Raw genomic sequence first — 72089 nt, forward strand, 5'->3', positions numbered from 1 at the left:
TTTTCGACGTTCTTTATATCCCCGGAAAGTTCTCAACGAGATCTACAACTATCGTTTAGACTCCGTCAGCTAATTTTGATTTTATTTTTAAAGTTATATTCTTCACAGGCTTAGACTGTTAAAGTCTGTTAAAAATTCATAACTTCCTCATATGATATCACTTCTCGACTGTCTTTATATCGACGGAACCATATGGACAAGATCTTCAACTCTCGTTTAGATTGCTTTTCCTAACAATCAACCAATTTCTACTTCGGTTTCTGAGTCGTATACTGCTACACTGAAACTTCTAAAAATCCTAACTTCCTCTTAAGAAGTAAAATTGAGGCGTTCTCTATATATACGCTCTCGGTTTAATGACTACTACAACTTTCGTTTAGATTTCTAAGGCTAATAATCGTCCTAACTCTGATTTGCTATTTACGATATCGTAGTCGTGCCGGTTTGAACGTGAAACTTCAACGGGTATAACTCATCCGTTATAAGTCCGTTTTGAGCACTCCTTATACCTCCGTAATCCTTATTACGACTACTTCATCTCACTCATAGGCTATTCATCCTAATCTTTAATCTATTTAGACGCGAATTCCATCCCTAATTTATTGTGTAGCTATAAACACACAATGTATTGTAACGCTTGTTTTAGGTATCATTTATTTCTCTAACATTTAGGGTTTTGGACTGGAACTCGACGAGTTGGATAGCTCTAACTCGTCACGTAGGGATCATTAAGGAAGCGGGATGAAGGGTCTTCTCGATGAGTTGGAAGGCCTCAACTCGACGAGTAGACGCTGGAAAGGAAAACCCTAATTTTCCGGGTTTTGCACCCTATATAAAGAACTTATGGCTCATTTGTGGCCTCCCTCACCGTCCTTACAGTCCAGAGAAACCCTAGTTCGAGCCTTATACCTCCTTGAGTGTGTGTGAGAGCCTTGGAGAGTGATTTTGAAGTGATTGTGAAGGAACTTGGATGTAATAACGTAAATTTTCAAACCAATATTTTTTCAAATTTAAAACACATTTTTCTCAATTCAAAACATCTCAAAGTGTCATAATATCAAACCATCAAAACACATATCCCAAAAACTGTATATGTAGCAAATCCAGGATCCTCTCAAAACATGAGTCAAATCCCTGATGTGTGTACAATCAAGACGGCGCCTTCCCGTGATCCTGAGAAGTACCTGAAACACATAACACATAACACGGTAAGCATAAAGCTTAGTGAGTTCCCCAAAATACTACTCATATCTCAGCAGCCTCTCATGGCTATACTCAGATAAGACCCTCTGGTCAAATGTGTCTCAGTGGGACCCTCTGGTCCCACATCTCAGCTGGACCCTCCGGTCCCTCAACTCAGCAACTCAATATAATACACAACATACATATCACAAAAACAAATAGCAGGATATCTCAATACACAGTATATGCACATAAGACCCTCTAGTCACACATAGGTTACCACTCAAGGTAAGTATAGTGAGAAGATTCACCTCGTAAGAACTCAAATAATCTCGAACTCGAATCACCGGTCTAGCCTCCGCCTAACACAACGATAGTTATCCCTAATTAATAAAGTCTCTCACTGAAGCTAAACTAACCCTTCTACAAACTCATAGAAGGGCAAAAGACCATTTTACCCCTCTATGGGCTTAATAGTCCACAAATTGACCAAAACCTAAAAGTCAACCACAAGTCAACGGCAGGGAGTACGCTGCGCGTACCAACTCTCTACGTTGGGCGTACTCGGCTGCCATGCAGGCATCGGGGATGCTCGACCCCTACGTTGCGCGTACTGGGATTACGCCCAACGTACATCCCAGTTTCACCCCTCTCACTCATTTGGTCTTAATCAGTTAAGACCTTGGCTCATATCACAGATCTGGACCCCCTAATAGCTCTTACTCCATAAAGTTAGTGACTTTAAGCCTTTTCATGGCTGGAATGGTCACAAAAACAGAAAACACTCACTCTCTTTTCTCAACAAGCTCATAGCTCTTGCATGGCTTGATACTAACGACCAAGATTGGATTTTTATGGCATTACACCACAAAATACACTCAAAGGGGGTGGATCATAGTCTCTGGAGCATAGTATCACATAAAGTCTCCACCTTTTGGGATAAAACCCTAAAATACCCTAACATGATGCAAAAACCAAAATAGTGAAAAAGCTTTGAGCTTCATACCTCAAAATGAAGCTCCATACTCAGATAAGCTCAGATCCAAGGCCTAAAATCCTACTCCTTCTTCAAGACTCCTTCTTCACTCCAAAGGAACTCAAGAATGCTCTCAAGGCCCTCAAATGTACTCACAAGCTCTAAGAACGAAAACTAGGGTTTAGGAGGGTTGGTGTCTGAGAATGGTGGCCAGGAATGAGGCCATCATATCCTTTAAATAGGGGACTCACCCTAAATTAGGGTATTCACTTTGGGCCTGGTACGCCCAGCGTACTAGGTGGCTTCCGCGTCAAATGCACACATATGAGTACGCTGAGCGTACACTCGCGTACGCCCCGCGTACTCATTTACCACTTTTTCTCATAAAGGGACTAAAATGGACAATTACTCAAATGATCAAGGGTTGCGAGGTATACCTGGACTCGGGATGTTACATTGGAGCTTGAAGAGGTTGGAGTAAAGGGAGAAGTAGTAGATCCGACATCTTCTCTGTTTTGGCAACCATATTGAGGTATAAAGTTGATACCTTGACCTTTTATTGCTTAGATCTCCTCTTATGAAAGTATATGGTCACTTTTGGTGCATAATGGAGTCATTCTCGGATTTGAACTTGTCATGAGGATATGGTTGCAGATCTAGACACCTCTAGGCCTCCATGGACATAAAGTTGCCCACTTTATCTAGTCTTGGCCTTCCTCCATGCCCTAAATCTTTTATTAAACTTAGTTTTAGTGTTTTAACCTCTTGAGGCCTTGCATGCACGTAATGTTAGCAACTTTACGTGGTATTTCAGTCCTAAGGGAGTGGATCTGTAGTTTAGGGCTGTAGATTCGACTGGAAGGGACTGAATATGTTAAGACAGGGAAAACTCGACGAGTTTCCCTGACAACTCGACGAGTTGGATATGGTTTTCCCGTCTTCTGGATACTGAGCGAACTCGATGAGTTGATAAGGTAAATCGACGAGTTGGCTAGGGTTTTTTCCCGGTTTGTTGAACACTGAAGGGACTCGACGAGTTGATATATGCACTCGATGAGTTGGGTCAACGTGGACAGTTGACCTTGACTGTTAACCTTGAATTTGACCATGGTTGACCAAGTTTGACTTTGAGGGTATTTTTGATATTTCGGGATTTTAACAAAGTTAGTCACATGGTGTCTGTAGGAAGTTGAGTTGGAGCTGTGGATTAAGTTTGACTTTTACCAGTTCAGCACTTCTTGAGAGGTGAGTCTCCTCACCATACCAATGGGTCTAAGGCACCAAGGCTGGCCCATTATATGATATATGGATTGTTAGTGGATTATGTGATATGTTGGTATGACACTTGTATGGAAGACCCCGGGGGTTCCCGTGGCAGTAGATTAAGACCATGTGGGGGTTCCCATGGCATTTGTTATAAGTCCTTAGAGGGTTTCCATTGCATCCTAGTATGTTTGCATGTTTAGATTGTATGCTATTTCTTTCGTTAGCTAAGACCATGTGGGGGTTCCCATGGCAGGTAGTTAAGACCACGTGGGGATTCCAGTGGCAGTTAGTAAAGACCATGTGGGGGTTCCCATGGCAATTAGTGAAGACCATGTGGGGGTTCCCATGGCAGGTAGTTAAGACCACGTGGGGGTTCCAGTGGCACTCGGTATTAAGACCTTGGAGGGTTTCCATGGCATCCTTATGTATTTGTATGCATGGCTTATGTGTTTTATGTAGCTTCTATAGCTAATATGGATTATGTGATTATGTGGATTGTGTGGGGTATGCTCTGGGGAACTCACTAAGCATTAACTTACAGTTTGTTGATTGTTTCAGGTACTTCAGAGCCTAAGGGCAAGAGCAAGGTTTGATGGCGCATCATGCTCTCTCCGGCATTTTATTTGGGGACACTCTGATATTTTGAATAAAATGTTTGATGTTATGGATTTTAAAAACAATTGTTATTGAGATTTCATATTTTATGGGAATGTTCTCGTGATTTAAAAATAAAAAAATTTATTGAAAATTTAGGTTGTTACATGTATACATATATATACATACAAATACCACGTAATAATTAAATAACCCTCTTTTATTAACCTCAAAATATTACAATTGTTGACCCTAACCACTCGTCATCTTTATTAATGTCTAGTGGGAAATGTGGGTGTTACATTTTATTATGTCATGTATATCTTTTTGGACCAAAAGGGGTTTTCATCTTATATGAATTTATATGTTTTATAAGTTATAAAAATTAGAAGAATTTTTATAGAAAAACTAGCTTCTTCTTTTTATAAAATATTCTAGAAGACCATAAATGGAAAAAAAGGCATCCTTGTAGTTATTTAATTATAAAGTCATGTTCTTACACTTGTAGTATTTTGTTGCTAGATGCATGGTGTATTAAAGCATCAAGACTCAATAGGTAAGGACTCGAATTAAGATGATTAAAAGGCTTACATGTATCTCTTCTTTTACTAGCCAAAAACCATAAATTTGTGGGCTTCCTAACTCCAGATTCTCTCTAGTTTTTATCTCTTAAAGTGTTAAGATCAAAGTAGGAAGAATTTGATACTTTACTTGAACTCTCCTTTAGAACAAAAGCTTTGTTTTGTTCTTAAAGGCTTAAGAGATTATTTTATTACAAGGTGAAGACTAGCATCTTATCAAGTTGGCTAAATATTTGTGGATACTTGTAGAGACCTTCTTCAATGGAACCAAAGTCTTCAAAGGTTGTTTCACTTTCTTATTCTTTGGTTATGTTTAATATTTCTAAGTTCTTGCAAAATGATCTTTTGGTTGGAATAAGACTAGTTTTATTTTGTTCAAAATTAAAGTCTTATGTTGCTATCTTTGTGTTTATGAAACAATTACTGAATAGAAACCCAACAATTGGTATCAGAGCTATTTTTGCAAGATTAGTTATATTATTTGTTAAGTTGATGAAATCTTTGTTTTTAGAAAACATAGATGGTTTTCTCTTTGCAAGAAAAATGCATACATATTTTTTTCAGTTGTGGAGATGTGTATGATGATATTCGTTGATTCTATGCTTTTGGGTTTGATCAGGGAGGCTCAGGCAGAGGGAATTCGGAAGGAGAACTGGAAGCAGGAGAGGATTAGGGGCGAGATCGACAGGTTTTTCACCGATAGTCGAGGGTTGTTGACCCGGTGTGGTCGGGTTTGGGTTCCAATTTTCGATGGGATCAGGCAGATAGTGCTGGAGGAGGCTCATAAGTCTCGGTTTTCTATACACCCAGGAGACTCCAAGATGTATCGAGATTTGAGATTGAGCTACTGGTGGTCGTGTATGAAGATGGAGTGTAACATCCGGATTTCCAGGTATGTTATTTTTAATTATTTATTTTTGAGGATCATTGATCTACTCGACGAGTTGGTGCTATGACTCGTCGAGTAGAAGCGGGGTGGCCACACGAGTTTAATGAGCTACTCGACGAGTTGGTGCTATGAATCCCCGAGTTTGGGACCTATTTAAAGGAACTTATAGCCTCATTTGCGGCCACACCTCTCTGAGAAGAAACCCTAAACTCCCCTTGAGCTTGTGAGAGAGTCTTGAGCCTTACTTGAGATTGTGAGTGCATTTTGGTGTGATTTTGCAAAGGAAAAGAAGGGTTCCAGCAAGAAGGGACCAAAGGAGGTTGTCATTCTGAGGTCTTGGAGCAAGGAGCTTCACTTTGAGGTAACAAATCGACCCTCTCTTTCTGTATGGTGTAGATTTCATGAATCTAGGGTTTCTTGACCCTTGTCTTCAAAGGATTTTGGAGTATATGAAGTCCCTTTGTGGAATAAGCTTTAGATCTGGACCTTAAGAGGTCCAGAGAGTCCCAAACTTCCAGCTTTATGCAGTCCCTTTGGAGTTGTGGACCTTGGTTGCCATTTTAGGAGCTATTTCACCAAAAGAAGCCCTAGGAGTGTTGCATGAGCGTAAAGGTTGAACCTTTACGTAATTATTGGGTACTAGAAGGTCAGATCTATAGGTTAGAGAAGCAGATCTGACCTCAGAATGTCATTTGAGTAATCTCATGGACGAAACTCGCCGAGTCCATGAGCGGACTCGACGAGTCGGGTCGTGTTGCACCATGATTCGTGATCAGTGGTAACCGTTGAGAAAAAGGTTAACTCGACGAGTCAAGTGAGGCCTTAGGAGGATTCAGAGGACACGTATGGACTCGCCGAGTCATCCGAGTGCACTCGACGAGTCTGGTCAAAGTTGGACCGTTGACTGGGGTTGACTTTTAGGGTTTGGTCAACATTTGGACTTTGGACCATTGGAGGGGTAAAATGGTCTTTTCCCCTTCTGAGAGAATATAGGGAGGGATTAGTTTAGCCTTTGAGAGTCGTATTAATTAGAGATAATTACTTTATGTGATTAGGCGGAGGCTAGATCCGATATTCGAGTTCGAGACTTTCCAAGATTTCCCGAGGTGAGTCTTCTCACTATACATTACCTAGAGTGGTATCTATGTGCAGACCGGAGGGTCTTATGTGTTATGTTTATATTTGAGTTTATGCGCATTGTGTTATATGTATGCTATATAGACCGGACCGTAGGGTCCAACGATTTAGACCGGACCGGAGGGTCCAACGAGCTAGACCAGACTGGAGGGTCCAACGAGCTACGGGACTGGAGGGTCCTGCTGAGACACATTGACCGGAGGTTCATATCGAGTTATAGCCTCGAGTGGATTATGTGTTGTATGTGGTATTTTGGGAGAACTCACTAAGCGTTTATGCTTACCGTGTTATGTGATATGTGTTTCATGTACCAGCAAGGATCGCGGGAAGGCGCCGACATGATTTGTACACACTGACAGAGGATTATGTTTTGAGATTCTGGGATATGTTTTATTATGATAACGTTTGACACATGAGCTTTTGAGAATATTATATGAGTTTTATCATGTATGAAAAATGAAAAAATTGTTTTAAAATTTACGTTGTTACAGGGAGATAGCCTGGTATGTCGAGAGGTGGTTGACCTGTAGAATGGTCAAGGTCGAGCATAAGAGGCCGCATGGCAAGCTGCAGCCTTTAGAGGTTCCCATGTGGAAGTGGGAACAGATCACCATGGATTTTATCACTAAGTTGCCAAATACGGCCAAGGGTTTTGATGTTATATGGGTCATCGTGGATCGATTGACCAAGAGTGCCCACTTTTTGGCTATCTGGGAGAGCTCTTCGGCCGAAAAGTTGGCCGATGTGTATGTCCGGGAGATTGTTGCTCGTCATGGGGATCCGATCTCTATTATTTCCGACCGAGATGTTCCGTCCACTTCCCGATTATGGCAGAAGTTTCACGAGGAATTGGGTACGAGACTACATTTCTGCACGGCTTATCACCCGCAGGCCGACGGTCAGAGTGAGCAGACCATCCAGACCCTTGAGTATATGTTGCAGGCTTGTGTCATTGATTTTGATGGTAGTTGGGGTTCTTACCTACCTCTCGCGGAGTTCTCCTACAAGAACAGTTATCACTCAAGCATTGGTGCCCCACCTTTTGAGCTCTTGTATAGTCGGAGATGTCGTACCCCGATATGTATGGGAGAGGTTGGTCATAGGGTCATGGGAAGGACCGAGGTAGTCCTTTAGACCACAAAGCTTATTCAGAAGATCAGTCAGAGACTGCAGACCACTCAGAGTCGACATAAGAGCTATGCCGACTGGCGCTGATTAGAGTTGGAGTTGCAGGTCGGCGATATGGTGCTCCTGAAGGTCTTGCCCTAGAAGGGTGTACGCTTCAGGAAGATGGGGAAATTGGATCCCCGGTATATTGGACCCTTCCGTGTGATCACCAGGATAGGCAAGGTGGCTTACCGGTTGAATTTTCCTAGCGAGCTCAGTCAGATCCACAACATTTTCCATGTCTCTCAGTTGCGGAAGTGTGTATTGGATAGCGAGACAATGGTTCCTTTGCATGATATTTCGGTCGATGAGCGCCTGAATTATATCGAGAGACCGGTGGTTATTTTGGAAATAAAGATGAAGATCCTACGCAACAAGGGGATACCTTTGGTAAAGGTTCAGTGGCAGCATCGGAGAGGCTCCGAGTGGACCTGGGAGCCGGAGGTTGAGATGAGGGAGCAATACCCGAGTTATTCACTGCAGCAGACTTCGAGGACGAAGTCTAAGTCAAGTGGCGGAGAATTGTAACATCTTGTTCTGAGGTACATTCATTTGTGACCCTTATATTGATATTTATTACATATTGGTCCCTAAGTAAAAGAAAGAGTGCAAAAAGGGCCCATAGTGCCATTTTAGTAATTTCAGGATTTCCGGAGTACGATAAGCGTACGTGTGTACGCTAAGAGTAATAGGGTGTGCCTTAGTACGTTGTGCATACACCTCATATGCGGGGCATATGTGAAGATCATGCAAACCCTAATTTTTAGGGTTTTGGCCCTATATAAACATCATTATAACCTCATGTCCCCTTCCTTCTTCAACCACCCTCTGTGAGAACGACCCCCAAGCTAACCCTAAGTGAAAGAGTGTCTTTTGGAGCCCATTGGAGTGTTAGAGGAGTTCGTGGAGGTGAAGAGTGAAGTGTGAAGAGCTTGGAGTTAGGAAGAACCTTGGATATGTGATTTTTACATTGATTGCAACCTCCAGAAGGTATAAAGCTTGCAAGTTTACCACTCCATCTTGTAGATCTAGGTTTTTGCTCTTTTAAGTCACTTTTTGGTCCCAAAATGGTGATTCTTGAGCATGGCCTATTCTTGACCCATTAAGCCGTCCTTTCAGACCTTAGGAAGGGTCTTGAGTCATAAAAATGGAGTCTTAATGGTTGGTTTGGATCCATGCATTCTTTAGAATGTCTAAATGTATTAAGATATTGAGTTAAGCACTTAATGGACATGCAAAGTCAGAACGTTGGAAAATTTATGACTCTTGAGGATGATTTAGCATTGGATCTGAAAGTTGGACGTAGGAGCTGAAGGCATTAAGCTCTTAATGAAGTTTTGAGAAGATTGGGCGTATGCCCCACATAACTTGAGTACACAGCGCGTACAAGGTCAACTCTCCCGTTTGCGGTCAAGGTTTGGTACGCCCTGCGTACCTTTGGAGTACGCCCCGTGTATGCGTTCTGTGTCGACTCGGCTGGGTTGACTAAGTTGACTTGTTGATTCTGACCACTTTGACTTTGAATTTAACCAAGGGATATTTTGGGTATGTTGAATGGTGTTTGACAATTGGTCATTTGGATGAATAGGTGATGGTTAGAGCTGAGATTCAGAGTCGGGACCTCATCAGCTATTGTTCAAACTGTGAGGTGAGTCTTCCGCACTGTACTTACAGGTCGAAGGCACCAAGGTCGGCCTAGTGGATTGTATATCCTGTTACATGATAGTATGTTGTTATGTTGTAGAGATCTGTTAGATCGGTATCCTGGTATATAGGATGTTAGCATGCGGTAGTGATCTGTGAATCTGCCTGTTTGTTTGATGCCTGGTTATATGTTTATTTGTTATATGTATTTCGAAATGTTATGGTTGGTTGGGTTGAGGCGGTCTTTCTTTGTGTTGAAGGCCAAGATACCCAGGGTGATTCGGATAGACTGTAGGCCCTGCGAGGCAGTACAGTCAGGCCAATGGCCCGATGAGCGGTCCATATAGGCTGTAGGACCTGCGAGGCGGTCCAGTCATGCCGAAGGTTCAGGAGCAGTCCAGATAGGTTGTAGGACCTGCGAGGCGGTCCTGTCAGGCTGAAGGCTCGGTTATGCAAGTTGTTGTTGATGGGTTTTGAGCATTCTAACACTCCTAAGTGTACATGCAACCCTAAATACCTTGGATCTATGTTTTCTCTATTATACATGCAATTATGAACTTTCCAAGGTATTACCCTATCTAGCATACAATACTTGATACTTGGGTAATCAAATGGATAGAATGCATACCTTTGTTTGATGTAGCTTGTCTCCATGAAGCTTCAGTGCCTAGTGCCCCAAGTGTGACACCTCAAATGGTTCACACAACACCAAATGCACATGGAATGACTTGAGAGAAATGTAACACTCCTTGAAATCGTCTAGCCCTCATATTCACACATTAGTGCACCATTTCTTGAGCCATGGGATTCTTTTATATGGTGGCTATTAGGGTTACACCATGTAACTCATAACTTTACCCATTCCTTATGCTCCATGGATTTTAACCTCCATGGAGTATCCATGGGTCACCCCATGGACTTAGTCCAACATAAGGAATCTTGGATCACAAGCCCACATATATAAGAATGAATGATTTACACAATCAACCCATATATTTAATTAGTCTCCTTCTGATCACTTAATTAATTCCAAATTAATTCTTGATCAATACTAATTAAATAACCTTATTAATATATTAGAACTTATAATATATTAACCAACCTTAAGTGTTATTTCTCTCATTATAGTCTATCCAAATGCATGATGCCATGCAACCCAAATGGACCATGCCGGGTCGGGTCAAGTCTTACCAATTATAGTTATGGACTTAGACATTAATCCAACAGTCTCCCACTTGGATAAGTCTAAAACTATTCTTGCGTATGACTTCAAGAACCGACTGGCAATCGTAGCTCTCAAAGGCTTCCGTCGAACTCTGACCCTGCCGATGATCTCTGACCTTTGTCAATATTTTGTCCATTAGATAAGGGATCATATATTCCTCCATTCTAGATATCATATGGACTGAGACATGGATTATCAATCATTCTCTCTGTCCATTTGTTGTTTCCCGATTTCCGATTCATGATGACTGACTGATTGAACAAATCAAATCAGTCCTGGCTTGGCCAAGCACTCACATGTATCATCTTTAAATCATCGAGGGGCCCACAGATATCGCTTTTATCCCGAAGGTAAAAGGAATGGATAAACTTCGACTCATATGGCTTGTTCTACTACTTGTTGAATCATACACAAAGGCACGTTTTATAACATCGAGTTACCAATGCGTTTTCGTGCAATCAATGTATAACCAACTCATAGTAACACCTCATATCTCTAGGTTTGAAGAATATAAGATATTATCGTCTCATGATCACTCGTGATAAAATCCATGAAGTGATTCAAATGAGCGTGGGTTGAATCCAATACTCAGAACTTATGAGCACTCATGAGTGTTGTAGCACCACTTTGTCCACCAACTTGGACCTCTACAAACCAACCCATGACAGTCTTGATTCATATCTGCTTCCAACATATGACCGACTGTGGATGGTTTGAATAACTTAATCATTCAGGAAGAGCGACTTAGTTATTCTGGAAGTCAAAACATGCAAAGTGAAACACAAGAATAAATGAATCAAATATGGTATCAAACCCTATGAATATAAATAAACACTTTTATTTATCACCATACTGATTACTCATTATTCATTGTTTCGGTTTTATCAACTTTATACTTGAATTAAAAACACTAGTTGTCCCATGCTCCAAGCATGTACACTATGTTTTTCTTAAACAATAGTTTTGCCATACACCAAGTATGCACTCTATGTTTGTCTATGATCCTTACTTTGTGAAATAAACCAATTGAACATAATTTCAATGATTCTAATTTCACACTCCCAAATCCTTATCGAAAAATGTGAGAATTTCAAATTCCTATCATTTATCGAAATCTGTTTAGATTTTAAACTTACATGCACTGACCTTCCTGTAATGAATATGTACAAAGTCACAAAGACTTGGCAACAGTCATTATAAGGTATTCCAATGGAGATCAACTCCATGGAAACTAAGTCTCATATTCAAAGTACATTGCTTTGGACATGCTTCTTGCATTAAGTTTTCTAATCTTACACAGATAACTTCTACCTATGGAGACAACTCCATATTCTCATTTTGACTATCACTTCTGAATAAGAGTTGCCTCTTTTCAGAATATGTTAATATGGTCCTTCCAAAATTAGCACTATACTTCCAACTGTCCCTGAGCAACCAATCTTTGGTAAACCTCAGATTGTCCTCGACAATTGCTTAATCATTTTAGTCATATCCAATTCTAGACCTTTTCCCTTCTTAATGCCTCTGGACATTTGGAAAAATTTAGAAATGACAAATATTATAGCACATGCAATCGATCCTGTACCCAAAGCAAATGGTACACGATTCATGATGTCTCACATAAAGACATGATTCTAGACCAGTCTTTTGCTACAATATTTTTATTTGCCATGTTTTCAAAATTTGACTATGAAGAGGGATGCCGTAATCATAATCGAATTTTGAGAACGCAATATATAGAATTTCCTTAAGTTGAACCAATCCAACATGAAATTCATATATATATTCTTGACTAAAGATGATTAAGGTCTCAATCTAAGCCTTTAGAACTGAAATGAAGTATATCCTCTCCCTTAATTATAGCAAAACAACTTTTTCAATCCCTGCAGCCTCACGAATTGAAACTTTTGTTTTCTATAACTAACATTGCTAACTTGCAACACTAATAATAATTATCATGCTCCCACTAACATGATGATTATTAGCATAACACTTATGCTCCCACTAGCTTTGACATGTACTTAGAAATCAGCTGGACTTCTAGAAATCAATACTTTATTGACTTCCTTACCAAAGTTCAGATTTCTGATACGAGATGCTTTGATAAAACTTTATCAAAATCATACACCTTTCCTTTAATAGCATGCATGTGTGTCTAAACAATTTCAGAACTATGAAAAGGGATGCCGTAATCATAGTCTCAATTGTTTAGACCTTTTGCCATCTGCTTCAAATCTACTTGGTGGAAGTGTTTCCTCACCATCATTTTCATGAATCGGAGAGAAACCTTATGACCCTTAGATTTTATGGTGTATGTGTTCTTATCCATGTGAATCGTCAAAACCATAGTCACAAGACAAGGATAATGACAAATCCAAACTCATATGGACTGAACTTATGCAATCTTCACTTCTTGCCACCTGGCAGTACATGGCCTGCCATTGCTTCCAAGTTGTTATGCAACCAATTGAGAACTTTCAAAACTCCTATGCAAAGCCAACTTTAACTGGAATGGGCACAGAATATGTCAACACGATAGGTTATAAACCTCAAGTCGTGTGCTAGTGAAGAACCTCAGGTTTTATTCTTGATTAGTTCTTGAAATTCTTTTTAGGATCTTTAAGACTCCCACTATCCTCTTGACATATAAGACTATCTTGCCAAATATTCAAGAGATAGTGCGGATTCTTTATCAAGACAAACACTTCACACAATTGGCCTTAGTTGGTCTTTGTTTTATCCAAAACATCACAACTTACCAATTTCAAATGTACAAGAGTAGGACACTTTTACTCTTACATTTGACAAGTGTTTTAAACCTTTCTTTAAGATATGTCACTCAAGTTACAATCTTGGAGTATGACTCTAAGAATTGTTTTGGAACGAAGTATGACTCATCTTCCTGATCTAACCATTTCAACAATTCATGACTCCTCTTCTTAGTCATAAGAATGCACTAAGATGACCTTTAGAGGACTAATTGTGATATGATTTCTAAATCATTAAGACGATCACAAACATGGTACTAAAGTACTCTCCCATCTTTTCAGATTTGAGAAACTTTTATCTTTCTGCCTAATTTGATTCTTCCCATTCGTTCTGCCATACATTGAGACTTTTCCAATGTTTCAGAATTATACTTAAACTTGTAAGTATAACCATATTTAGTAAACTTTAGTAAATCAAATAGTCTTAACGAGCTTTGTGGTGGACATGACCAGTGCACAAGAATGTGTACTCGATCCCTTTAGTCCTTCACTTGACTCACACATCCATGTGAACAAGTAATTAGTCTTGATTTTCCAATGCTTGAAAGTTCTCATTCATCATACTATTCAACTTGCATGATTCCAAGTTTCGGTCCAATTGAAACTTGGGTGATGAGGAACTTTCCTGATTTGGTAAATTTAGACACTACCACAAATGAAAGAATCAAATCCATTTTCCAATATTGCTGTCAGTGGAATCATATAAGCAACAATTTTCCACAAATGCCATTGTAAGGATACTTCAAATAAATAAAATTAAACAATTTTCTTTTATTTTAAAACTTTGTGGAAAAACTTATCCTTACAATCCACATGGAAAATTGTTGTTATCTATTCCTTAGCAATATATCATAACTTCTTAAGCAACTGCTCAAAATTCTGATGCGATCGAAATCCACCTTCGCGATCAGAATCAACATATACTTCCATTAAGATTTCTCTCTATTCTTTGATTCTTAACACATCAACATGTGACCCAGTCACATCATGTAATGAGGATCTCAGAATAGAACTTAACAGAGTTAGATAATGGGCTCTACCTGATGTAGAGTCAAACTTATTGACTTTAACATCCTTAGGTAAATTTGGCAGCTTTGCAATCAACGCCCCTTCCTTTGGCAAAATAAACATATGGACCCTTTGGTAATGGGACTATCTCAGACTTAGCCTTTCTCTTTACCATTTGGTCAACCGGGTTGACTATGGCCAATCCCTTTCCATTGGGAAGATAATGCTTTTTCTGGATTTCCAGTGTCACCATTGTCACTGTCCATAAAGTTTTTGGGAAGTTGATCTTCTAATCAAATTTGCTTTACTATCGTTCCAAATCATTGCTGATTTACCAGCACCAAGCAAATAGATATGATCATTAAGGTTCATGTCATAGTCTGTTTCATAGTAGTTCCAAAGGAAGTCACTATGTGACTTAAAAAGTGATTGAACATCCAACTTTCTCAAGACTTTGACACCCAACTCTCCCAGCTTGTCAATATGTGACTTCATCTCTAAGATGTGATCACACATAGACCTTGCTTGCCATTAGGGCTTGAGTGACCTTGAACTTGTGGGTTAGGGAGAATAATTGGAGGAGGTGGAGGAAGTAAAGTTCCAAGAGATTTGGGAAGATCATAGATGTCTGAACTAGACATCTTTTGGGAGATATTCAAGATAGTTGATCTAAAGTCCTTAATATAACACCCAATATGAAATATTAAGGCTAGGATCCAACAACCTATTTATAACTGGAAGAGGGATGCCGTAATCCGAGTTATAAAATAGTTGAAGGTAGGTAAATGACGATTTACCAATTTCCACCATGAAAAACGAAATAATGTAATTAGGTTTTTAATTGGATTTGAAACTCCTAGATCTTTTGAGATTCATTGAACTTTTCAATGGCATGTTTCAATCTCGAGTGTGCCCTTCAGGTTTTGTGACTGGGATGCCGAGGATCACAAAACAAGGTGTGAAGTAACCATGCAAATATACTTGGTACCCTTAATATTTACCCCTCAATCGATGTGCCGGTTAACCACACGAGCTCCACCGATACTATGATAAATATTAAGTTACCCTTTGCCTACTTTGTTAAATCCAGGTTAGTGTGCCGGTTAACCACACACGCTCCACTAACGGTTTAAACAAAGTGCAAAGTGTAATTTCATGGATTAGCACCTTATTCACATTTTCCTAAGTAACTAAGATTGGGAATTTATAAGTGTTTAGTTACTTAGTATTTATCATTAATACTTTTAATGAAGGGAGAATTATAGTCCTTGTCCTACCCGTTCGGCTAACGACCCTCCACCAGTCAAGGAAGCGGTGGGTGAGAGTGGACACCCATTAAACTGCCATTTTATAGGCAGTAACCTTATACCCCCTTATAGACCGACTTCGTGAATGAGGCCTACTAACGGTAAGATTGACTTGCTCTTATACATATATTTATTATTAACTTATAATACTATAAAGTATAAGGGTTGAATTTTAACTTTTAAAATTCTAAGGGCTAACTTGGAATTAAAGTATTAATGGGGAAAACTTTACAAATTCCAAAAAATTGAGGGCAAGTTTTGAAAATATTCAAAACTAATTAATTCCATAACTTATGTGTTTAAAGTAGTTTTAATTAAAAAACTCTTCAAGTTCCATAACTTGAGGACAAGTTATGGAAGACTTTAAACTAATAAAAGAATGTAACTTTTCTTTATTTTTGTAACTTATGGAACTAATTAAGGTTACACATTTTATCATTTAATGAAGTGACTCTTGAACCTCCATAACTTGAGGACAAGTTATGGAGTCATAAAACCATTTAATGAGGACAAGACTCTTCATTTTTGTAACCATTGCCAACTTTTTATGAGTTTTATGAGACTTAAATGTGACTTTTCATATAACTTGAGGACAAGTTACAAAAACACATTTTAGAATCAACTCTTAGATTAAAATGGATTTAAAACACATAATCAATTAACTTTTCTATTAATCTAATAAACTCATATGAACAAAGATAATTCACATCAAATTTTTTTCAAGTAATTAGCATAACTTTTAAACTAATACAATTTGATTTTTCAGCTAATTTTGCAAGTATAACAAGAAAACAAAACCTGGCTCTGATACCACTGATGGGTTTTGAGCATTCTAACACTCCTAAGTGTACATGCAACCCTAAATACCTTGGATCTATGTTTTCTCTATTATACATGCAATTATGAACTTTCCAAGGTATTACCCTATCTAGCATACAATACTTGATACTTGGGTAATCAAATGGATAGAATACATACCTTTGTTTGATGTAGCTTGTCTCCATGAAGCTTCAGTGCCTAGTGCCCCAAGTGTGACACCTCAAATGGTTCACACAACACCAAATGCACATGGAATGACTTGAGAGAAATGTAACACTCCTTGAAATCGTCTAGCCCTCATATTCACACATTAGTGCACCATTTCTTGAGCCATGGGATTCTTTTATATGGTGGCTATTAGGGTTACACCATGTAACTCATAACTTTACCCATTCCTTATGCTCCATGGATTTTAACCTCCATGGAGTATCCATGGGTCACCCCATGGACTTAGTCCAACATAAGGAATCTTGGATCACAAGCCCATATATATAAGAATGAATGATTTACACAATCAACCCATATATTTAATTAGTCTCCTTTTGATCACTTAATTAATTCCAAATTAATTATTGATCAATACTAATTAAATAACCTTATTAATATATTAGAACTTATAATATATTAACCAACCTTAAGTGTTATTTCTCTCATTATAGTCTATCCAAATGCATGATGCCATGCAACCCAAATGGACCATGCCGGGTCGGGTCAAGTCTTACCAATTATAGTTATAGACTTAGACATTAATCCAACAGTTGTTTGATACGTTGTATGTGGTGGTACTTTGGGGGAACTCACTAAGCTTTGGCTTACGGTTCTTAGTTGTTGTTTCAGGTACTTTGATGATCGTGGGAAGGCAAAGGCGTGACCGTACACATCCTCTGTTTATGGCTTTATGATTTTGGGATACTATGATATGGATAAACAATTTGGAAAAAATGATTTTGTAAACATTTTATGACTATGGTTTGTTTTTAAAAGTTTAAATTTGTTGTGATTTTTGGGATGTTACATGTAATAAGGGGCTTCCGGTGTTCCTTTTCTCACCGTTTTCCCTTGGATTCCAAGCCTTATCGAGGTTGTTTTGGTTTTGATGGCAGAAGCAACGAAAACAAAAAGAAGAGGGATGGTTTGGAGTTGCTTTGGTCGAAGAAAATAAGGGAGGATGAGGCTGGAATGGGCGGTGACAGCCTTGTTTCGTCGGTTGGTCAAAATCGAAAGAAAAAGAGATTTTGAGAGATAAAGTGAAACTGACGGTAAGGAAAAGAATGAGAGAGCGGTATTTCCTAATGTTTATGGATAATCTTTCAAGATATAAATCATATCTTGATAGATATTGGAAGTACATGAGGATTTGCTTAGATACATTCACATGGTACATTAAAGATTTTGGATGTTAGAGATATGGAATGATCGAGAATAAGGGAGGTTGTAAATGATTATTGTTATATTTGGTATTTCATGGGGATTTTACAATTACTACAATTGATTTGGGAGATACTGCATGCATGTGCAAATGTTTTGAGAAAGATAGAATATGAGAGATAGATATATGTGTAGAGAGAGAGGCATCAAGATATAGAAAGGAAAGAGGGAGGAAAGAGCCATGAACATTTTTAAGATATTACATGATTAAATTAGATTTCCTCAATATTCTACTAGTTGGTGGTTTAATGATTTAGTTAAGAATGGGTTTTATGAACTCATTTAGTTAGGAGAGGGATAGTATTTATGAGAGATTGAGAGAATGAGAGATAATATTTGATTATATGTAATCAATAGGTACATGGATTGATTTTGTTAGAAGATTTTTCATGTACTAAAATAGATTTAATTTAGATATGGTAGGATATTCATTATATACCAACATGTAAGTATTTGATCATTTAATGCACAATATACATGTATTTAGATATAACATACATAACTTACACACATATGTATAAATATTTGGATATTATATATATAAAAAATACATATTATATCCTCACATCATATTTTATGATTTACACATGAGATTGGAAGTTTAATGTATAATTATTTACATGTAAATGTGTAATGATGTTACTATTCCCTACTGTCTAAATTTATTAATAACAAAATTTGATTCTTAAAATTTATTTTTTCGTGTTCATTGATCGTTTAAAACATGATGATTCCAAAAAATATACATAGAATTGAATTTCGATGCCCGTAACCATGTTAAAACAAAAATTAAGGTTTCATGTTCAAATGGCTACAAGTTGATAGTTTTCACGAAATAGGTTTCACTTTAAAATAAAGATATTATTAAAACGAAATCAAACGTTAGACGTAAGTCTGCGTTCAAATACGTTCTCAGGTTTTCTCTATTAAGACGTGCAACTTAGCTCCACAAGTAATTAAAGATATCATAATTTCAATTTCTTATCAACGTATAATAGGTCCAATTACATACATGCTTGTGGTGGTTGACCGACAAATTTCTGATCTATTTTTGCCAATTGTTACATCACATGACATCATTTTTGAGTTTGTCTCAAAATGACCTAGCACATAGGTTTGAGCTAGATGAAATGATTTATATTCTATTTTCTTTACAAATGAATCCATTATTTATGTCATATTATTCACAAGATTAGGTATATGATTATGCTATGAACATATCATGAGATACCAATTGAAGAGATGGGTAAATCACTGGATGATTTTGAGAACAGTCTAAGAGTACTTAAGAAGAACTAAGATAATGGTTATGAGATAATAAGTTTAGAAGAAGTTCTTTATGTAAAGAGCTACATAAGATACTAACTTCAAAACATATATATATATATATATATATATATATATATATATATATAGAGAGAGAGAGAGAGAGAGAGAGATAGGTTCAAATGTTTCTAGCAACTATTGTGTACATGAATGCACCAATAGGAATTTAGGAATAATTAAATAATTAAAAATTGTAATAAGGGTAATTATGTAACTTTAGCATGATAATTAAAATAAAATCCCTTAATTCATGGAAATTACCATAAAAATCTGTTTGACCAATTATTTAACCCTAGCCTCTCATATATACGTATTCTATTTCTGCCTCCTCCCATTTTCTTATTGACATTGTCGACGATGTGAATTGGGGAAAAAGGACTTCGATCCTTGTCTGATCGAGAAGGAGAAGATGAACGAAGGCAACAAGGCTGCTCAGGTAGCTCTACGCTTCTTCTTCCTCAGAAGGGATATGCGAGGGTGAGGGACCGGAAGGGGAGCAGCCTATCTCCTGCGAACCATCTTGAGTTTCTTTCTCGTTGTTGGCGGTGGGAAAACGAAGGGACAAAAATAGCAGCGTCCGGCGACGGTGGAGGAGGTGTTCAAGGTGGCCAATAGGTAAGTGGAATGGGGGCTGCTCCGGCAGCCTCCCTGTTGCTTCTGTTTACTTTTTTTTTACTGAAATCAATGGAGTTTTGGTGGGTTTTGGGTTTGATTTTTGACAGGAAATGAACAAGGAAAAACGAAATGTGATGAGGCTGCTTCTTCTTGACAGGAAAATGAAAGAATGAAAGAATGGATTTTATGATCAAATGCAGATTTTTGTAGATCAATTTGGTGATGAGTTGGGTTTTTGTAAATTTTTAATTTTTTCAGAAATTCGAGACACCATTCTTTGATGGCAGAGAACTTGTAGCTGGAAGTATTGATGATTCAATCTATGTTTATGATGTTTATGATTTAATCTTATTAACCATCGATGGTTAGAAGAACGGTATGTTTATAATATTTTTGTTTATTTCATTATACTGTAAGCCGCTATTAAGTTCAAATTCTTTAAGAATATTCAAAACCATTATGCAAGAATGGTTTATTCTGTAAGAATATTATTGCTGTATTCTGATAGAATTGTAGTTAATTAGTTATATGTTTAATGTGCAGTTGTTACAAGTGTATCACTGCAAAATATTTGGCAACGAATTTCTGATAGAAATGGCTTGAAGAATGGCTTGAAGACCTGATGGGAAAGGCTCCTTGTATAAAATCATTCTCATGCAATACAATTGTGACAGAATGCCAATCTCACAAAATGTCAATCTCATAGAATGCTAGCATATTTTGAAGTGGCTTAGAGGTTAAACATACACAAGACATCTACAAACGAAACAAGGAAGTGAATGAGGATTCTTTCAAGAATGCCGATATTTTTTTTGCAAGAGATTTCAAGAATGAATGTAGTTTATGTTCATAGTTGTATTCTTTAAGAATGAATGTAATTACTTATTCTAAACTATTAAACTTCGTCTTATATAAAAGTTGTATTCATTAAAAATTATTGGTCTTCATAATATGTGTTTATAATATTATGTTCATAGTTGTATACCATTCTAACAGAATTACAGAATATCATTCTAACAAAATAACATTTTTGATAGAATAAAATCGGTTTATGTTTACAAATTACGTTTGAAATTGAATTAATTTGAAAAAAAATCAGATTTTTTAAATCAGAATCATTAATTATCCCATAAATCTCGATTTTTCCTTTTTTAAATTTGTCTCAATTGACTAAAATGCTCTTATGCTGAAATTTGTGTGATTATATGGTACATGTTACCCTATTGTACTATCATAGACCCTCAGATCATGACCTTTGATTCTATTTCATCCGATGGTCCAGATCTGTGCATTCTGGCACACAATAGTTACTAGAAACAAAATAACCTAAGCCTATATATATATATATATATATATATATATATATATATATATATATATATATATATATATATATAAACAGGATCGTATGAGGACTCATTTTAAAGTGAGGACTCGTGAGGACACCTTAAAAAATTGAAAAAAAAATCTAAAAAAAATACAAATCATAAAATCGAGCATAGATCTATATCCCGGAGAAAAAAAGATTGAATTTTTTTTTGGATCATTAAAATTGAATCATGGATCATAATGATGCAAAATAAAAAACTAAAATTGAATCATAGATCATCTTTATTGATGCAAAAAAAAATTCAAATTTTTTTCTCCCGGACATAGATCTATGCTCGATTTTATGATTTGTATCTTTTTTAGATTTTTTTTCAATTTTTTTAAGGTGTCCTCTTGAGTCCTCACTTTTAAATGAGTCCTTACAGGAACCGGACCCTATATATATATATATATATATATATATATATATATATATATATATATATAGAGAGAGAGAGAGAGAGAGAGAGAGAGAGAGGTAAGTTCCGTTGAGATTAAAAATAAAATAGAGATCTTGAGATTCAACATCAGCCACGTATTTCACATCTGCCGCTAGGGGTGTTTATAGGGTGGTTCGGCTCGGATACTAATAAAATTGTGAACCGTGACCACGGGGCGGGTACCTTGCATGCACTAACTGAAACTAGGGCTGTAAACGAACCGAACGAACACGAACGGGGGCTTGTTCATGTTTATTCATTTAAGTTAGCCGAACAAATGAACGAACACGAACGGATAAACGAACGAGTTTTATTGTTCATATTCGTTCGTTTAACAAATTCATTGTTCATGTTCGTTCGTTTATGTTCGTGAACAAGTTAAACGAACATAAACAAACGAATGTAAACGAACAAAGATAAAAAAACATAATTGAACATATATGAACATAAATGAACATATAATATAGTAATGTAATCAAACACGATTAAGCATATATGAATATAAAATGAACTTATATGAACAAACATAAACGAACTTAAATGAACAACATAAACGAACGTTTACGAACATAATTGAACGAACGAGATTATTGTTCATGTTCGTTCGTTTAACTAAACGAACGATAATTTATGTTCGTGTTCGTTCATTTATTAAATAAACGAACATAAACGAACTTCCCGCCGAACGGTTCATGAACTGTTCGATGAACGTTCAGTTCGTTTACAGCCCTAACTGAAACCGAACCGTTTTGCTAAAAAACCCGAACCGAACCGAACCGTATAAAGGCGGGTAACCACGGTTCGGTTCACGGGTACCCGCTAATTGTAAAAAATAAAAATTATTCAAAACTACAAAATCCTTTTCAACCATTTTATTCCTAAAATCAAAAACTCACATAAATTAATAAAAAAGCCAATGCTATTAAAACATACATTTTACGAATAAGATAAATAAAGTTGATAAAAAATCATACATATACGCTTTAAGATTTATGAATCTAATAATTTAATAATCGCGTCTAATTGAGTTGCAATCCCAATTTTCGTGAGTGTTGTGTGGGCAGTGGACAATTGAGCTGTATTTGCAATTTGCAATTGTTGTTTGCTTAATGCATTAATTTGAAACTGGATAATGGACATTAGACAGAATTATATATATATATATATATATATATATATATATATATATATATATATATATATATATATATATATATATATATATATATATATATATATATAGAGAGAGAGAGAGGGTTCAATTGAGAAAAAAAAAGGTTGAAAATGAGGAAATCATTCTCAGCCACTCATTTATTTTTGCCGCAAAAGCCTCGATCGTAGCAGCGGAAATGGGAAAGGAATAGACATGTGTTTTCCAACAAAACATGTTTCCTTAAACTATGCTAATCATTACCTTAATATATACAAAAACATAGTTTTTTTGTTTTTTTAATTTTTTAAGAAGCTATTTTTATCGAAAAATGATTTTAAATATACCAAAATTCATGATTTTTTATTCTCTACAAATAAACATCCATATTGATATAGTTTTAAGATAAAATAAAATAAATAAAAATTTATATTTTCAGCTATCGTTATTCATAAGTGAATAAAAATGCATCAGGTTTTTACTACAGTACATTCGTTATTCATTTATGAATAAAAAGTATGATTAATTTTTTTATAATTTAAGTATCATTCATATATGAATATAGCATATAATAAACATAGTATATTCATATTTAAATATTTGACGATGCATTCACTTGTGAATATTACATAGTATATTCAGTTGTGAATATTAGATAGTATATTCACTTATGAATATTATATGATATTTTTATATGTGAATATTAGATAGTATTACATGGTATATCACATGTGAATTTTACATAGTATATTCACTTGTGAATATAAGATGATATATTTACGTATGAATATTACACAGTATATTCACATATGAATATTACAAGGTGTTTTCACAAATATATATAATTTTTATACGTTATTCACATATGAATAACATACAGACTTGCATATTTGTTTTTTGTTTTAATAATCATATACTGATTCAGGTCAGAAAACATATTCATATGTGAATATAACGTGGTAATTTAGTTTATGCATTTCATCAAACAGTTGGAGTGCTTACAAGTTAACTTTTTTAAAAATGTTAAAAACATGATACTTCCAATTCAAGTTATCAATTCCAAATCATCATATACTTCCGATTTTGACTTTGAAGCGTGCAATTCCGATTTTCATTTCATTCCAAAAAAAATTCTGATTTCAATTTTAAAACCTTGAAATCCCGATTCCAGATTTCTTTGTAATACTGATAATCAAGACGCGAACTGTTCCGATTATAATATATGTTCCAATTTCAAAAGCTTGTGACTTCAGATGCGACATCCTATGTCTGATCGATTTCACATTTTGATTTTGATTTCCGAAAATCCGATTAGGAACCTGTGAGTACCGATTCCGAGTCCTTCAATGTCGACTGTGACTGCGAGTCCAGAACTCCAATTCCAATTTCATGAACAACAAAGAAATTCTGATTCCAACTGAGTTCGTTGCGAATCTGGGAAATTCAAATTCGGAGTATTCAACAAAGAAATCGATGTTACGTATTTGAGATTGAAGGTTATTATCATATTTACAAGTTTGCCACCGTGTCTTTTTATGCTTAGATTAAATGAGTGGCTGAGAATGATTCTCCCATTCTCAACATTTTTTATTTTCTCAATTGATATTACCTATATATATATATATATATATATATATATATATATATATATATATATATATATATATATATATAATTGAATATAACGGTTCGGTTCGGATATCCACGGATATCTAAATATCAAAACCGAAACCAACCCGTAAGTACACGGTTTTTTCGGTTTCGGTTTTATTTCGGTTTCGGTTTTTTTGGTTTCGGATTGGCCGGATCGGCTCGGTTTTGCGTTTTTGCGGTTTTTTTGCACACCCCTATCTGCCGCTCTAACCCTTCGGCATACCGGCGCGACAGGTCTGGTATAATCATAAATGATTATACAGTGTCGTCCGTTCCTTTCTCCTCCGCCACCACCCCCACCACCATAAACGCCACCGCCACCACCACTACCACCATCTCTGCTACCAGCCGACCCCACCAATGTCACCTCCGTTACTTATACCACTGCCACCTCTGTTACCACCACCTCTTCTGCCACCAACTGTCATAATCATTTATGATTACTCGATCTGTGAACAGACATATATGTACAATCATTTATGATTAGGCATACCCCGTTGCTGTCGGTACGCTGGAGCATTAGAGCGACAAATGAGAAATATATGGCTGAGGTTGAATCTCAAGATCTCTACTTTTTTTTAATCTCAAGTGAACCGTCTCCTATATATATATATATATATATATATATATATATATATATATATATATATATATATATATATATATATATATAATGCCCGGTCTTGGTATGTAATTTAAATAAGAATTATTCGTTTTTGCAAGGGGACTCGACGAGTTGGAGGCCCCAAACTCGTCGAGTAGTAATGAGAGAAGTTTGGACGCGGGACTTGAAGTCTACTCGATGAGTAGGACTGCCAGAGTAAAACCCTAATTTTCAGGGTTTGCACCCTATTTAAAGACCTTAACACCCCATTTTGGCCTCCCTCGTCGCCTCCCTTAGTCCAGAAAACCCTAATTCAAAACCCTAACCCATTGTGAGTGTTTTTGAGCCATTGTTGTGTGTTCATGGAGATTTTGAATCTTGAGAAGGAAGAGGAAGCTTGGGGGATCAAGAGGAAACAAGTAGATCCAGAGTTTGTGCTCCATTTCCAGTTCATTTGAGGTATAAAGTCTATACCTTGACTATTTATCTTCTAGATCCATTCATGGAGTAGTTTAGGGCTTTAAGGAGCCATTTTTGGAACCATTCATGGATGCAAACATGTTTGGGGTTAAGACTTCAGATCTGGAACCTTTGAGGAACTCCCTGGCATAACGGTGCCAAATTTATGGTCATGGGAGTCCCATGCAACTTGTGAACCCCATTTTAAGGCCTTTGAGCTAGATAACCCATGCATGAACGTAAAGTTTGTAACTTTACGTGTTATATCGACCCTAGGAGGCCAGATCTACGTTTTGGATGCATTAAGCCCGAATAAAATCGACTGTATGGATTTAGACTTTGGGGAACTCGACGAGTCGTTCTTAGGACTCGGCGAGTTGGGTTGTGGTTCCCCAACCTTTTTTGTCACTGAGAAAACTTGTTGAGTCTAGAAGATGACTCATCGAGTTGGGCGTGTTTATGGACTTAAAGATCAAAGAACTCGACGAGTCCAAGGATGAACTCGGCGAGTTGAGGAGCAAATGTCCCGACTTGTATGAAGGAGAACTCGACGAGTTCAAACAGAAAGTCTCGATTTTGTCATAAGGAGAAACTCGGCGAGTTAGAGGCTAACTCAACGAGTTAAATCGCGAGTTCGAGATTCTCGGAATTATGGGACTCGACGAGTTGACAGACCAACTCGGCGATCTGATTCAACCAGAATGTTGACTTGGACCATAAGGTTGACTTTGACCAGAGTGTTGACCTTTGACTTGACCATTGACCAGAGTTGACCTTTAAGGGTTTATAAGTTTGAAAGAGTAATTAAAAGAGATTTTATGTGTAGGAGTTTGAGGAGAGTAGATCCCATCACCGAGGACAGTTCAATTATTGCACGCCATTGAGGTGAGTTACCTTCCAGTAGAAGTGGGTCTAAGGCCACAATGTCAACCTACTAGTAGGAGTTGTGTGTTAGATGATTGTCTTTGTGATAATTGTCTGGTATGCCACTATCTGATATGCTTTATGTGCTATGATGCTGTGATATATGTGTTAGTATTAGTTGGGGTGAAATAGTCTCCAGATACCGGTTGAAAGATACCGAAGGGGTAGACAGTACCCATGCATGCCTAACAGTATGTTCATGTTATGTTATTATGTAACACCCATAAAATTCAAGCCAATTTAAAACTTTTTAAATCATTCAAAGCCATTAGCTATTTCAAATCTATTTTCAAAATAGTTTCATATCAGAGTATCCCAGAAATCAAAATCAAAATATGAGGAAGTGTACGGTCACGCCTTCGCCTTCCCGCGGTCATCCGTTGTACCTGAAACAATAAACTGAAACTGTAAGCCCGAAAGCTTAGTGAGTTCCCCCAAAAATACCGATACACTGCACATAACACATATACATAAATAACAACAACATGTACTGGGTCCACAACTTTACAGACTGGATCACCCCTGGGCCCACAGTGTGAGTCTGGATTGCCTTCCGGGCCCACAGCTAACATCTGGCTTGCCATCGAGCCCACAGTACGAGTCTCCCTTAGCCCGTATCTGGAATGCTCCCAGGTTTGTTGGTTACCGCACGGAGCAGTATCACCTCAACCCACCCCACATAACATATCAACAGATAACATAACCACTGAGCATACAGATAATCATATAACAACACAGGTAGTCCTACAGATCTACCTAACTGGCATAGCCACTAACATGCAGCACTACTCATACTCAACATTCTAACACTGCTAGGATAACATATCCAATGGGCCGGCCTTGGTGCCTTAGACCCTTTAGTATAGTGAGGATAACTCACCTCGCAAGTAGCTCGGAAGGTAGTGCCAAACTCCTGCAAATGTAGCTCCAACTCCAACACCTATATTCACCAATGTCCTTTGCTATAAATATCCAATTTACCAAATACCCTCAGAAGTCAACTGGTCAACCCTTGGTTAAAGTCAAAGTCAACTGTCAAGGTCCACAGTCCATGTTGACTTTAACTTGTCGAGTACTCTTAGCTACTTGCCGAGTTCCTTGCATAACTCGCTAACCTGACGAGTCACTCGTGTGACTCGTCGAGTTCCTAGTGTCAGTGGCCGTAACTCCTTGGCCAACTCGCCGAGTTTTCCCTTTACAACTCGCCGCGTTCATACGTGTCCAAAGGTTGGGAAAACCCTCGCCGACTCGCCGAGTCACTAGACTGGCTCGCCGACCCCACGACAACCTTCATCGGACTCGCCGAGTCGTTCATACAACTCGCCGAGTCTCATCAGTGACTCATACAGACGATTTTAAGCCATGCTAAGGCTCCAAATTGTAGATCCAGCTTCCCAATGCATGTTTATCACGTAAAGTTGCAAACTTTACGTGCATGCAAGGCTCTAATGACTCATAATGCCAAATCTAAACTTGAATTGGAGTTTAACTCAAAAGGAAGGGTTCATACTTGCTAAAGCTGCAAGCATTATGGACCTAAAGACCAAGGAGAGTTCAGATCTGAAGTTGCAACTTCAGATCTTAGCTAATACCCAAGAATAGCTTCATAACATGATGAAAAGCCCTAATCTTCAACCCAAAAGAGATCTTGAAGGAAATGAGGTCAAGGTAACGACTTGATACCTTCAAATGGTGCTAACTGAGGTAGATTTCAGGTCCACACAAGCTCCTTGCTGCTAGCTACTTGATCTTCAAGTTCCTTTCTCTAAGAATCTTCTTCCAAGGCTTGAAACACACAAATGGAGTACACACACACGCGCGTATTAGGGTTTTACTAAACTCTCTAGAGGATGCAAAGGGAGGCTAAGGGGCAAATGATCCTTTAAATAGGGTGCAAAACCCCGAAATTTAGGGTTTCATCCTCCAACTCCTACTCGTCGAGTCCCTTCTTGGACTCGGCGAGTAGGTCACTTAAGTGCGCGGCCTAACCCGCTGCTACTCGACGAGTCAGGCAACCAACTCGTCGAGTAGACCTTGAATTCATGAGAATTTATCACCATAAATTGATATTCGAGAATCGGGGCGTTACAATTCTCCCCCACTTGAACTAGACTTCGTCCTCGAAGTCTGCTGCGGTAAACATCCTCGGATAGTGCTCTCGCATCTCTGCTTTCGGTTCCCACGTCCATTCGGACCCCATTTGGTGCTCCCATTGTACATTTACCAATGGTACCCCTTGTTCCGTAGAGCCTTCACCTTCCTCTCCAAAAAGGTCACATACATATCTACATAATTCAAGCGCTCATCGACCGGAATGTCATCCAACAATACCACTACCTTCTGATCCATGATGCACTTTCGTAATTGCGAAACGTGAAAGGTGACGTGAATACCAACCGAGCCTTTTAAAAGGTCTAACCTGCGTGCCACTTTTCCAACTTGACAACATCCTGATGATCCAATGTATCTGAAACCCAACTTCCCTCTTCCTAAAGCGAACCCTCTGAGCTGACAGGATAATGCATCCTTCAGCTCTCAAAACATCATACATAACCAGTCTACTTAATAAATACGAACACTCATGCTTGGCCCAATCAGCCTCGGGCTGGGATACCAGGCAAGCCCACAACGGGTCCAGTCATCCTTAGGATGGAATACCCCTGTATCCTACACATGTTTGGCCCAATCAACCCTCGGGTTGGAATACCAAACACGTTAGATCCAATCAATCATAGGGTCCGGTCATCCTCGGGATGGAATACCCTAGATCAGAATACTACTATATATGAAACTCGGGTCTAAACTCATAACTTGATGTTCAAGGACCTGCCCTTGTATTTCTCACCAAATCTTCTGATTCCCCGCGGCCGATTACGGCTCGCCCGAAACTCAACCATGCGTCCATTCCGAAAGCGCTTAGACAGAATAAATTAACTACTAAGATCACTAGGCCCTCAGCCTATGACTGGAATACCCCTACAAGGCCCTCAGCATAGGTCTGGATTGCCTCTGAGCCCACAGCATGAGTCTGGTATGCCCTACCTGGCCCACAGCTCATGACTGGAATGCTCCTGATAAACTATCAACCTTGTCCAAAATAAAAGGCCTAACCAACGTCCTTCACAACACCAAGCAGTGCCACGATGCTGAAATTCCCACTATGCACGATTCCCTATAGAACAAGTTTCTTATCCGTGCAAAATCATACAAACCCTGGGTCGCACACGACCCCAAAATAGAACGATAGCCGAACTCTAGATTCAACTTGCAGACTATAACCTAGACCTGATCACACGTAATCCGAGCCAACTCTATTGCCGCCTTAAATACCCACCGATAAACATGTAGAATCACTACCATGCAAATATTTGGGAATCCCTAACTCCATATTCACTCGCCACAAAGCCCATACTGGATCGAGACTGATCCGATTCTACTAATACAAAACTAGTCTGAGAAGGCTTCCACAACTATCCCGAATGTTACCAAAATCCGAATTCAATACGATTCCAAAATTCTATTCCATCATCGAGGGGAAACACACCCCAAAGACTTAGGAAACATATATACACTGCATAAGGGAATTGGTGACACGTTCCTAGCTTCTCAACTGTCGCCCCTTGAATTCCTTCAGAGAATTCCTGCTCCCTGAGAGGTTCCCCGATTAACGCCTGTCCGACCAATCTGGAAACCATAATCTGAACATCAATAGACAAAACCTCCAATGGCTGACGCTCGTCCTGAAAATTCCTAATTCTCCCCCACTTAGAACACTAACCACCACCCACTGGTGTGATACCCAAGCATAACTTAACCGACAGTCCCTGATGCTTGAATGATCCATACTCAACTTGAAGTTCAAAGATTATTGCTCCAACTAATGTCTCAACAACGAGATACCAAAACCAACAACGGTTACTAACACTACTGAATCCTGACAATGCTGAATAACCATCCTGTGGGACCCTGTCCGCAGACCTCCCATATAATACCCTTCTTCCCAATGCCATAAATGATCAAGAAAAGATCTAACCCGGTTCCCAGAACCTGAATGACGGAACGTTCTAATCCCAAACCTTCCCAATCTAACGAATACTCATTCAGATCCACTCTCAGTCTCCAACTGGAGTATTACCCGATCCATGAAGATTAATCCTTGAGACACTCTGAACTGATGAGGCCCCCAAGATCCTCTGCACTCCATCCGATCTCTAATATCAACTCCAGGTCAACCAAAATACATCGGAGTCTTCAACCTACTCCATCAACATGTTCAATAATTGGGGAACAGACCTACTGGTTGCTATAGCATAGCAGCATCCTCAACCCGCACATAGATCTAACAACACCTATAGAGTCTTCAGCATGACTGGACCGCCTCACCAGGCCTTCGGTCTATCTGCACCACTCTCAGAACCTTCAGCATGTTTGGACCGTTCTAAACTGTTGAGTATCTCCCTGGACTACCCCTCCTAGTGATCCTTCCCATGCAAACTGTTCTCACCCACTTGGGGTTCCGAACTCCTAATCCATTTTTTGGACTCAAACTCCGGCCTAACCCTAGGCCTCATGTCGATCGTCCACCCTCTCAGAATCCGTGGTCTGCCACATACGCTGAATATCCCACGCACCCGTGTTGAATGCACTGCAGAGCCCTGGCAGCTAGCAAAACGCTCAATCTATCAATCCAAAAACCCTCAGAGTCGAGCACACCCTCGACCGAATACTCGAACTGAACTCGATTTCTGACTAGAACTCCAACCTGGTTCCCCAACTTCCGCTATCAAGCATCCAGAAGACGTGTTCTTATGCTGGGGAGTTTTACCGAACCCCCAATCAACACAACCCTCAAACCAAGCAGCCACTATGGCCTCCATTCTCCCTGTCGGGTTGTGAAACTTATCCTCGTTTCAAAACCCCTCCCACTTCCGCATCCCGGGGTAACTCTCCCCCACTTAGATTCGACTAAGCCTTCATAATACATGAAAATTGGAGGATTCCCACTGAAGACCAGATGAACACTTGTCGAATCCCAGCACACTGATAATCCTAGACGCTTGAAGCGATACTACACTCAAATCTTGAAATCCAAATGACAAATGCTTAGACCAAAACCACAGCATTAGACCACTTCCCTTAGCGACCCACAAGCCGCTATGTGCACAATGACTGAAACCCCAAACCCCAATGATGGTGGAGAACCATTCTGCTGAACCATGGGCACAGACCTTCCCCATAATACCCCTGAACCGATCTCAACTACTACCCAACATGTAACTGAACACTTGGAGCTGCTATAAGAGAAATGCCCCTTCACTAACCCTCTAATGATTCACGACATGGAAAAGACGCAGAACACTCCCCGAAAATACGGCCCAACGATGACATAATCACAACCCTTGGAGCGAAAAACTCCATCGTGTAGTTTCCCGCAGGTGCGGCACTGAATTCGGCCCTGCTGGCCTCTTAAAAGTTGGTCCGAATCTTGGGTCTCTTCCTGGGACCCTCCAATATATGCACCTGATCTGGTTCACTCTTCCCAATGTGCTCCAAACCAAACTCCCGCTCTCGGGCTCTAGAATCTTATTACTCAGGGTCTCAAACCCTGACTCACTCACCAACTCAATCGTCCACAGCTGAACTACAGTAGCTGAAGCAACCACTGCCCAAACCGGGCTACAAACGACTCCCAAGACATAGTCTCCAATCCCAAAAGTGCAATATATCGTACAATCAGTCCTTACCGCCCGATACAAGAGATCCAAGACAAACCAAACCTCACAAAATACTTATGCCACATCGACCCACCCGCGCTCACCAGCGTCGAACTACTATCGCCAATCCCGACGACCAACTGACCCCGAGCTGGATTACAACCTGATCCTAAGGTCCCAAGTCTACTCACTACTTCGAGCTCGAAAACTGAAAGGGCACAATCCTTGCCCTATTAAACGACATTTCAATCCATCAATTAACCATTCTACTTCCAGCTGCAAAACTCCAGTTTGAACATAATCATCACTCCTTCTGGAGTCCCCGCGACTCACATTCCAGCCTCGAGCAAACCCCCGAAGCCTCAAATCTAGAAACTCCTGTGCTAGCCTCTCCCGCTCAACCAGCGGAATTTAACGAGTACAAAACATCTCTATGATCACAAATAACTGCAGCCCTCTGCTCAACAGAATAGGACCTTATAACAAGTCCTGGTACTGAAAAGCTCGACCGGCTCTTCCCCCTGCTGTCGTTACAACTGCTAAAGCTGCTGCGACAGCCGTCTCAGCAATGGCTGCGTAGCGCTCGTTGAAATACTCATCCCTGGCGGTCTTGATAGACCCAAACATCTCCGACAACTGTCCCCAGATGAACTCGATCACCTCCTCCCGGATGATCTCACTGACACGGTCCTCTGACAATGCTGGCCTATCCTGGCTGCCAGCTCCCGATCCTAACCTAGATTCGATCTCAAGACGCCTCGTAACCACCATTCTGGTAAGACACCAGAAAGATCTCTGATAATCCATATAATGACAGGGGACCAACTCCCAACCCAACCCTAGGGGTTGTGACTTCCTTGACACGCGTATGGGTCCTGTGCTTTCAGTAGTACGGGCCCATACTACCTTCCACACCTACCCATATTTGTCTCAAGTATCACCACAACTCCCTACAATATACATATACATAGAGAGCGCTAAGTCCTCACTCCTAGAGGAATGATAGATATCTCATAACTGGCCTCCCGGCCTCTCACTACCCACTCATCCACCAACTGCCACACGACCCTCCATTGGTGCCAGTTAACTATTGCATGAATACAATCACATACCACACGGCTTAAACAATCTTAGACTAAAAGATTTAATCCCACAACGGTTGGACTCAGACAAGAGCTGCGCAGCAGGACCAAATCCCTTACCCTAATACCACTTAACCCATGTAGCATGTGACTTAGAGTATTCACCCAATAGTTAGTTCACACGCGAAAGAGTCACAAACAATCAATGAGGTACTCTACATAAGATAAGGCATCATAGATCAGGAAATTCTATCATACGATTTCTGAGGATCCCTATATTATTACTAACATGTTGTTCTAACACATCACATAATATCAAATAACTTGCATGGTATTTTGGGGTCTACTTACTGGCTCCGGCTGATCGTACACTTGCATCCTCCTTTATTATTTGAAAACCATTCGAAAATTATTTTCAAAACATTTTCCTTAGTTTGAGACTGGATTCACACGAATGTTCCTCCAATTCACTCAAACCAAGCCTCTGATACCAACTTGTAACATCCATAAAATTCAAGCCAATTTAAAACTTTTTAAATCATTCAAAGCCGTTAGCTATTTCAAATCTGTTTTCAAAATAGTTTCATATCAGAGTATCCTATAAATCAAAATCAAAATATGAGGAAGTGTACGGTCACGCCTTCGCCTTCCCGCAGTCATCCGTTGTACCTGAAACAATAAATTGAAACTGTAAGCCCGAAAGCTTAGTGAGTTCCCCCAAAAATACCGATACACTGCACATAACACATATACATAAATAACAACAACATGTACTGGGTCCAGAACTTTACAGACTGGATCACCCCTGGGCCCACAGTGTGAGTCTGGATTGCCTTACGGGCCCACAACTAACATCTGGCTTGCCATCGAGCCCACAGTACGAGTCTCCCTTAGCCCATATCTGGAATGCTCCCGGGTTTGTTGGTTACCGCACGGAGCAGTATCACCTCAACCCACCCCACATAACATATCAACATATAACATAACCACTGAGCATACAGATAATCATATAACAACACAGGTAGTCCTACAGATCTACCTAACTGGCATAGCCACTAACATGCAGCACTACTCATACTCAACATTCTAACACTGCTAGGATAACATATCCAATGGGCCGGCCTTGGTGCCTTAGACCCCTTAGTATAGTGAGGATAACTCACCTCGCAAGTAGCTCGGAAGGTAGTGCCAAACTCCTGCAAATGTAGCTCCAACTCCAACACCTATATTCACCAATGTCCTTTGCTATAAATATCCAATTTACCAAATACCCTCAGAAGTCAACTGGTCAACCCTTGGTCAAAGTCAAAGTCAACTGTCAAGGTCCACAGTCCATGTTGACTTTAACTTGTCGAGTACTCTTAGCTACTTGCCGAGTTCCTTGCATAACTCGCTAACCTGACGAGTCACTCGTGTGACTCGTCGAGTTCCTAGTGTCAGTGGCCGTAACTCCCTGGCCAACTCGCCAAGTTTTCCCTTTACAACTCGCCGCGTTCATACGTGTCCAGAGGTTGGGAAAACCCTCGCCGAGTCACTAGACTGACTCACCGAGCCCACGACAACCTTCATCGGACTCGCCGAGTCGTTCATACAACTCGCCGAGTCTGCGATAATCTTCATTGGACTCGCCGAGTCGTTCATACAACTCGCCGAGTCTCTTCAGTCATTTACTCATACAGACGACTTTAAGTCATGCTAAGGCTCAAAATTGTAGATCCAGCTTCCCAATGCATGTTTATCACGTAAAGTTGCAAACTTTACGTGCATGCAAGGCTCTAATGACTCATAATGCCAAGTCTAAACTTGAAATGGAGTTTAACTCAAAAGGAAGGGTTCATACTTGCTAAAGCTGCAAGCTTTATGGACCTAAAGACCAAGGAGAGTTTAGATCTGAAGTTGCAACTTCAGATCTTAGCTCATACCCAAGAATAGCTTCATAACATGATGAAAAGCCCTAATCTTCAACCCAAAAGAGATCTTGAAGGAAATAAGGTCAAGGTAACGACTTGATACCTTCAAATGGTGCTAACTGAGGTAGATTTTAGGTCCACACAAGCTCCTTGCTGCTAGCTACTTGATCTTCAAGTTCCTTTCTCTAAGAATCTTCTTCCAAGGCTTGAAACACACAAATGGAGTACACACACACGCGTATTAGGGTTTTACTAAACTCTCTAGAGGATGCAAAGGGAGGCTAAGGGGCAAATGATCCTTTAAATAGGGTGCAAAACCCCGGAATTTAGGGTTTCATCCTCCAACTCCTACTCGTTGAGTCCCTTCTTGGACTCGGCGAGTAGGTAACTTAAGTGCGCGGCCTAACCCGCTGCTACTCGACGAGTCAGGCAACCAACTCGTCGAGTAGACCTTGAATTCATGAGAATTTATCACCATAAATTGATATTCGAGAATCGGGGCGTTACATATTATGTGGTAGTGGTAGGGGTGAAATAGTCCCCGGTTACCGGTTGAAAGATACCGAAGGGGAGGCCAGCTCCCGGTTACTGGTTGAAAGATACCGAAGGGGATGCCAGCTCCCAGTTACCGGTTGAAAGATACCGAATGGGAGTCCAGCTTCCAGTTATGCCAGTCGGATACCGGTTGAAAGATACCGAGGGATAGGCATTATGTGTTATGGTATGTGGTATGATGGGGGAATTCACTAAGCTTTGTGCTTACAGTTTTCCATTTTGGTTTCAGGTACTTCCTCTTCGAAGGGAAAGGAGCCGGCACGGTAGCAACGCATCACACACACGATTTTCCGCATCGGAGATTTCTGGGATTTGTACTCTGACATTGTTTTATCATGATATGATTTGACCACTGATACTCTGGTTTTGATATGATTTGATGCTATGGTTGTTTTCAGACAAATGGTTTTATAATTATTATGTTGAAAAATGAAAAATTTTTGTCTTGAATTTTGGGATGTTAGCATATATATATATATATATATATATATATATATATATATATATATATATATATATATATAAGAATACATTGTTACTTCAAAAGTTGAAATCAAATATGATTGAATGAATGAGTTCATTGAAAATTTATGTTGATTTCTGTCATTCAAAGATCACATAGAAATCTTTGTGACTTTGAGAATATACTTAATCAAAATACATAAACATTTGGTCTCTAAAACAAAAAGTATTTAAACCTACTGAGGCTTTCACAAGTGTCAAATAGTCCAATGTCTTCCTTAAACTTTTCCTGATTTTAAGATTTGTTTGACCATCTACATTTGCAGTCTAATACATAAAAGAATAAAAGAGATAAAGTTAGTAAATTATGGTTTCATGTATCATACAACATAAAGTTTAAGAGACCTCGGTTTAACAAAAACCATCAATTTTTATATTATCAAGGGAGTAACAAATAAACTAGAATGAAGGTGTCATGCTTGACTTGAAACAACATACAAATTAAATTTACATCGACTCTAGTAACAAATGTGAGAAAAATATGATTTGTCAGTATCATAAACAACCATTTCAAAGGGGCTCATTCTGTGAAGAAGGAACATCACCATTAATGTGTGATAACACTACTTTCTTTGACCTTTAAGATCCCAGTACACAATGTTGACTGGCTCTAATTTCTCCCATGTTGCTCTATTATTGTCTTTCAAGGAACAGGGTTGGTTCAAGCATTTCATCGAGCTGTTGGGGTGCGTAGTAAAACTCTCTTTCAAATCTTAACATCCAGTGGTTGGGGTATAATCGATCCTTGTTTATGGGTTATGATGGAGGCAAGTGAGGTGTCGTGGACCTATGGATCACATTCCCTGCGCAAATAAAGACAAACAAAACATAAAAAAGTCAAAAAATTCACCACGAATACGAACAATAAAAGCAGATGAAAAGAATTTGAAGACAATATGCAAACCTGAGCTGGTTAGCGGAAGCATCAACAAGCCGCCGACGGCGAGACCTTCGAAGTAAACCATCAGCAGATGTAGAAGATGATGAAGCAGAGTAAGGGAGCTTTCGTGTAGGCATAATGCAAATAAAAATCCAATATAGAGGAAGTACAACAATGACGTAGAAGCAAACAGAAAATAAATAAATAAATAAATAAAAGGGATTACCTGGAGGAAGACGAAAAGAGACGAAGCGAAAGAAATGAAGAACGACGACGAAGATTGAGGATGAGTCAGGAGGCAGGAGACGATGATGCATTGTGAAACACGTAGAAAGAGGATTGCCACAACCAAGCCCCAGTACAACATAAACTCTAAACCCAAGGACATAAAAGAAAGATGTTATAAAAAAAAAGTTTTTCCATCATCAAACAAAAAAAATAAAAAATAAATAACGGATAGGAGGATGAAACTGTTCATAAGGGAACAGGGAATTAATATGTATAAAGAATTAGAAAAGTTTGTCAAAATCATTTAACTTTAAAAAAGATGATTTATTTATTTATCATTATTATTTTGCCACGAAGGTTGTAAATTATATGTAACTAAATTTGGTTTAGAAATCAATTACTCATATTGTAAACTCAAAAGGTAGAAGGACGGAAACTGAATAGTAAGATTATATAGGGATCATTTGTGTAATTCTCTTGTGTCCCTTCGAGTTGCGGACATATCATGAATCGCAAAGAAACCATGTCAAAACCCTAATTTTTCAGCTTTTCTTGTTCACAGTTTTCGTGTTCATTTGTGTAATAATTTCAATTTTCTTTATTATTCTTTTCCAATGGCGACGACAGAAGCAGCAAAATTCAAGAAATCCGACCTTATACCGATCCCACAACCACCAGATTACCACCCGGAGATAACCGTCTCGCCGCAGCACGACGGCCTGCACTTTTGGCAGTTTATGATCGCTGGTTCCATCGCCGGCATGGTCGAACACATGGCCATGTTCCCAATTGACACAATTAAAACCCGTATGCAAGTATTAGGATCATGCCCCATTAAATCTGCTGGACTCCGACAAGCTCTTCAGTCGATACTCAAGTCCGATGGTCCCGCCGGTCTGTACCGTGGAATCGGAGCGATGGGACTCGGTGCAGGTCCGGCACACGCTGTTTATTTTTCCGTATACGAGATGTGTAAAGAGACGTTTTCAAGGCAGCACCCAAATAATCCGGCAGCTCATGCGGCGGCGGGGGTTTTCGCGACTGTGGCAAGTGATGCAGTGTTTACTCCAATGGATATGGTGAAGCAGAGGCTGCAGTTAGGAAGTGAGAGTCCGTATAAAGGTGTGTTCGATTGTATAAGAACAGTGTTGAAAGAAGAAGGATTTGGGGCTTTTTATGCTTCGTATAGAACAACGATTTTGATGAATGCGCCATTCACGGCTGTCCATTTTGCGACCTATGAGGCGGCGAAGAGGGGTTTGTTGGGTGTCTCACCGAATAGTGCCAGTGATGAACGGTTGGTGGTTCACGCTACTGCTGGTGCAGCTGCAGGAGCATTGGCTGCTGCTGTCACTACTCCACTTGATGTTGTCAAGACTCAGTTGCAGTGTCAGGTATTTCTTCCACAAATCTTCTTAATTTCCTGTTAATTGCTTAATAAGTTGTTGCAGAAAGAAGAATTAATCTGTTTTATTATGCTTATAAAGTTCAAATATTTGGTAATTAGGTTTGTTTGTACATAAAGAAGATGTTGAAAAATCTATTTATCTTGTTTCTTTTTGTCATATCTGAACTTCAAAAGTATCTTTATCCCATCTTGTTTAGTGATGTCTAAAGTTATATACTTGACTAAGACTATGCATATATGATGAAATATATCTGATTTGGAATTTGGAATGAATGACAGGGTGTGTGTGGATGTGATAGATATGCAAATGGTTCAATTAGGGATGTATTAAGAACAATATTGAGAAAAGATGGATACAGAGGGCTTTTCAGGGGATGGATGCCAAGGATGCTCTTTCACGCTCCAGCTGCAGCCATTTGCTGGTCAACATATGAAGCTGGAAAATCATTTTTTCAAGACATAAATACCGATGATAGAAGTAGCAGAATGACCTAAGAGTATAGGTAAAAAAAAAAGTCAACATTCACTTTTTCTCTTGTTGTTACATCAAGATTCAAGACACATACACTCCTCTCCTCTCACATAGAAAAGAAAAGAAAAGAAAGATCAACTTCTCCTACCCCGAGTGAGTGCTAATGCTTCCAATTGTTATATTTGTTCTGATGAGCTTCAAATCAGACTCAAATTGGTGTGATTGAGGCAAAACAGAAGAAGGGTATGCCATTATTGTTTATGGCCTGAGCTGTATTGTTGTTTATTGGCTTCAAAATTATTTATCCAGATCTATTGAGTTATATTTTTTTTTTTATCATGCAGATTTATCTGTAAGTTTTGCAGGAAATTTTTCTTACTGTCCATTACCACTGCTATATTATTGGATTTTTGCGGATGCAAGTGAAATGTTAGTTGTTGAATAAAGTTTTAGTGCTTGATTAGTAGTAGATGTTTTAAATGTGTAGTTTGATTTATTAATGTGTTAGTTATCTTTAAAAAACTAAACTTTGAAATGATAATATAAATTGTCAGAATAAATGATTTCGAATGTTGTAATTATTTGAACACTCTTCGTTATTTTTGACTGTTTAAATTCGTTTATATTTTAGTTAATTTAATATATCTGACTAACAAAATTAACTTATTTAATGATAAATGAATTAAAAGACATGATAAAAGTTGGTCTTGAACCTTGTTTCTTTGTGATACACAAACAATTTATCAATTTTAGAAATTATATCAATGTCAAACAACAAAGTTCTGAATATGGTGGTGGAAGGGGTTTCCATTTGTTCAATTGTTCTATTTTCAAACTTTAACTTCAACAAGCAATCAATAATACAACAATTTGTATCAATTCTTTTCAAAACCTTACCTAAAGTTTAAAAGTACACATTTGTTGGATGTTTATACATTGACCAAATCTATATTACTCTTGACATATGAACAATACCCATTGATGCAATGATCGATTCAGTCAATTGCTTACCACTTCACCGACTATTACAGTTATATCATCCATCTTTCCACCTGCACAGTAACCATAACCATCAGTCCTTATATTGTTCTTCCACTTGCAGCTTCTAGAAAGTTCAAGACAATATCCATGAAACTATATACAACTACTACTAATTACTAAAATGCCATTAGTCATGCCTGTTAGCTTTTGTCCCACAAGTTTTTTCCACCATGGTACATCAAACCCCTGCATAACAAATACGTACAATTTACACCTTTTGTTTTTTTTTTTCCAAAAAGGAAAAATAAATGAGGACAGATTTGTTAAAAATTTACTCTGGTTCTAGCTTCAAGTGAATACGGGGATTCAAAGTAGAAGTCCACTGAATGCTTGTAAGCAAGATCAGCCAATACTTTTGCTACCATTCAAACCAAAAATATATTCCATTAACATCAGTTGCTTATTCTAGAAAATGTGATAAAAAGGATTTTCAAGAAATAGTTACCAGCCTCCACAACATCTTGATGTTTGGCAATTGTAGATACAATTTCATGATCAAATACATTATCAAAAAGACCATCTGAACCCATCACAATAATGTCCCCCTTCATTGAATCCACACTTGTAACCTGCACACACACATGTATTTTTATTTTTTTTTACAAGGTAAAAAAGTTTGAAAATTTGTTTTTATACAAAAAAAGGTTTTGATAATTTTGTATACCGTGGCATCTAGATATGTCTGGGTGACTGCCTCTGAGCTCAACTGATATGGGCAATCAAAATAATGCTCTTGTGGAAACGTGGAAAAGATTATTTGGCCTAAAAGGTTCAAGATTTATACCAAAAAAAAAACATATCACTGATTAAAGATATTTGTAAGAGATAAGAGCTTCATAGAATCTTGTGTTACCTTTGCGAATAACACGGAGCCCACAATCCCCAACATTGGCAATCTTCAAAATTCCATTTTTGTCTAGCATTGAAACAATTCTACAAACCCAAAAGCATTAATGTAAATATTGGGAACATGTCTATTATACAGGAGACCGATGTCAATGGGACAAAAACTGCAACTTTGTCCCACCCAAAAAGGTGGGAATAACTCGTCTTTGAAAAAGACGTAAATGCCCTCATCAACAAAAAGCCTAAACGTGTAAGTGATTGGTGATGAATTGGAATACATGCCAAAACATACACAGTAGCTGAACCTGTGGAAGAGGTGGCAGCATGTGCTTTCCTAACAAGAATCCGTGGATCATAGTTAACCTATAACAACATTAATATAAACATCATTTCTATAGGGATTAGATATAAGAAATCACAAAAAAAAAAAAAAAAAAAAAAAAACATGGCTATTGTTCCTCTAATAATATTATATAATAAAATGATGAAGATACCTCCTCATCCTCAACTAAAGATGAAGCTTTTCTCATAAGTTCTCTTGAGAATTGTGCTGGATCCACATCCTTTTCAGCCCACCTACCACAAAAAGGATCACGAATTGAAAATCAAAAGGTTATATGCAGTTTAGCTCAATGTTTACTGTTCACAAATTTAAAGTTGTGAGCTCCAAAATTGCTTAACATGAATGGCAAAGGAAAGAAAGCAATATAATACCCAGAAACACCATCTGCAACAGCAATAACTCCACCATTGTAACTACTCACAAAGAAAGCATCTTCCCCACCTTTTGCAACCTTCAAACAGATTAACATAGAAAGAATGATCCAATGGGGAACAAAATTGATTTCATACCCACACTAAGAGGAACATGTATACCTTTTTGGGGTGTGGAATGAGTTGAGTTCCAACACGAATAGACAACTCAGGCCTACAAAAACAACAAACAATCATGACTCAGGAGTTCCTTGTAAATTAACATCTTATCTATCAACACTAGCAAGCAATAACGGAATTCGTTTCATGGAGCAGAAACACAGTGAATGAATTTTAATCAGAAAATGGCGACTCAGAAGGAATGGAATTGAAAATTTACAATTGAATTGGGGATTGCGGAATTAGAAGTACCTTACAATAGGAGTGGATTGTGGAGAGGAACAACGAATGAAGCTCATCAGTTTCTTGCTGGGAAGTTGTATTGCAATTCCATTATTAGAAGATAAAAATTGATGATGACGAGAATAAGAAACAGTGACTGCCATTTCCAGTCGTCAGACTCCGACCACCGCTACTCAGCGGTTCGTATTTTACACACAATCACTACACAGCAAGGATGGGTGTGTTTGAATGCAGAGGTTTGATAGACATTTTGCCACGTCATCCTTTATTTATAAATGAACGATAATATATATTATTTGGGTTTGACAGTCACCAAAGCACCAGTGGTCTAGTGGTAGAATAGTACCCTGCCACGGTACAGACCCGGGTTCGATTCCCGGCTGGTGCACTTCTATGCAATGATGAAAGATGCGCTGAATGTGATGTTGGGTCATCACAACAGTTCGATATTTCGAATTAAAGTGCTTCTGAGCGTAACCTTTTTTTTTTTTTTTTTGTTACATAAACATGTTTGGTTTATTAAGTCTTAAAAGTCGAGCTTTTTGAAGATAATCTGATTGTTTTGAAGTAGGATAGCTTTTGATGGACGTAGTTTTTGGTTAATGTATTGTGGTACGTGTATATTATGTTTTGGCTGGTCTCTTCCATCTTCAGCCCCTCTATTTTGCACTCCCCGGCAGTATTCATCCAAACATTATGATAGTAACAAGAAATATGTCTCACTCCACATTGATAGGAGTTACAAAATCTCCTCTACAATAAGATCTAGTGGCCTCACGAAACCGATGGCGTCTCAACGTTCTCCTTGAAGTCATCTTGTTGTTTTCCCTCTTTAAGAAGTTTGTAAAAAGGCTCAAATTTTTTGACATTTTATAACATAAAACTCTCTTAGGTTGTAGCAAAGTCTTTTACATTCATTGCTACGTTTGGGTTAGTTTATGATGGTCGATATATAATCCTCTAAGCAGCGGGTTGAAGAAATGTTCATTGCATAAGTCATGGAAGCAAACAAGAAATCAGTTGCTTGAAGGACCCCAACTTCTTTTCTTCATAGCTTCCCAAGCATCCGTCTTTTTTTTCTAAGAAGGTAGACTCGATTTAGCATTAGGGTATGTGATAGAGTTCGAGTGGGGCATCTAACCATAGATTAATGAACTTTCGAGAATTCCTTGAGAAAGTCATCAAAGTCTATAATGTAACTTAACCTTCTCATTCATGGAAGGATTCTTTTTTCAATGGTAAATGTCAACCGATGACACCTTCATTTCAAGATAGGGAATCAGGATGCATCAAAGGGGAAACCTTCCTCAATCATTGATCATTGAGACAAAGTGGATCGAATCAGATCCGATTGAAAATATTGCATTAGAAAAGGATATAAAATCACTTCCGATGATTGAAAGAGAGGTAATCTCATTTCGATACAAGTCTTGTTGCATTTCTTCATATTTATGGCGTATAGGCCGCTAGGGACTGTTATGCTTGTTAGCAAGAAAGTGCATAAAAGAATGCAATTTATCGATCAACAAAATAGGCCAAAAGTGCATTAACTCCAATTGTTTTTGGATAATAAGAAGGAACTACAAGGTAGATACAACTACTAACAACTTTTTTTCTAAGCATTCTTGCCTTACGAAAACTAGCTTCTACACCCCCGGTTCCCCTCAATATGATTGCTGTAGAGTTATAAAATCAATAAGGTGTATCATCATCCCCTAAGGGGGTCACATTAACATGTTCTATGACAAGATTTGATTTTTCAACATGTTGTTTAGTTTTAACCTCTAAATTGTTATGCTGAATTATAAAAAAAAAATCATTTAATCCTTTTGTATTAGTTTTTTTGTTGAATTCAAAGACTTTGTTTATTTTTTGATTGTTTTTTTTTTGAAAATATTGTTTACCGGACGGAACCATGTGAAACGGATAGGGATGTAAACGAATCAGACGAACACATAAACAAACACAGTTACTTGTTTGTGTTTGTTTGTTTAAAAAATTGCTTTGTTAATGTTTGTTTGTCTTTTTTCATTAACATGTTAAACAAATATAAATAAGAAACGTTAACAAAACATAAATTAACATAAATTATATATATATATATATATATATATATATATATATATATATATATATATATATATATATATATATATATATATATATGAAAAAACGAACGTTCACGAAATAAATAATTAAGGTCATTGTTCAAGTTTGTTTATTAGATAAACAAACATATTACCGAACAATACATTAAAGTTTGTTTACATTCTTAACAATGAATAAATCGCAAAAACAAAAATTTAATACTTTTGGTTTACATTATAAATAAAAAAATGTGTGATGCAAAAAAATGTCAAAATATTAGGATTTTTGTAGGAATAAATCTTAATCATATTTGTACAACATATATAGAAAACTGCTACGAACAATATATTACCACGAACAACCATGTTGTATTTTCACGGACAACGGTATTGTTTGATCTGTTGTGTTGGAAAACTCAAATTGTCCTTCAGCGTCTAGAAAATTATTCTCATCTGTTATTTTTCATCATCTGTATCATGTCTTCGAATAGTATAAGTATATATAATCATATTGCTCCATCTTTTGGGACTCCTACCGTCCTACTACTTCATCTTTCGGGGCACCTAAGAATCTACACAATCTTCACGTTCATCAAGTTTTTCGTTTTGATCTTTTTGTGTCTAAAAATGATAATGTCTCTTTTGGATTATTATAGATTAAAATCCGTGTGATCCTGACATAAGATTGAATTATCAGTTGAGGACAATGAACAATAAACGATTCATCAAGATATTTAGAAACCTTTTTATCGTCAAAAAGTGACCAATGTTTCGTTCATTTATTTGATATCTTTCTTGCAATGGACAAAATCGAACATTCCTTGAAATTCATGGCATATAAAACCCCACCTAATTAAATCTGAAGGATTGCGGTTTAGTATTTTTCGTATTTAATTTATTATTTGTTTAAAGTTTTATTTATTGTATATAATTTGTTTTTCTCTTTTGATAATGGACTAGGAAATATCAAATTGGGAATAATTTGCGAAATATTGCAATTCTTTTCACAGTTGCACTCTATTTCCATGGGATTATGTCAGTGAGGCCGTGATTTTTGCTAAACTCCATGTTCAACTTTTACATGATTTTGGAGTAATTATTGGGAAAATAGCTGATGTGTATATATATTTATAGAAATACGTGTAGAACATCTAGCACCAGTGGTCTAGTGGTAGAATAGTACCCTGCCACGGTACAGACCCGGGTTCGATTCCCGGCTGGTGCAATTATTATGCCATGATGAATATTGCGCTCAATGTGATGTTGGGTCCATTACAGCAGTTCGATATTTCGAATCAAAGCGCTTCTGAGCATATTCTTTTAAGATTTCTTTTACATCTGAATTAGTCCTTTCTTAGAACTATTATTTCACTTATTTACCATTAAGATGGTTTTTTTTTTTTTTAATCCATAATTATTTCTCTAAAAATCTGTTTATGTCCTCCAAGAATAGTAAACTGCACTAAGTAATATTTTCAAATTTCAACATCAACGATTAACGATTTATGTAATAAGTTAATAATTAAAAATAAAATAAACATATATTTAAAGTCAACATTTTATATACCTATCTTATAAGTTTATAATCAGACCAAGTTTAATTCTAAGTAACGTATTTTAATGATACTTAGGAATATTTTAACAAATATTTTGTTAACAACATAATTACAAGTATCATTACTTGAATACCAATTCTTCACTTTGTTTTTAAAACGCAAATTATCAAACAAGTGGCTTGCGTCTTGAGAAGTTAATTATGAAAAACGCTTACAAACTATTGGATAAAGAGATCACATGTTGCTGTGTTATACTCATTATAAATATATCACTCAGAGAGCATATAATCATGATTCAGGTACAATTACTAACGAATCTTATAACCATACACAAAAACTCAACTACATCACATTAATCTTCTCTATAAAATCTCAAAATCCCCGTTATGCCCTTTACCCCAAAGATTATTATAAAGCAACAAATCAAGCTCATATTCCATCACGCCATAATGTTCTCAATGGGCGATGTTTTATCCATTCTCTTCACAATCCCAGCAATAACCTGATTTAAAATTCAATTAGGTCCACCACCAAGATGACATGTAACCTGATTTAGGGTTTTTACCTTTCCAGGTCCAAGTTCATAACTCTTTCCCAATCCCCTTGATAGGAGAGTCTTCACTGTCGTCTCCCATTGAACAGGCGATGTAACCTATCATATAATAATTTTAATTTTTTTATTATTTAAATTTATTGCAAAATAGAAAGGTTACCTGGCGAGCCAAGATTTTCTTAATGGTATCAGGGTCGGAATGTGGTTGTGCATCAACATTGGATATGACTGGAATTCTTGGAGTTCTGATTTGGGTTGCTGCCAATGCCGATTCCAGTTTCGACAATGCCGGACTCATGAAACTGGTGTGGAATGCCCCCGCAACAGCAAGCCGTACCTAGGGTGGAATGGAATGGAATGAGTTGTTACATTTCATATCAATGGAATGAACAATTCCATTCAATCACACATACCGTCATTCGAGCCTTGAATGATTTTGCTTTTGCTTCCACCGCTTCAATTCCCTTCACGCCTCCAGAAACTGCATAGTTTCCCTGAAAAGGTAATCATCAATTCATTTCCCCCCGAATCATTTCTCATTTTCCAAATGTAAACTTTATATAATATACAGGGGCAAAATAGTAAATAGTAATAAGCATTACAGTGCATAAATAATTTGCAATTTGAACTTTCTCAGCTTCCTCAACTTCTTCATTAGCTGCATCACAAAGTTGTTGCACCTTATCTGAATCTAGTCCAATGATACTGGCCATAGCACCTCTAGAAGCATCCGCAGCTTCCTGAACGTATTTGTATCTTTTAGAAATTTTATTTCTTTTAGCATAAAAATTTAATAAAACTATCAAAGAACACAGTAACAGTAGTATTGTGAACTTGCTTACCTGCATTGCTTGACCTCTTAGTTTGACCAGCTTGAGACCATCTTCAAAGCTAATAATATAGTAAAATGCATAAAGAATGGTTTTTTTTAAAGAAAAAAAGGGTAATAATGGAATTTGGAATCCTATCAAATTGCATGGCTCACCTAAATGCTCCAGCAAATGCAAGAGCAGTGTATTCCCCCAAACTTAGCCCACATGTAACATCCACTGAGTCAATTATTTGTTGACCTCCATCACGTGCACGTAGTATCTCAATTGCAGCTAAACTAGTAACATAAATAGCTGGCTGCAATTTTTTTAAGAAAAAGATATTCCAATAAGCAAAATTTATATCTTAAGGTCAACAAGACAAAACAAGTTGTATTGCATCTAGTGTGCATTGGACTGAGACTGATGTCAATGGGACAAAAACTGCAGCTTTTTGTCCCACCCAAAAAGACGTGAATGCCCTTCTCACGCTCATCATCAAAAATAGCCCTAGAAAACTTGCCTGACTTAATACGGTGGAATCCAACTTTTCTTTTGGGCCGTTGATGCAAACGTCCAAAATGTCAAACCTTCATGCAAAGATTCATATTGGTGATTGAGTCAATGACATGAGTTATTTTTGCTCAAATTTTGAACAATGGATGAGAAATGAGAAATGAGAAATGAATTTAAGTGATGTGATGCAATCTCATGTTTTGAGAAAAGGAATTATCGAGCTAACCCTAGAATTTCATTTGCCTTGTTGTACAACTCTGCAGCAGCTGGCACCTTTTGAGCCTCTTGTCCCATTCCAACAGCTTGTGCGCCCTGAAACAAAATGAGATATGAAATGAAAACATTCTCATCTTTGCAAGTTCAATTTGATTGCTACCAAAATGGTTTATCCTAATTCCTAAATCAAAGTTGCATACTTAATTGCTAGTGAAATCTCTAGCTACTTCAAAATCATAACAGTTGTGTATAAATCACGGTAGCTCAACATGAATCAAAACAATGATAGCATTTTCATCTTTGCAAGTTCAATTTGATCGCTAACAGCATTAACAATGAATCAGAATAGTATTTCCATAGATCGTTTTCATAATTGTTATCAATCACAGTCCAATTCAAACATTGAAACTAAATCAACTACTTTAAATTCTCGAATCTGACCTGACCAGGGAAGAGGAAGGCGGTGGTAGGCTTGTAATCGGCGAACAGTGCATCATCAACTGCAGTGGTAGATCCAACAGATACGCTCATAGAAACCCTAGATTTATCCAAATTAAGACGACGAAACCCATGCTTAGAGCCCCCAAAACAAAGAGAAGACGAGCTCCTCAACGGATACGAATCAAGAGCATCAATTGACACTTTATGCTTCAGCGAAACCGAAGGAAGGACAAGGGAAGATGAAGCCATTGTTGAGTTAAGATTGAAATGTCTGAGAAATCGAGGGGAGTTGAACCAAATGAGAGATTGGTGGGAAACAAGCATGCATTCAGTGATCAGTGGTAATGATTTTGAATTTATATATGAGGGTTTTGAAATTGCAGCGGAGATTACAAGGGTAACTTGAAGTCCTATGGAGCATGCCAACTGCCAACGTTTGGATTGATGTTTTGTATATGAGTTCATAATTTGACACTTTACCCCCTTGGGATTTCTCAAGCTATCAAATTGAGTTCAAGTTTAGGGTTCTTTTTTCTTATTAAGTTTTGCATGGATGATATGTTTAATGGATAAATAAGTATCTATATATAAAGTTTGTTTCATTGTTAAATAAAACGAAATCTTTTAATATAAGGACATGGCTATTTTATCCATCTGTCTAAAATGATATTGGACAAGAAATAAATATACAATTATTTGATATCAATAATGATACAAATATAATTACATGTAAACACAACATGGTTAATAACTTAAATTAAACACAAATTTAAACGTAGCATCAATGATAACTCAAATTTGGATGTACTCTTTAATAGATTTAAACATAAATGCTAAATTCTTCCCCTTTTATTTCAAACCCAAAATAAAATGTGAAATTGGAAAAACAAAGTTATGGGCAATTTTGTAAAATGAATGGTCTTAATACATAAACTGACCAATCTATCATTTAACTTGTTAAATCATTGTTTCAATAAATAAAAAAGAAAATTAGTCAAGTCATCATTTCAACTTTACACATACAACCCCTTGAATTACAATTGAGTTCTATTTTACCCCCACTTCTTTAGTTGTTTTCTAAAAAATATGCAAAAAACCGTATCCAAAGGAGAAATGTGCTCTAACAAATTTATTGCTGTAACATGGTCTTAATAATGGGCTTGGTTCAAAGTCTATTTTAGGATACAATACTTATAAGAAGTGGCATACCTACATAATGATAGACCTTGTATTATAATCATTTATCATAACTATTTATAAGAAGTCAAACACAAGCACCTTAGTTATTAAAAAGCCCTTAAAGCCAATCCTAAAGGGTGGCCTTAGAGATAATTCGTCAAGATGTACATGTCCAAGTTTGTAGAAAAATAAAAAGCACCCTATTAACATTATTAATCAAGTAAGTAACCTCTAAAAGCAACAAATTGTTTGGCTCTTTCAAATATTGATAAGTAATATGATTACATCTTGTTTGTCGGCATGTAAATATACATCAACCAAACAAGTTTTATTCCATAAGTACCCTTTTGTTTATATACATATCCCCCCAGTATAGACATGAAATTTTTCTAGAGTAACAAGTTTTTCATTCTATTTTACAATAAAACTACTTATGTGCCATGAATTTAAACCCAATAAACATTCATCCACCCGTTCGTCTCCATGCAGCTCTTCACAGGACAAATCATATCATGGCTTCATCTTCAGCCCAATAAGTCGTTATTTCTGTATTAAGTCAACAAAAACACATATATAGCTTAATAAATTAAGTCCACTATTGGAGTTTAGGACTATGTTAAAATAGAAGCTTGTAATAGAACCTTGTGGTTTATCTACATATAATCAACTGCCTGAAGTTCACTGAATGTCTCTGATTCGCTCCTTATTACCCTTGTTTTATCGCCTCTTATTTCTAAAACCTGGTCAATGAAAGTCAAACATTTTACAACATTACAAAACATATTTATAATTAAAAAAAAGTATAAAGAAAAGGTGTACGTTTTACCTCAGGTCTTGAATCAAGAACTCCACTAGACATCCCCACATCAATGCGCCAAATGCTACAATTATACTTACTACAAACAATACAAAATACCCTTTAAGTTATTACATTCATAAGTCACTTTATCATATGATAAAATATATACTACAATTATCATGAAGACATTTTGTTGGTGATTTTAGTGCCATCTGAGCATTTGAACATGAACATGATGATTGCTTACCAATTGACACCTGTAGTTTGTGGAGTATGACCCACCACCATAGCTTTTGCTCCAACCACTTGAAGTGTAGTGTCAAGTATAGACTGAATCTGTAACAAAAAACATGTTTTCATCAAGTCCCAGATATAAACATCTTGATATCATGAAATAAACTTTAGTCACCTGTTCAATGTGATAATCTTCTAAATCAGTGGTATCTCTAGAGTATAAACGATTCCACACAACACTATCGTATCCTCTTGTAGCTATAAATGGTATTTGTGACTCGTCATTTTCACCAACATTATTCATCCATTTAGATACCTCATTGTTTATCTTCTCTATGCCATAAGTAACTGAAACACCACCAAGAGAAAATTGAGCTTTTGTGGTGTAAATTATAATTATAAAATAGTTATTATCTAATGAAAATAATTTTTTTTTACCATGGTGGGGAAGAAGGCCACCATGACAGAACACCCAATCATCAACTTTAAGAACAACAGGATGTCTGGCTAATTCAGATGCTAATGGACCTCCGGGTCTTAAAAGGACCGATCTTGCAATTACTCCCTTTTGTCGCTGTCCTAATATTACCAATACACCATCATCATCATCATCATCATTACAAATAATAATAATAATAATAATAATAATAATAATAATAATAATTACTACAAAAGTTAAGATTAATATAATGATAACCAAAAATTACCTTTACTAGGTTCCATGGTCCCCATGAACTCTGTGCCAATTTACGTTCTTCTTTCCAACTTTCTGACACTTGACCCCAGCTTGAGAAAGCATCTTCCCAATTATGTTCACAATCATCCAAGTATTCTAGAAAGTCTGAACACTCATCAAATGCCCCCGAATCAACATATCTAAAATCCCCTTCAATGTTCATAGTTTCATGATTTCCATTCACCTAAGACCATTAAACAATGGTACAATTGAGATTTTTGGCTAATATGAAAGAAGGATTTTGTCCCATTGCTAGACCAAAGGAGTTGACTTTGACTTTCTCATAGACTACTACTGAATAAGGGTAATCAAGTCTTTTACTTGTTTAGTAAGAGAATCAAGACCTTAAGTAGCAGTAGCTGGTTGAGTGTTAGTTAGCAGTTATCGAAAATTGCAACTGAATTTTTGAAAGCGTGAGCTCTGGGAGAGCCCTAGTCTCTCGAACATTTGATTCGAATCCAATCCAACTGATCTTTTGATTTTTTTTCTTAAATTTGATTGTATGAGTGCATAGCACCCACATGGGCATACATAAGAAAAATGGTTGCATGCCTATAAACGGAGTCTAAGGCGAATACACTTTAAGTATTTGGTTCTTTTCTTTTCTCCTTTTGTTTTTTTTTTTGTGTATAAAAGTGAGTTAAATCTTTGGATATTGTGGGTGTAACTGGGGAGACTGGCTTGAGAGATTTGTCTACGTGATTGTAATAATTTGCCATACATAATATACCCGTGGTTTTTCTCTGGTTTGGAGTAATCTACATGATTATTCTTGTGTTAATTTTTCTCTATTACTTTTCACTGGTCGGGTTGTTGGGGATCTTTGAGACCATTTTCCTAACAAGTACAAAGTCAACTAATGATGCTATTAAGATTCATCTATATTCACATAACATAACTAAAAAACATAGTTTCTAAACCAACCTGAAAAACGGCACCACCATGTTCTTTAGCCTGTATTTGCAGTGACCTTAATAAAGATAATATAGCGATTTCATCTTCACCTCTGTCAAGTATATCTCCAAGCTGAACCAAGACCTGGTCAAAGGGTATAAATGTAAACAATCATATCACTTATACAACTTCATAGATGATCAAAGTGTTGATAAAGGCTTACTGTTTCTTGGCCAGTCCAAGTATCTCTACCATCTGCGCTCAAGACTCCAGCTAACTCAAGTGCACTTCTTGCTTTGGAAAGATCCCCATGCAAATCCCCAACTGAAAGAATTGATTTCATATCAACATCTCAATATATCAAATTCAAATGCTCCCTTGTTCTAAAGATAGAGATGTTTCTTCTATTCAATATGCTAATAACATGTATATAAGATTACTACCAGTAATTTATTAACATGATTATAGTACTCAACCAAATCAATTGATTTCAATAATTCAAATTAGAATTCAATGTATAAATTTCGAATCTCAATGTTGCAAATAACAACATGTAAATCCACTAGAGCTCTTTAAGTTTTAAGAAGATAGTATTAAATTATTAATTCGTCAACAAGTAAATTGAATCGCAACCGAAAAGAACAGTATAATCTCCATTCGAGATGAATCGCAATTAAGTTTTCAAATGAGGAAACTTGAAATTTGATAAAGGTTAATCGATAAGTGCATTTTGATTAGAGAGTATTCAAATAGGAACACTTTTAAATCAAATTCTACATCCAATTTGAATTTAGGAATTACTAAGTTTAAATATCTAAGATTCTCTACAGGGAAGGAGAAACAATAAGAGCTAACCGGCAACGATGCGGCGACCGGGAGCGGATACGAACGTCGGAGGGTCACCGGATATGACTATGGGTTTTAAGGAGCCGCCGCCGCCGCCGGTTCCGTAGTTAAGAGAAGTTGATGATGGAGCATCAATGAGTTTGCGACAGTGCTGAGAAGGTGGTTGCATAGGTAAGGAATTGAGGGACAAGGAAGCCATCGCCATTTCTGCGTTGGTCGAAGCTTGAATAACAATGGCTGATGGCGTCCACTACAACCACGATTTTTTTATCTTCGCTTTTTTCTCTCCGATTTTTTCTTCGTTTCTAAACCTTTCACTAATGTGCAATTTTGGTCCTTCGACTATTTAAGTAAGAGAAAGAGTAAATTACACGACTGGTCCCTATGGTTTGGGGTAATTTGCGAGCTTGGTCCCTAACTTATTTTTTTAACTTGGAAGGTCCTACCGTTTGTTTTTGTTACGTGCTTGGTCCATGTCTTACCTAAAAAGACTATTTTGCCCTTCACTTTTTTAATTTATTTAAATAAACACACCCCCAACCCCACCCTCTCGCATTACCTTACCTACCCCATCATTTTTCCTTATTTAAATAATAGTTTTTTTAGATAAGACAAGGACCAAGCACGTAACAAAAATAAACAATAGGGACCAAACACGTAACAAAAACAAATAGCAGAAACCTTCCAAGTTAAAAAAATAATAATAATAAGTCAGGAACCAAGCACGCAAATTACCCAAAACCATAATAACCATTTGTGTAATTTACTCTAAGAGAAAATGATAAAAATAATTATTTTTAAATGTGTTATTCCAAACTATAGTTCACATTTCAGACTACTTTTTAAATTATTTTTCAAAAAATGCTCCATTCTAGATTTCATCTTCAAATTTCGGAATTAGTTTTTGGTTTTTTTCTAGTCTCTTTTGAAAAAAATATCTTCTTTTGTGTTTAAAATTTCCAATTTGAAGTGTTTAATATCATAATTTTTCAATGAAATGTATGATTATATGCACTAATATTGTATATAGTTCACATTTATTATGTTTGTTTAACTTTTTGTTATATTTAAGTAAAAAATCAAAATTTCGGAATTGTTCATCGAATTTCAGACTTGTTCTTACAATTCCAAAGTTTTTTTTTTTAAATCCGAAATTTCAGTCCTGAATCTTAAATGACATTTTGGAATATATATTTTTTTGTCAGAAAAAGTAGGGTTATCAAATATTTACAACGGAGAACCAAACAACATGCTACCAACCGATTCAAAAAAGTTGGTTACCAATATGTTTGGTAGCCAACATGCTTGGTTGGTAGTAACATTTATACGATAATGATATTAAATTTTAAATACCACGATATTACTATATCAACCGACATATATATATATATATATATATATATATATATATATATATATATATATATATATATATATATATATATATATATATATATATATATATATAACATCCTGTTTCGAAAAGTTTCTTATTTCGGGATTATAGACAATAAATGGATCAAGTAAAGGCCTTGGGCTTTAAGGGAATAGGGTTTAGACCCTCATGGATGTTGATAATATTGGTTATGTGATCTAAGCCTCTGGTTTGTGTTGGAGTCAAAGGGTAAAAACGGGAAAAGTGATGTTTCAGACTTCTTTCATGGATTATCATTTTTAGTTCAACATGTTTTAAGACAAAATCAACTAGATAGAATTGTGGGGCTCGTCAATACCTTTCCTTTGATATAAAGATCGTCGAAAACAAAGTTGAAACGAAGAAGTTATGGTTGTTTGAAGTTGAGGTATGTTTGGGTGAAAACAGTCGCCACGACACGACGATTAGTCAGGCCCAAGCCCATGATTTTAGGGTTTTCAACATATTTAAGCATAAGGTTACGACTTTTTGGCCATTTTATCAGCCCCCATCACCTCTAGAACCCCTTGGGAGAAACCCTAGCCTTCACCTTCAAGATTTGAGCTTATCTTCTCTCCTCTCTCCTCTTTTGGGTGCTTTTTATGATATTTTGATGAGGTTTAAAGATCAAGAAGGTTCTTTTGGTAGCAAAGAATGATGCTTCAAGTTTGGATCCATTAAAGACACTACATTTGTGGACTGTTGTAGGTATAAAGTTCCAATATTGCTATCTAGTTCTTTAGATCTTGTCATTTGGGGTTTTTGGCACTTTTGGTCCATTTTATGGGTGATCTCGGAGTTGAGTGGACTCCAACATCTTTTGATCAGATTAGAATGCTTCTTGGACCTCATGGACTAAGAAAGTTGTGAACTTTTGCCTCCCCTTATAGCCATCCAAGTTATCTTGGTCCCGTGAGTCATTTTGGCGTATTAAAGTTTAGATATTGGAAGCTTGAGACATTGTTATGGATAAATTTGGAAACTTTATCCATCTAAATATCATGTTGATTCAGATATGAAGGTTGGAGACTTGGACTCAATGGATTAAGTTAAGAAAGATGCATTTTTGGGTCCTTTACGACTTAAAGTCTACATCTTGATGGTTTGGACCTTCCTAATGGATAAAGTTAGAAGCTTTATCCATTAAGACTATGGAAAGGATCATATATGAGTTTTGGAGCTCCTGAAATAGGAAGAAAATGGATTAAGCTTGTTTGAGCTGTTCAGACCAGTCCTTACGGTGTGGCCTTAGTCTGCCACGACATGGGCATATGGCGATTGGGGAATCATCGACTGTTTTGGCATTTTTTGCCCACGACGTAGCCGAGGAAGGCCACGATGTGGAGGGTTGCTGTTGGCAAATTTGACCTTAGCTTTGACCGTTGAGTTTTTGACAAGTTTGACCTTAGGTTGAATTGAGTATTTGACTAAGGATTAGTTTCAGTTTGGCTTTAGGAAGCTTGGGTTGGCTGTTTTGTTGCTGAGGTAGTTGTTGAGCTTCTGATGAGTAGTTCAGATGAGTTTTCCTTATTGTACTCGTGGGTCGAAGGCACCAATTCTTACCAACTATGTTATGATATGTATCTTGGTATATAGTAGGATGCTTCTATGTTGTAGTGATCTGTTAGTTTGGTAGATCTGTAAGATTACCTTTACTTGTTGATAATTGTTTATCTGTTGCATATGTTGACATATTGGCGGTTGGTTGAGGTGGTACTGCTTCGTGCGATAGACCAACAAACCACGGATGGTTGGGTTAAGGAAATATGCCAACAAACCATGGATGGTTGGGTTGAGGTCACGGGCCAACAAACCTATGCATGAATTGTAATTGTTATTGTATTTTGTGGGGTACCTTTGAGGAATTCACTAAGTTTTGTGCTTACGGTTTATGTTTAAATTGATTTCAGGTACATCTGGTTTCAAAAGGAAGAGTCCGACTTGATCACACTACATCCCCTAGAGATTTATTTTGTACTGATTGTTTATGACTTACTCTAATGTTTTGAGAATACTTTTACTCTTATTGTCTTTTGGGATAATAAATGAATGGTTTGACTTATTAAAAATAAAAATTTTACTCAGTATTTTTGGAAGTTACTATATATATATATATATATATATATATATATATATATATATATATATATATATATATATATATATATTGTGACATCCCCATTTTCACAGCCAGAAAAAACCGATTTTGTTTATGCTTTGTTTAAAAGTCAGAGTAACATTTTAAATAAAAGTGTTGCGGAATTTGTTCCCAAAATAAAATATGATAAAGATTTATCAAAGCATTTCCGTAGAAATGTATTTCATTAAAAACCTCGGGATGTCATATTCGATACAGATCAAAAGCATAAACAGTACAATATAAGCCTTACTACATTTATTCATATCTACAGGCCTATATCCGTAATCTCTCATACCAAACATCATATCTATGCTCGTGCACCACTACCTGTAATACAAGAAACTGAGTGGGTCAGGCTTGGGAGCCTGGTGAGCACATAGGGTTTTCAACCCACAATAAATAAGTTTATTAATTTCATCAACCAACAATAACTCGATTACCCGTTCCCGTTATCCTCACTTTACGTCCCTAAACACCTATCATAAGGGACCTAGCCTAAGGATCATCATCGGGATGGACACTACTGCTAAGGGGGTTCCTCATCAATAAATGTCCTAAAGGCAACCATGAGGGGGATGGAGTACACCGGTGAACACATCGTTCACAAACACCTACAGGTTGCGAGCCTGCTAGCGTTCCACTGGACTGTCTAGAAGAGTCTGTGGTTGTCATCCATACTCCGCTAGATGACAGAATCAACAACAACAACATCGAGGTCTCTCATCATTTTATCACACATCGTCTATTACATCTACCCATGTTTTACCCCAACATTTTGTAGATATAAAATACATATACAGTTTAAATCATTTAAAACATGTATAAAAATCTTTCATCAGCATAGACAGAAGGTATTCAGACAATATGCACACATAACACGTAATTTATATTAAATACTTCATATCTATGTGTAAGATGAAAGTGACTATGCACTCACCTGAAAATATGGTGACTCTGCACTCGGACAGCGCTTCGTTACTCTTAAAACAATTTTCCTCGACAAAACAGCGGGTTTTTATTAAAAACCGCGCTTCGCTGGAGCAGCGTTTCCGAGCCGAAAGCTTTTCTTCTCGGAGCCGTCGGGCGCTCTGGGGCTTCTTTCTCGTGCTAGGGCGGTTCCCTAGACTTGGGAGGGGTTTAGGGAGGCTAGAGAGAAGTTAGAGAGAGAGAAAGAAAGGCTTATGGTGTGAAGAAAATATGAAGAGTTCACCCTTTATTTATAGGGATTTTATAGTAAAGTAGCCCCTAAGTTTCGTCCTTATCTTCCGCGTACGAGCTTCGTTTTCTACGTTCTTTATATCCACGCGTTGGTATTTACGAGTACTACAACTTTCATTTAGACCCCGTCGGCTATTCTCCTTCTATCTCAGATTTACAAAAACTGTATCGTATTTATCGCGCACGAAGAGTAGCGACTAAGCTTCGTCCATATCTTTCGCATACGAGCTCTGTTTCTGACGTTATTTATATCCACGCGTTGGTATTTACGAGTACTACAACTTTCATTTAGACCCCGTCGGCTAATTCTCCTTCTATCTCATATTTACAAAAACTGTATCGTATTTATCGCGCACAAAGAGTAGCGACTAAGCTTCGTCCATATCTTTCGCATACGAGCTTCGTTTCCGACGTTATTTATATACACGCGTTGGTATTTACGAGTAATACAACTTTCATTTAGACCCCGTTGGCTAATTCTCATTCTATCTCGGATTTACAAAATTGTATCGAATTCGTCGCGCTCGAAAAGTAGAGACTAAGCTTCGTCCATAACTTTCGCATACGAGCTCCGTTTTTGACGTTATTTATATCCACACGTTGGTAAAAATAAAATCTTCAACTTTCCTTTTTACTCCGTCGGCTAGTTCTCGACCAATCTTAAATTTAACAGTAGGAGGTGATTACACTGTTAAATGTCCGCGTAAAATTCATAACTTTTACATACGGACTCCGTTTTCGTCTGTCTTTTTGTCGTTGGGTTCCTATTAATGAGATCTTCAACTCTCATTTAGGTCGCGTAAGCCAAAAACCGCTCGAACTAAAATTCGAGTTTCAGGTCGTGCACTGTTATGCCAAATCTTAGAAAAATCATAACTTCCTCATACGAAGTCAGATTTGGGCGTTCTTTATATCCCCGGAATCCTTGTTTCTGATGGATTTTAAGCATAAGAACAATCCTATGTGCTCATACAAACCCTAATGCTTGGATCTAGGTTTCTCTATTGTACATGCAATAAAGCCAAGACTTACAAACCCTAGATCTATCAAATAAGAACTGAAATAAGGGTTTAGTAATTACCTTTGATTGTTATATAGCAATAACAATCAATCCTTGCTTTGATTGGCTTCAGAAAACTTAGTGCCTCAAGTGTTGCACCTCTAATGGAGTCACAAACACCACTAAGCAACTTGGATGAAGAGGGAGGAGAGAGGAGGCACCAAAAACGGCTGGAAACCCTAAAGGATTACTTGTCCACGTTTTTGGGGCTTAAGGGTCCTTTTTATACATGTAGGCTATTAGGGTTTACAACTAGGAAACCCTAATCTGGCTGCTTAGGCCCTAAGCAGCCCATGGACTCCTTTAACATATCCCTTTGACGATTTCTAATGGGCTTCCCATAGAATTCGTCCAACCTATATATTATTAGGTGATCCATAGCCCAATCGTAATTATCTTATAATTACAACTCCAGTCCCCTAAGTTTAATTAATCTCTTTTAGCCACAAAATTAATTCTTAATTAATTCTTGACTAATACTAATTAAACTATATGATTTCTCCTTTAATATATTATTCTTATAATATATTAATAAATCATAATTAAACCTTTCTCTCCTTAATTCATCCTACATATTGTTATGGTGAAGGCAACCCAAAAGGATCATGCTCATAATCGGGTCAAGTACATACCAAAATAGTTATGGACTTAGACACTAATCCAACAGTTTCGACCACCACCACTTTATGTAAAGATATCGGGTTTATCTCACACTTTAATTTTGACGCTTATTTTTATTCTTTATTAATTATACCTTTATAATTAAGTATAAAGCACATAAATTCACATAATTCACATAGTACTCAAATAATTCATTTTTATTACTTCAAAAAGAGTTACAATAGTTGACATAGACTATTACATCATCTATTAATGCTTAGCCCCGAAACCCGGGCGTTACAATTCTCTCCCCCTTAGGATGATTCCGTCCCGGAATCATGCATCAGCAAACAGATGTGGATAGCGACTCATCATGTCACTCTCTGTTTCCCAAGTGAGATTCGGCCCATTCGAATGTTTCCATCAGACTAGCACTAAGTCGACCATCTGACGTCGTAACTTCTTAGTCTTACGGTCAACGATTGCATCGGGCTCTTCGATTAGCCTCTTTTTTTCATCCATCCTTAACTCTGAAATTGGAATTATGTCGGGAACTTCTCCCGTGAACTTCCTCAAATAACACACATGAAAGGTGTTATGAATACCATCTAGTTCTTCGGGTAATTCGAGCTTGTAAGCTTGGTTCCCAACTCTCTGAAGAACTTTGAATGGTCCAATAAACCTTGGACTCAACTTCCCTCATTTTCCGAATCTTATAAGTCCCTTCCACGGTGAGACTTTAAGCAAAACGGAATCTCCAACTTCAAAAGTCATCAGTCGTCTTTTCTTGTCAGCATAGCTCTTCTGACGATCTTGAGCTTCTAACATCCTTTCCCTGATCACCTTTAACTTTTCAGCAATCTCATGGACTATCTCGGGGCCCATAAACTGATTCTCTCCGGTCTCAAGCCAACAAGACGGAGTACGACATTTTTGTCCATACAAAGCTTGATAGGGTGCCATCTTGATGCTCGAGTGGAAACTGTTGTTGTAGGAAAACTCTACCAAAGGTAAGTGCTCATCGCAGTTACCTTGGAATTCTAGGGTACATGCTCTTAGCATATCTTCGAGTGTTTGTATCGTTCTTTCGCTCTGACCATCAGTCTACGGATGGTAAGCTGTGTTGGATTAATGTCTAAGTCCATAACTATAATTGGTAAGACTTGACCCGACCCGGCATGGTCCATTTGGGTTGCATGGCATCATGCATTTGGATAGACTATAATGAGAGAAATAACACTTAAGGTTGGTTAATATATTATAAGTTCTAATATATTAATAAGGTTATTTAATTAGTATTGATCAAGAATTAATTTGGAATTAATTAAGTGATCAAAAGGAGACAAACATAGTTTAGAATCTAACAGATTTCAGTAAATGGCATGAATTTGGAATTCTTGCATTTGCAGTAAGGATTTGGGACTGTGAAAAGAGGATCATTGGAGTGATGTTCAATTGATCTATTTTACAAAGTAAAGATCATAGACAAACATAGTATGCATACTTGGTGTATGGCATGACTAGTGTTTAGAAAACATAGTGTACATGCTTGGAGCATGGGACAACTATTGTTTTAAATTCAAGTATAAAGTTGATAAAACCGAAACAATGAATAATGAGTAATCAGTATGGTGATAAATAAAAGTGTTTATTTATATTCATAGGGTTTGATACCATATTTGATTCATTTATTCTTGTGTTTCACTTTGCATGTTTTGACTTCCAGAATAACTAAGTCGCTCTTCCTGAATGATTAAGTTATTCAAACCATCCACAGTCGGTCATATGTTGGAAGTAAATATGAATCAAGACTGTCATGGGTTGGTTTGTAGAGGTCCAAGTTGGTGGACAAAAGTGGTGCTACAACACTCATGAGTGCTCATAAGTTCTGAGTATTGGATTCAACCCGCGCTCATTTGAATCACTTCATGGATTTTATCACGAGTGATCATGCGACGATAATATCTTATATTCTTCAAACCTAGAGATATGAGTTGTTACTATGAGTTGGTTATACATTGATTGCATGAAAACGCATTGGTAACTCGATGTTATAAAACGTGCCTTTGTGTATGATTCAACAAGTAGTAGAACAAGCCATATGAGTCGAAGTTTATCCATTCCTTTTACCTTCGGGATAAAAGCGATATATGTGGGCCCCTCGATGATTTAAAGATGATACATGTGAGTGCTTGGCCAAGCCAGGACTGATTTGATTTGTTCAATCAGTCAGTCATCATGAATCGGAAATCGGGAAACAACAAATGGACAGAGAGAATGATTGATAATCCATGTCTCAGTCCATATGATATCTAGAATGGAGGAATATATGATCCTTTATCTAATGGACAAGTCATTGACAAAGGTCAGAGTTCATCGACAAGGTCAGAGTTCGACAGAAGCTTTTGAGAGCTACGATTGCTGATCGGTTCCTGAAGTCATATGCAATAATAGTTTTAGACTTATCCAAGTGGGAGACTGTTGGATTAATGTCTAAGTCCATAACTATAATTGGTAAGACTTGACCCGATCCGGCATGGTCCATTTGGGTTGCATGGCATCATGCATTTGGATAGACTATAATGAGAGAAATAACACTTAAGGTTGGTTAATATATTATAAGTTCTAATATATTAATAAGGTTATTTAATTAGTATTGATCATGAATTAATTTGGAATTAATTAAGTGATCAAAAGGAGTCTAATTAAATATATGGGTTGATTGTGTAAATCATTCATTCTTATATATGTGGGCTTGTGATCCAAGATTCCTTATGTTGGACTAAGTCCATGGGGTGACCCATGGATACTCCATGGAGGTTAAAATCCATGGAGCATAAGAAATGGGTAAAGTTATGAGTTACATGGTGTAACCCTAATAGCCACCACATAAAAGAATCCCATGGCTCAAGAAATCGTGCACTAATGTGTGAGTGTGAGGGCTAGACGATTTCAAGGAGTGTTTAAGTTTCTCTCAAGTTATTCCAAGTGTATTTGGTGTTGTGTGAACCATTTGAGGTGTCACACTTGGGGCACTAGGCACTCAAGCTTCATGAAGACATTCTACATCAAAGAGGTATGTATTCTATCTTGTTATATTTATTATTTTGTATGCTAGATTAGGATAATACCTTGGATGTTCATAATTGTATGTATAATAGAGAAAACATAGATCCAAGGTATTTAGGGTTGCATGTTCACTTAGGAGTGTTAGAATGCTCATAACCCAACAGTGGTATTAGAGTCTAGGCTTGTTTTCTTGTTTTCTTGTTATACTTGCAAAAGTAGCTGAAAAATCGAGTTGGATGCATATATTCGATTGTTTTGGCTGGAATTGGACTAGGAACATTACCCTAAGATGTTTTTGGACTTATAAACTTGTTTTTGATGTGGTAATGTTCATGCTAATCCAATTTCTAAGATAATTGTCATAATTTCAAGATTTGTATTAGTTTGTATGTTCATGCTAATTTCTTGAAGATTGATGATTTGAATTATCTTGTTCTTATGAGGTTCTTAGATTAATAGAAAAGTTGTGTGAAATAGTTGTTTTCAATCCATTTTAATCTAAGAGTTGATTCCAAAGTGTGTTTTTGTAACTTGTCCTCAAGTTATATGAAAAGTCACATTTAAGAATCATAAAACTCATAAAAGTTGGCAAAGGTTACAAAATGAAGAGTCTAGTTCTAATTAAATGGTTTTATGACTCCATAACTTGTCCTCAAGTTATGGAGGTTCAAGAGTCTCTTCATTAAATTAAAAAAAAAAATGTAACCTTAATTAGTTCCATAAGTTACAATAAAAAAAAGTTATTTTTTTTATTAATTAGTTTAAAGTCTTCCATAACTTGTCCTCAAGTTATGGAACTTGAAGAGTTTTTTTTTTTAATTAAAACTACTTTAAACTCATAAGTTATGGAATTAATTAGTTTTGAATAGTTTCAAAACTTGCCCTCAAGTTTTGGAATTTGAAAAGTTTTTACTTATGAATACTTTAATTCCAAGTTAGCCCTTAGAATTTTAAAAGTTAAAATTCAACCCTTATACTTTATAATATTATAAGTTAATAATATTTATATATATGTATAAGAGTAAAGTCAGTCTTACCGTTAGTAGGCCTCATTCACGAAGCCGGTCTATAAGGGGGGTATAAGGTTACTGCCTATAAAATGGCAGTTTAATGGGTGTCCACTCTCACTCACCGCTTCCTTGACTGGTGGAGGGTCGTTAGCCGAACGGGTAGGACAAGGACTATAATTCTCCTTTCATTAAAAGTATTAATGATAAATACTAAGTAACTAAACTCTTATTAATACCCAATCTTAGTTACTTAGGAAAATGTGAATTTGGTGCTAACCCATGAAATTACACTTTGCACTTTGCTTAAGTCGTTAGTGGAGCGTGTGTGGTTAACCGTCACACTAACCTGGACTTAACAAGGTAGGCAAAGGGTAACTTAATATTTATCATAGTATCGGTGGAGCGTGTGTGGTTAACCGGCACACTGATTAAGGGGTAAATATTAAGGGTACCAAGTATATTTGCATGGTTATTCACACCTTGTTTTGTGATCCTCGGCATCCCAGTCACAAAACCTGAAGGGCACACTCGAGATTGAAACATGCCTTTGAACAGTTCAATGAATCTCAAAGATCTAGGACTTTCAAATCCAATTAAAACCTAATAAATTATTTCGTTTTTCATGGTGGAAATTGGTGAATCGTCATTTACCTACCTTCAAATATTTTATAGCTTGGATTACGGCATCCCTCTTCTAAGTTATAAAATAGTTTGTTGGGTCCTAGCCTTGATATTTCATATTGGGTGTCATATTAAGGACTTTAAATCAACTATCTTGAATATCTCCCAAAAAGATGTCTGGTCTAGACATTTATGATCTTCCCAAATCTCTTGAAACAAGCTTTCCTAAATGAAGATGATGTCCCATGGATATCATACTTCTTTCACCTCCTCCAATTATTCTCCCTAACCCACAAGTTCCTAAAAAGTTTAAGGTCACTCAAGCCCTATTGGCAAGGCAAGGTCTAGGTGTGATCACATCTTGGAGATGTAGTCACATATTGACAAGCCGGGAGAGTTGGGTGTCAAAGTCTTGAGAAAGTTGGTGGCTCAACTACTTTCTAAGTCACATAGTGAGTTCTTTTGGGAATCCTATGAAACAGACTAAGACAAGACCCTTAATGATCTTATCTATTTGCTAAGATCAACTTCCTAAAACGCTATGGACATTGACAATGATGACATTGGATATCCAGTAAAGCTCTCTCTTCCCAATGGAAAGGGATCGACCATAGTCAACTCGGTTGACCCAATGGTAAAGAGAGAGGCGAAGTCTGAGATAGTCCCATTATCAAGGGTCCATAGGTAACTATTGCCAAAGGAAGGGGCATTGGTTACGAAGCTGCCAAATTTACCTAAGGATGTTAAAGTCAATAAGTTTGGCTCTACTTCAGGTAAAGTCCATTGTCTAAATCTATTAAGTACATGCTGATTCTGATCGCGAAGATGGATTTCAATCGCATGGTTCGGTGATCAGAATTTTGGGCTATTACTTAAGAGTTATGATATTTATATTGCTTAGGAATAGATAACAACAAGGTTTTCATATGGATTGTAAGGATAAGTTTTTCCGCAAAGTTTTAAAATAAAAGAAAAAGGTTTTGATTTTATTTATTTTAAGTATCCTTACAATGGCATTTGTGAAAAGTTGTTGCTTATAAGATTCCATTGATAGCAATATTGGAAAAATGGATTTGATTCTTTCGGTTGTGGTAGTGTCTAATATTACCAAATAAGGAAAGATTCTCATCACCCAAGGTTCAATTGGACCGAAACTTGGAATCATGCAAGTTGTATAGTATGATGAATGAGAACTTTCAGCTTGGAAAATTAAGACTAATTCCTTATGTGAATAAGGAAAGGACTAAGGGATCGAGTACACATTCTTGTGCACTGGTCAAGTCCACCACAAAAGATCAAGAAGACTATTCGTCATGATTTACTTAAGTTCAGTAAATATGGTTATACTTATAAGTTTAAGTATAAGTCTGTAGCATTGGAGAAGTTTCAATGTGAGACAGAACGAATAAGAAGAATCAACGTATGGCAGAAAGATAAAAGTTTCTCAAATCTGAAAAGATGGGAGAGTACTTTAGTATCATGTTTATGATCATCTTAATGATTAAGATACCATATCACAATTGGTCCTCTAAAGTCATCTTAGTGCATTCTTATGACTAAGAAGAGGAGTCATGAATTGTTGAAATGGTTAAATCAAAAAGATGAGTCATACTTCGTTCCAAAAAAATTCTTAGAGTCATACTCCAAGATTGTAACTTGAGTGACATATCTTAAAGAGGGTTTGTTAACACTAGTCAAATGTAAGAGTAAAAGGTTATCTACTCTTGTACATTTGAAATTGGTAAGTTGTGATGTTTTGGATAAAACAGAGACCAACTTAGGCCAATTGTGTAAAGTGTTAGTCTTGATAAAGAATCCGCACTATCTCTTGAATATTTGACAAAAGAGTCTTATATGTCAAGAGGACAGTGGGAGTCTTAAAGTTCTTGAAAGTTTCAAGACTTAATCAAGAATAAAACCTAAAGTCCTTCACTAGCACACGACTTGAGGTTTATAACCTATCGTGTTGAAATTTTTGTGCCTATTCAAGTTGGCTTTGCATAGGAGTTCTGAGAGTTCTCAATTGGTTGCACAACTACTTGGAAGCAATGGCAGGCACCTGAGCTGCCAAATGGCAAGAATTTAAGATTGCACAAGTTTAATCAATATGAGCTTGGATTTGTCACTAACCTTGTCTTGTGATTATGGTTTTGACAAATTCACATGGATAAGAACACATACACTATTAAATCTAAGTGTCATAAGGTTTCTCTCTGATTCATGAAAATGATGGTGAGGAAACACTTTCACTAAGTAGATTTTAGCTAGATAGCAATTGTGATATTTGCATTCTCAAAGTCGTTAGTGGAGCGTGTGTAGTTTACCGGCACACTAACATGGACTTGTGAGAAGTGGCAAAGGTCTAAACAATTGAGACTATGATTACGACATCCCTTTTCATAGTTCTAAAATTGTTTAGACACACATGTGAGCTATCTAAGAGAGGTGTATGATTTTGATAAAGTTTTATCAAAACAATCTAGTATCAGAAATCTGAACTTTGGTAAGAAAGTCAGCTGATTTCTGAGTACATGTCAAAGCTAGTGGGAGCATAAGTGTTATGCTAATAATCATCATGTTAGTGGGAGCATGATAATTATGACAAAGGTTGCAAGTTAGCAATGTTAATTATAGAAAACAAAAGTTTCAATTCGTGAGGTTGCAGGGGTTGAAAAAGTTGTTTTGCTATAATTAAGGGAGAGGAAATTATACTTCATTTCAATTCTAAAAGCTTAGATTGAGATTTTAATCGTATTTAATCAAGGATATATATATGAATTTCATGTTGGAATGGCTCAACATAAGGAAATTCTATATATGGGTCCATTATTTGCGTTCTAAAATTCGATTATGATTACGGCATCCCTTTTCATAATCTGAATTTTGAGAACTTGGCAAATTGAAATGGAAATATTATAGCAAAAGACTGGTTTAGTCTTTATGTGAGACATCATGAATCGTGTCCCATATGCTTCGGATATAGGATCAATTACATGTGCTATATTCATCCTTTCTAAAATTTTCCAAATGCCTGGGGCATTATGAAGGGAAAAGGTCTAGAATTGGATATGAATAAAATGATTAAGCAATTGTCGAGGACAATCTAAGGTTTACCAAAGATTGGTTGCTCAAGGACAGTTGGAAGTATAATGTTAATTCTGGAAGGACCATATTGACATAATCTGTAAGGAGGCAACTCTTGTTCAGAAGTGATAGTCAAAATGGAATATGGAAATGTTTCAAAGTTAGAAATTATTCAATCTGTGTAAGATTAGGAAACTTAATGAAAGAAGGATGTTTCCAAGGAGCTGATCTCCTTTGGAATGCTCTGTAATGATTGTTGTCAAGTCTTTCTGACTTCGTGCATAATCATTAAGAGGATCAATGCATATAAGTTTAGAATCTAACAGATTTCAGTAAATGGCATGAATTTGGAATTCTTGCATTTGCAGTAAGGATTTGGGACTGTGAAAAGAGGATCATTGGAGTGATGTTCAATTGATCTATTTTACAAAGTAAAGATCATAGACAAACATAGTATGCATACTTGGTGTATGGCATGACTAGTGTTTAGAAAACATAGTGTACATGCTTGGAGCATGGGACAACTATTGTTTTAAATTCAAGTATAAAGTTGATAAAACCGAAACAATGAATAATGAGTAATCAGTATGGTGATAAATAAAAGTGTTTATTTATATTCATAGGGTTTGATACCATATTTGATTCATTTATTCTTGTGTTTCACTTTGCATGTTTTGACTTCCAGAATAACTAAGTCGCTCTTCCTGAATGATTAAGTTATTCAAACCATCCACAGTCGGTCATATGTTGGAAGTAGATATGAATCAAGACTGTCATGGGTTGGTTTGTAGAGGTCCAAGTTGGTGGACAAAAGTGGTGCTACAACACTCATGAGTTCTCATAAGTTATGAGTATTGGATTCAACCCGCGCTCATTTGAATCACTTCATGAATTTTATCACGAGTGATCATGAGACGATAATATCTTATATTCTTCAAACCTAGAGATATGAGTTGTTACTATGAGTTGGTTATACATTGATTGCACGAAAACGCATTGGTAACTCGATGTTATAAAACGTGCCTTTGTGTATGATTCAACAAGTAGTAGAACAAGCCATATGAGTCGAAGTTTATCCATTCCTTTTACCTTCGGGATAAAAGCGATATATGTGGGCCCCTCGATGATTTAAAGATGATACATGTGAGTGCTTGGCCAAGCCAGGACTGATTTGATTTGTTCAATCAGTCAGTCATCATGAATCGGAAATCGGGAAACAACAAATGGACAGAGAGAATGATTGATAATTCATGTCTTAGTCCATATGATATCTAGAATGGAGGAATATATGATCCCTTATCTAATGGACAAGTCATTGACAAAGGTCAGAGTTCATCGACAAGGTCAGAGTTCGACAGAAGCTTTTGAGAGCTACGATTGCTGATCGGTTCCTGAAGTCATACGCAATAATAGTTTTAGACTTATCCAAGTGGGAGACTGTTGGATTAATGTCTAAGTCCATAACTATAATTGGTAAGACTTGACCCGACCCGGCATGGTCCATTTAGGTTGCATGGCATCATGCATTTGGATAGACTATAATGAGAGAAATAACACTTAAGGTTGGTTAATATATTATAAGTTCTAATATATTAATAAGGTTATTTAATTAGTATTGATCATGAATTAATTTGGAATTAATTAAGTGATCAAAAGGAGACTAATTAAATATATGGGTTGATTGTGTAAATCATTCATTCTTATATATGTGGGCTTGTGATCCAAGATTCCTTATGTTGGACTAAGTCCATGGGGTGACCCATGGATACTCCATGGAGGTTAAAATCCATGGAGCATAAGAAATGGGTAAAGTTATGAGTTACATGGTGTAACCCTAATAGCCACCATATAAAAGAATCCCATGGCTCAAGAAATCGTGCACTATTATGTGTGTGTGAGGGCTAGACGATTTCAAGGAGTGTTCAAGTTTCTCTCAAGTTATTCCAAGTGTATTTGGTGTTGTGTGAACCATTTGAGGTGTCACACTTGGGGCACTAGGCACTCAAGCTTCATGAAGACATTCTACATCAAAGAGGTATGTATTCTATCTTGTTATATTTATTATTTTGTATGCTAGATTAGGATAATACCTTGGATGTTCATAATTGTATGTATAATAGAGAAAACATAGATCCAAGGTATTTAGGGTTGCATGTACACTTAGGAGTGTTAGAATGCTCATAACCCAACAAGCTGTACTCAAACACAACTTCGTACCCAATTCCTCTTGTAGACTTCTCCAAAATCGTGACGTGAAATGACTATCACGATCCGATACAATCGTTAGAGGAACACCGTGAAGTCTTACTATCTCCTTCACGTAAGCATTTGCGAGCTTATCCATAGACCACCTTTCGTTGGCTGCTATGAAGTGTGCACTCTTAGTGAAACGATCCACGACCACCCAAATCATGTCGTGACCGTTCTTCGTCCTGGGCAGTTTAGTCACAAAATCCATGGTGATGTCTTCCCATTTACCCATGGGTACAGGTAAGGGTTCTAAACTCCCATACGGTTTCTGATGTTGTGCCTTAACTCTTGCACAAGTTACACACTCGACCACATACTTTGCAACATCGAGCTTCATCGTCGGCCACCAGTAGTAGGGTTTTAGGTCCCTATACATTTTAGTGCTACCAGGATGAATCGAGTACATGGTCTTGTGAGCTTCTTCCATCAGAAGATCTCGTATCCCTCCCGTCTTAGGTACCCAAATTCTATCTTGGAATACCTTCAGTCCTTGACTGCTTGTACCGAACACCAACGTTTTACCCAAACGTTCTTCTTTTCGGACATTCTTCTCTGTAGCTTCTTCTTGAGCTTTCTTTATACTTTCCATAATGGTCGAGACAACTTCTATTCTCAACGCCCTTGGCCTTTTTCTCTCAGGGTTGACTTTTCGACTGAGAGCATCAGCGACAACATTTGCTTTACCGGGGTGGTAAAGTATCTCACAGTCGCAGTCCTTGAGTAACTCTAGCCAGCGTCGTTGCCTCATGTTCAACTCCTTCTGATTAAAGAGATACTGGAGACTCTTATGATCAGTGAAAAGTTTGCACTTCGTTCCATAGAGGTAATGCCTCCATATCTTTAGAGCAAAAACTATCGCTGCCAACTCCAAATCGTGAGTGGGGTAGTTCTTTTCGTGCTCCTTCAATTGTCGAGATGCGTATGCTATCACCTTTTCTCTTTGGGTCAGAACACAACCCAACCCGACTCCAGATGCGTCACTATAGACCGCGAAGTCTTCAACTCCATCGGGTAGAGAAAGAATCGGTGCTTCACATAACTTCTTCTTTAGCTTCCCGAATGCTTCTTCGTGCTTCTCGCTCCATGTATAAGTAGCTCCTTTGTGGGTCAAAGCTGTCAATAGAGCATCTATCGAAGAAAAGCCTTGGATAAACCTTCGGTAATATCCAACTAATCCAAGAAAGCTTCGAATCTTTGTGGGACTCTTTGGACGTTCCCACTTCATCACAACTTCGATTTTTGCTGGGTCAACCATTATTCCCTCCTGGTTAACCACATGACCCAAGAATTGTACTTCTCGGATCCAAAAATCGCACTTGGAGAACTTTGCATACAACTTCTCCTTCTTCAAGACTTCCAACACTTCTCGTAGATTCTTGCCATGATCCTCTTGGCCTTTCGAGTAGATCAGAATGTCATCGATGAACACTATCACAGATTTATCGAGGAATGGTTTACAAACCAAATCCATGAATTCTGCTGGAGCATTGGTTAGTCCAAACGACATAACCAAGAACTCGTAGTGTCCATATCTTGTTCTGAATGCAGTCTTCTCGATATCCTGCTCTCTCACCTTCAGCTGATGATATCCTGACCTAAGATCGATCTTTGAGAAATAGCTCGAACCTTGCAGCTGGTCGAATAGGTCATCAATCCTTGGCAATGGGTATTTGTTCTTCACCGTTGCCTTGTTCAGCTCTCTATAATCTATGCACATCCTCATGCTTCCGTCTTTCTTCTTCACGAATAGCACCGGAGCTCCCCAGGGTGATGAACTAGGTCGAAAGAAACCGTTGTCCAACAACTCCTAAAGTTGCGTCATGAGATCCTTCATCTCCGTCGGTGCTAATCGGTATGGTGCTTTCGCTATCGGTGTTGTTCCTGGTAACAAGTCTATTCTGAACTCTACTTGTCTATCAGGCGGTAATCCAGGAAGATCTTCGGGAAAGACTTCCGGATAATCACACACAACCGGTATATTCTGCACCTCCTTCTTTTCCTTCTTAGCATCGATCACAAATGCCAAATATGATGCGCATCCTTTGGACAAACATTTCCTGGCTTTCATCAGGGAGATGATTCCAGAATTTACTCTACCTTTGTCCCCGTACACCATAAATGACTCTTTTCCAGGTGGGTTCACCCTTACTATCTTCTTTCGGCATTGTATCTCGGCGTCGTTGGCGCTAAGCCAATCCATTCCCAAAACGATATCAAAACCGTTCAACTCTATGGGCAACAGCTCTTCGTGGAATTCGTTTCCATTTAGGTCGATGACGATGTTCCTAATACGATCACTAACAGGTACGGATTTGCCACTGGCAACTTTTACAATCAGCGCATTATCAAGTTTTTCTACGGGCAATGCTAGTTTCCCACCAAACTTATGTGACACAAAGGAGTAGTTTGCTCCGGAATCAAACAGTATATTGGCAGGCAGACCATTTACAAGG

General features: G+C 37.3%; 4 protein-coding genes, 1 long non-coding RNA gene and 4 other non-coding genes across 12 annotated transcripts; 5 read left to right on the forward strand and 4 right to left on the reverse strand.

Annotated features, from left to right (window-relative positions):
• Window positions 1-36663: 36663 nt before the first annotated feature.
• Window positions 36664-37650, reverse strand: LOC145117028 (uncharacterized). 2 transcript variants are annotated; one of them, XR_013712434.1, is made up of 3 exons: window positions 37420-37650; window positions 37218-37315; window positions 36664-37116 (listed from the first exon to the last, which is right to left on the reverse strand). It is a non-coding gene; the product is annotated as an uncharacterized LOC145117028 (long non-coding RNA). The 2 variants fall into 2 exon arrangements; XR_013712433.1 differs by lacking the exon at window positions 37420-37650 and having other exon boundaries at window positions 37218-37408.
• Window positions 37651-37902: 252 nt separating this feature from the next.
• LOC145113462 (Mitochondrial substrate carrier family protein) lies at window positions 37903-39800 on the forward strand. 2 transcript variants are annotated; one of them, XR_013710782.1, is made up of 3 exons: window positions 37903-38815; window positions 39109-39544; window positions 39646-39800. XR_013710782.1 is itself a non-coding variant. In XM_079049552.1 (2 exons), exons 1-2 carry the CDS (start codon window positions 38036-38038, stop codon window positions 39322-39324), a joined length of 996 nt encoding a protein of 331 aa, XP_078905678.1. In that variant the 5' UTR covers window positions 37903-38035; the 3' UTR covers window positions 39325-39637. The 2 variants fall into 2 exon arrangements, 1 of the variants encoding a protein (XP_078905678.1); XM_079049552.1 differs by lacking the exon at window positions 39646-39800 and having other exon boundaries at window positions 39109-39637.
• Window positions 39801-40090: 290 nt separating this feature from the next.
• On the reverse strand, window positions 40091-42509 carry PBCP (Protein phosphatase 2C family protein). Of its 2 annotated transcripts, XM_079049553.1 has the most exons (11): window positions 42314-42509; window positions 42065-42116; window positions 41903-41982; window positions 41683-41764; window positions 41481-41551; window positions 41196-41275; window positions 41007-41104; window positions 40788-40911; window positions 40618-40700; window positions 40480-40528; window positions 40091-40353 (listed from the first exon to the last, which is right to left on the reverse strand). In XM_079049553.1, exons 1-11 carry the CDS (start codon window positions 42445-42447, stop codon window positions 40301-40303), a joined length of 906 nt encoding a protein of 301 aa, XP_078905679.1. In that variant the 5' UTR covers window positions 42448-42509; the 3' UTR covers window positions 40091-40300. The 2 variants fall into 2 exon arrangements, with proteins under 2 accessions (XP_078905679.1, XP_078905680.1); XM_079049554.1 differs by lacking the exons at window positions 41903-41982; window positions 42065-42116; window positions 42314-42509 and having other exon boundaries at window positions 41494-41551; window positions 41683-41741.
• Window positions 42510-42621: 112 nt separating this feature from the next.
• On the forward strand, window positions 42622-42692 carry TRNAG-GCC (transfer RNA glycine (anticodon GCC)). Its single transcript has one exon. It is a non-coding gene; the product is annotated as a tRNA-Gly (tRNA).
• Window positions 42693-42697: 5 nt separating this feature from the next.
• On the forward strand, window positions 42698-42779 carry LOC145118188 (small nucleolar RNA snoR114). Its single transcript, XR_013713162.1, has one exon. It is a non-coding gene; the product is annotated as a small nucleolar RNA snoR114 (small nucleolar RNA).
• Window positions 42780-45545: 2766 nt separating this feature from the next.
• On the forward strand, window positions 45546-45616 carry TRNAG-GCC (transfer RNA glycine (anticodon GCC)). The gene has a single exon. It is a non-coding gene; the product is annotated as a tRNA-Gly (tRNA).
• A 6-nt stretch (window positions 45617-45622) lies between these two features.
• On the forward strand, window positions 45623-45705 carry LOC145118187 (small nucleolar RNA snoR114). Its single transcript, XR_013713161.1, has one exon. It is a non-coding gene; the product is annotated as a small nucleolar RNA snoR114 (small nucleolar RNA).
• Window positions 45706-46168: 463 nt separating this feature from the next.
• EMB3147 (Acyl-carrier-protein S-malonyltransferase) lies at window positions 46169-48905 on the reverse strand. The gene is made up of 10 exons (XM_079049557.1): window positions 48483-48905; window positions 48052-48137; window positions 47833-47899; window positions 47486-47628; window positions 47343-47391; window positions 47103-47240; window positions 46914-46994; window positions 46661-46837; window positions 46513-46599; window positions 46169-46449 (listed from the first exon to the last, which is right to left on the reverse strand). The coding sequence occupies exons 1-10, from the start codon at window positions 48804-48806 to the stop codon at window positions 46387-46389; spliced, it is 1215 nt and encodes a 404-aa protein (XP_078905683.1). The 5' UTR covers window positions 48807-48905; the 3' UTR covers window positions 46169-46386.
• A 988-nt stretch (window positions 48906-49893) lies between these two features.
• On the reverse strand, window positions 49894-53482 carry SLP1 (Calcineurin-like metallo-phosphoesterase superfamily protein). Its single transcript, XM_079049558.1, has 10 exons — window positions 53180-53482; window positions 52548-52648; window positions 52355-52468; window positions 51402-51614; window positions 51133-51268; window positions 50870-51042; window positions 50708-50796; window positions 50488-50557; window positions 50303-50401; window positions 49894-50207 (listed from the first exon to the last, which is right to left on the reverse strand). The coding sequence occupies exons 1-9, from the start codon at window positions 53373-53375 to the stop codon at window positions 50315-50317; spliced, it is 1179 nt and encodes a 392-aa protein (XP_078905684.1). The 5' UTR covers window positions 53376-53482; the 3' UTR covers window positions 49894-50207; window positions 50303-50314.
• Window positions 53483-72089: the final 18607 nt, after the last annotated feature.

This window comes from Lactuca virosa, chromosome 5 (genome assembly GCF_052849685.1).
Source record: "Lactuca virosa cultivar CGN04683 chromosome 5, Lactuca_virosa_CGN04683_v6, whole genome shotgun sequence".
NCBI classification, from domain to species: Eukaryota; Viridiplantae; Streptophyta; class Magnoliopsida; order Asterales; family Asteraceae; genus Lactuca; species Lactuca virosa.

Excerpts from the sequence above, each read along its gene's own strand:
- EMB3147 (XM_079049557.1), bottom strand. The coding sequence starts at position 48,806 with ATGCTTGTTTCCCACCAATCTCTCATTTGGTTCAACTCCCCTCGATTT. Across the intron at positions 48,138-48,482 it reads CCTTCCTCTTCCCTGGTCAG|GGCGCACAAGCTGTTGGAAT; the intron begins GTCAGATTCGAG and ends ATTTTGTTTCAG. Across the intron at positions 47,900-48,051 it reads AAGGCAAATGAAATTCTAGG|GTTTGACATTTTGGACGTTT; the intron begins GTTAGCTCGATA and ends CTTTGCATGAAG.
- PBCP (XM_079049553.1), bottom strand. The coding sequence starts at position 42,447 with ATGGCAGTCACTGTTTCTTATTCTCGTCATCATCAATTTTTATCTTCT. Across the intron at positions 42,117-42,313 it reads CAATCCACTCCTATTGTAAG|GCCTGAGTTGTCTATTCGTG; the intron begins GTACTTCTAATT and ends TTGTTTTTGTAG. Across the intron at positions 41,765-41,902 it reads GTTGCAGATGGTGTTTCTGG|GTGGGCTGAAAAGGATGTGG; the intron begins GTATTATATTGC and ends TTTTTGTGGTAG.
- SLP1 (XM_079049558.1), bottom strand. The coding sequence starts at position 53,375 with ATGGCGATGGCTTCCTTGTCCCTCAATTCCTTACCTATGCAACCACCT. Across the intron at positions 52,469-52,547 it reads CTTGGACTGGCCAAGAAACA|GTCTTGGTTCAGCTTGGAGA; the intron begins GTAAGCCTTTAT and ends CCCTTTGACCAG. Across the intron at positions 51,615-52,354 it reads ATGGTGGTGCCGTTTTTCAG|GTGAATGGAAATCATGAAAC; the intron begins GTTGGTTTAGAA and ends TAATGGTCTTAG.
- LOC145113462 (XM_079049552.1), top strand. The coding sequence starts at position 38,036 with ATGGCGACGACAGAAGCAGCAAAATTCAAGAAATCCGACCTTATACCG. Across the intron at positions 38,816-39,108 it reads AGACTCAGTTGCAGTGTCAG|GGTGTGTGTGGATGTGATAG; the intron begins GTATTTCTTCCA and ends AATGAATGACAG.